At 39.9% G+C, this 72,089-nt stretch overlaps 1 protein-coding gene across 1 annotated transcript; it reads right to left on the bottom strand.

Annotated features, from left to right (window-relative positions):
- Positions 1-19,639: 19,639 nt before the first annotated feature.
- Positions 19,640-68,748, bottom strand: CER9 (RING/U-box superfamily protein). The gene is made up of 9 exons (XM_089395470.1): positions 68,255-68,748; positions 30,562-31,251; positions 29,363-30,142; positions 28,979-29,190; positions 28,500-28,883; positions 26,781-26,938; positions 26,514-26,677; positions 26,262-26,408; positions 19,640-20,590 (listed from the first exon to the last, which is right to left on the bottom strand). Exons 1-9 carry the CDS (start codon positions 68,507-68,509, stop codon positions 19,958-19,960), a joined length of 3,423 nt encoding a protein of 1,140 aa, XP_089251596.1. The 5' UTR covers positions 68,510-68,748; the 3' UTR covers positions 19,640-19,957.
- Positions 68,749-72,089: the final 3,341 nt, after the last annotated feature.

Genomic DNA, 72,089 nt, shown 5'->3' with positions numbered 1-72,089 from the left:
CACAAAACCATAGGTAGGTCCGCCCAACCTAATATAGGGTCCAAAACCAAAATTTTCTGGGGCGCTGCCCTGGTCCCCATAGAGTGGGGTTATATGTACCCCTCAAACCCTCTGTGAATCCCCTCGCTACGCAATCGGCGCAACGAAGGGGGGGCTTTGCCCCCCTTCTAACCCCCCGGTTAACTACGTGGACTAATCGTGGAAAGAATATAACACAACCCAACATTCTCCCACTTGTTGTTTTCTTTCCGCAAGGGGCCACAAGAGAGCTTAGTCATTTATTCATCCTTGCAACGCCCATTGTTTCTCTACACCAAGAGAACTTCTCAGAGCTCACAGATTTTGTTAATGCATCTGCAGTATTCTTCAAAGTGTCCACCTTTACCAGCAACACCTTTTTTTCTTCTATCATATCCCTCACAAAGTGATATTGAACATCAATGTGCTTTGTCATTGAATGATATGCAGGGTTCTTTGCCAAGAAAATTGCACTTTGGTTGTCACAGCCTATCCTGATAGCTCTCTGTACTAACCCCATACTTGAACACAATCTTTGCAACCAAATTGCTTCCTTGCTTGCATGAGTGGTTGCCATGTATTCTGCATCTGTAGTTGATAGTGCCACTACATATTGTTTCTTACTCATCCAACTAACTGCACCTCCGAATAGGTTAAACACATACCCACTTGTAGATCTTCTCTGATCCAAATCTCCAGCCCAGTCTGCATCAACAAAGCCACGAATATCCAGCACTCTGTCCAATCATGGTTTTCCTTGGTAGCACAAACCATAATCACTAGTGCCACGCAAATACCTGAAAACCCGCTTCACTATTGTCCAGTTCTCCTTCCCTGGTTTTGACATAAACCTGCTCAATACTCCCACTACATGTGTAATGTCTGGTATAGTACAGACCATCGCATACATCAGGCTACCAACTGCACTTGCATATGGAACACAGGACATGTCCTCTTCCTCCTCTTGTGCCTTGGGACACTGTTCAGCAGATAACTTTACACCTACAGGAATAGGAACCTTCACCAGTTTACTATCCTGCATATTAAACCTCTGCAATATTGTCTCGACATACTTCCTCTGGTTTAACCAGAGCTTCCTCTTTTTCCGATCTCTTTTAATTTCCATACCCAAAATATAGTTTGTAGCACCAAGATCTTTCATGTCAAATTTAGAGGACAAATGGGTCTTCAAATCCTGGATAATTTCTTTGTCATTTCCAACCGCAACATATCATCCACATACAAGACCAGATCAATAACACAGTTACTAATTAATTTAAAATACACACAGTGATCTTCTTTGCTTCTGGTGAAGCCAAGTCCCCATATAAATGTATCAAATTTCTGATACCACATCCTTGGTGAATGTTTTAACCCATACAGAGACTTCTTTAACTTGCATACCAGTTCTTTCTTACCCTTCACCGCAAAGCCTTCAAGTTGCTTCATGTAGATCTCCTCTTCCAGATCCCCGTGAAGAAATGTCATCTTGACATCCATCTGTTTTACCTCAAAATCAAAAGCAACAGCAATAGATAAAAGTAATCGAACAGAAGTTACCTTGGCAACAGGAGAAAAAATATCACCAAAATCAATTCCCGACACCTAGGAATAACCTTTTGCTACCAACCGAGCTTTGTATTTCTCCACCTTTCCTTCTACATTTATCTTCTTCTTGAACACCCATTTGCTGCCAATGGGTTTCCTTCCAGCCGACAACTCCACCAGATCCCAAGCCTCATTTTTGTGCAAAGATGCCATTTCATCAACCATGGCCTCTTTCCAGAGTTTTACATCCTCTGAATCTACTGCTTCTTTTACAGTTCTGGGATCATCATCAGTAATAGATAAAGAAAATTTGAACAGAAAGTAGATGGACTATACCTTTTTGGCTGCCTTCTTTCTCGAACTAATCTTCTCACACTTGGAGTTTGTGGCTCTTCATCTTCTGATTCCTCCTCTGCTGTAGAGTCTGATTCTTCCTCATTTAGCTCAAACTCTATCTTCTCAGGTTCCTTTGGTTGGACTTCATGTTTAATAACATCTTTTACCTATCTGAACACCACATCTCAGTTGTACACAACCTTCCTTGTTACTAGGTTCCAAAGCTTATAACCCTTTAAACCATCCTTATACCCAATAAAGATGCACTTTTCAAATTTACTATCCAACTTGTTTCGTTTCTCCTTTGGAACATGTACATATGCATCACATCCAAATACCCTTAGACATGAAAGAGAGGGTTTCTTACCATTCCATACCTCTTGTGGAGTCTTATCCTCCAATGCTGATGAAGGTGATCTGTTGACCAGGTAACATGTCTCCACTGCCTCTGCCCAGAATTCCTGTCCTAACCCAGCACCACTGAGCATGCTTCTTGCCCTTTCCATCAACGTCTTGTTCATTCTTTCTGCAACTCCATTTTGCTCAGGTGTGTATGGAGTAGTCTTTTGCGGTGCTATACCACACTTCTTATAGAATTCTTCAAATTCCTTACTGCAAAAATCTCCACCGTAATTTGTCTTCAGCACCTTTATCTTCTTCTCTATCAAGTTTTCCACCAGAGCCTTAAATTTTTTAAACTTGTCAAAGACTTCAGATTTCTTATTAAGGAAATATATCCATGTATTCCTTGAGAAGTCATCTATAAATGATACATAGTACATAGACTTACCCAGTGATGGAACCTTCACAGGTCCAAACACATCATTGTGCACAAGCTCTAATATCTGTTTCGCCCTCTTACCACCAGAGGGGAAACTCACCCGATTCTGCTTCCCATTTACACAATTTTCACAGAAATCAAAATTCAAAGAGCTATTACTCATACCTTATACCATATCTTTACCATGAAGTATTCGAAAGCCCTTCTCTCCAATATGTCCAAGCCTTTGATGCCACATCATGGTCTTCTCTCCAGAGACCACTAGATTTTCTGCTCCACTTTCAGGAGCCACAGAACTGTTCCACCCATCAATAATAGTGTTACCTTGATGCTTGTACAGAGTTCCAATTCGAACTCCCCGCATCAATACCTGTGCCCCCCGAACCATCTTGCAGGTATCTTTCTTGAACACTATTTTTACACCTGCATCATCCAGCTTGCTTACAGAAATCAGATTTCTGGCTAATGTAGGAATATGCAGAACACCTGGAAGTGTTCTAACCCTTCCACCTTGCAACTTCAACTTTACTTTTCCGCGACCAACGATTCTAGCCTTCATGTCATCCCCCAAGAAGACATCACCACCATCATATTTATCATACTCGCAAAACCACTCTCTATGGGGAGTGAAGTGAAAGGATGCACATGTGTCAATCAACCATGCCTCGTGATAAACATGTGTACTTGAAGAAGCCAAGTAAACATCCCCACCTTCATCTGAGATGGTTTTCGCCTCTGCAGAAGGAGCATTATCAGATCCCTTTCCTTTATAAGGAGCTTTAGATTTACAGTCCCTTTTGTAGTGCCCTTCCTTTCCACATTTCCAGCACACCACCTTTACAGGTTTTCCTAGAGATTTAGATCTCCCTATAGATTTAGACCTCCCACTCGATGACTTATTTTTGTTTCTGTTCTGGGACTGTCATCGTACAAACAAGGCATTACCATTCTGGCTCTCCATATTTTTGTATCTCATTTCCTCCATCAGCAAGGATGAGACTATTTCATCAAACTGCAAGGCAGTTGCATTGCTACCTATTGCAACAACCAAACTATCCCACGAATCTGGTAGAGAACACAACAAACTAATGCACTTATCTTCATCTGAAATTTTAATATCAACAAATGATAATTGACTTACCACATTATTAAATGCGTTCAGATGCTCTGTCACCAAGTCTCCATCTTTCATCCTCAGGTTATACAACTTTTTCCGTAGGAATAGTTTATTCACCAGAGACTTATATTGGTATAAAGTCCCTAACTTGTCCCACAAAGCCTTCGTCGTAGCTTCCCCTGATACATTCAGCAATACTGAATCTGAGACACACAATCATATTGTGCTCTTTGTCTTCCGATCCAACTTCTTCCATTCTTCATCAAACATTACCGTTGGTTTAGTACCTAGATCTACCACGATCCACTGATCTTTATCCACCAATAGATCATCCATCTTGAGTTTCCATAACTCAAAACTCTGACCATTAAATTTCTCGATCTCTATATTGCCACTGCTTGCCATCTTCTTTCACCACCAGAATCAATCCCACAGATCTCCCACTGAACAAGGTCTACCACAGGCCCAAGCAAAACCCCTCAGCAGCAAAGGCAACCCCTTGAAGCCAAAATAGATCTGATACCAAATGTAGGTTTTAACCCCGTACAGAAATTACCTGCATACGAATTCTAAAACACAGAAAATAAAAAATGCGAGAGCATAACATATAAAACACATATACACAGAGATTTTCCCCTGGATCCCAAAACCGGGACTACCAACTTGATTTTTCATTATGTTCCTTTCAATGTTACAATACATATTTATACATGCCGAAGCATCCAATACCATGGACCGAAAACCATCGTGTCCAAAACCATGTGTGGAAAACATGCACAAAACCATAGGTAGGTCCGCCCAACCTAATATAGGGTCCAAAACCAAAATTTTCCGGGGCACTGCCCCAGACCCCATAGAGTGGGGTTACCTGCACCCCTCAAACCCCCTGTGACTCCCCTCGCTACGCAATCGGCGCAACAAAGGGGGGGCTCTTCCCCCCTTCTAACCCCTCGGTTAACTACATGGGCTAGTCGTGGAAAGAATATAACACAACCCAACAGAAGAAACCTGAAGACTTTGCGATGAAGGGTAAGAAGAACTAATATGAAAGTTAAAGAAGTCTCTATATGGGTTAAAACAGTCACCAAGGATGTGATATCAGAAATTTGATACCTTTATACAGGGACTTGGCTTCACCAGAAGCAAAGCAGATCACTATGTGTATTTTAAATTAATTGATGACCGTGTTATTTATCTGGTATTGTATGTGGATGATATGTTGCTGGTTGGTAATGACAAAGAAATTATCCAGGATTTGAAGACCCAATTGTCCTCCAAATTCAACATGAAAGATCTTGGTGCTGCAAACTATATTTTGGGCATGGAAATTAAAAGAGACCGAGAAAAGAGGAAGCTTTGGTTAAACCAGAGGAAGTATGTCGAGACAATACTGCAGAGGTTTAATATGCAAGATAGTAAACCGGTGAAGGTTCCTATTCCTGTAGGTGTGAGGTTATCTGGTGAACAGTGTCCCAAGACACAAGAAGAGGAAGAGGACATGTCCCGTGTTCCATATGAAAGTGTAGTCAGTAGCCTGATGTATGCAATGGTCTGTACTAGACCAGACATTGCACATGCAGTGGGAGTATTGAGCAGGTTTATGTCAAAACCAGGGAAGGAGCACTGGACAGCAATGAAGCGGGTTTTCAGGTATTTGCGTGGCACTAATGATTATGGTTTGTGCTACCAAGGAAGACCAGGATTGGACAGAGTGTTGGATATTCGTGGCTTTGTTGATGCAGACTGCGCTGGACATCTGGATCAGAGAAGATCTACAAGTGGGTATGTGTTTAACCTATTTGGAGGTGCAGTCAGTTGGATGAGTAAGAAACAATCTGTAATGGCACTATCAACTACAGAGGCAAAATACATGGCAGCCAGTCATGCAAGCAAGGAAGCAGTTTGGTTGCAGAGATTGTGTTCAAGTATGGGGTTAGTACAAGGAGCTATAAGGATAGACTGTGACAGCCAAAGTGCAATTTTCTTGGCAAAGAACCCTACATATCATTCAAAGACAAAGCACATTGATGTTCAGTAACATTTTGTGAGGGATATGATAGAAGACAAAAAGATGTTGTTGGTAAAAGTGGAGACTTTGATGAATACTGCAGATGCATTGACAAAATCTGTGAGCTCTAAGAAGTTCTCTTGGTGTAGAGAAACAATAGGTGTTGTAGGGCTTGATAAATGACTAAGCTCTCTTGTGGCCCCCTGTGGAAAGAAAACAACAAGTGGGAGAATGTTGGGTTGTGTTATATTCTTTCCACGACTAGCCTACGTAGTTAACCGGGGGTTTAGAGGGGGTGCGGAGCCCCCCTTTGTTGCACCGATTGCATAGCGAGGGGAGTCACAGAGGGTTTGAGGGGTGCAGCGCCCCTGAAAATTTTGGTTTTGGACCCTATGTAAGGTTGGGCGGACCTACCTATGGTTTTGTGCATGATTTTCACACATGGTTTTGGACACAATGGTTTTCGGTCCATGGTTTTGGATGCGATGGTTTTCGGTCCATCGTATTGGATGCTTCGGCATGTATAAATATGTATTGTAACATTGAAATGAACATAATGAAAAATCAAGTTGGTAGTCTCAGTTTTGGGATCTAGGGGAAAATTTCTGTGTATGTGTTTTATGTGTTATGCTCTCACATTGTTTATTTTCTGTGTTTTAGAATTCATATGCAGGTAATTTTTGTATGGGGTTAAAACCTACAAACTTGGCTCTTGGTGGAAAAAAGATATGGCAACTGTATGCAAACAAAAAACATCTTGTCAGCAAGATCCTCTGGATGAAATACCTCAAGGGAGGCTCCTTGAGAAACCTTACAATAGCATCTACTCCAACAGGAACAGCAATTTGGAATTTAAGCAGAAGATGCATCAATCACTTATAGCAGCATTTATACAGAATCTCAAGCAATGGTCTGAGAACCTTACTGTGGGAAGATACCATTCAAGAGAATGCCCCTTTGGTCTCCCTAAATTCCTGCAACGAGTTAAAGATCTAGCTAGTGAACAAAGGTCTCCTCCGGCTTGCAGAAATTTTCTCTTGGGACAGCGAAGGGAATTGGGCACGATGGACTTTTCCAAGGGTCCCAGAACCTCTTCACACTCAAAAAAACTTGTTGTATATAGCTCTCTCTAGCCTCGCCCCTATCCACCGCTCATCCAAGGAAAAATGGGGGTGGGGAAGAACAGGAATTTACACAGCAGCTCAAGGTTTCTCCTCTTTACAATCTACTCATGCCCCTTCACTGACACTGAAGCTCTAGAAATCAATTTGGTCCCCCTTTAGCCTACCAAAGGTGAATTTCTTCACATGGTTACTCATGCATAGAAAGGCACTAACAGGTGAAAATCTGAACAAAAGAGGGTTCCACGGCCCCTTTAGATGCTGCTTATGCAACTATGTTGTTGAAACCTCTAATCATTTACTGGTTGACTGCGATTTCACACAAGCAGTCTGGAATTTGGTCCTTCACGGTCTTAGTGCTCCCTCCCCCTCCCAGACATCTGTTGTTTCTCTTTACATCTCCTGGACAGACCAAAATCCAGAGAAAAAAATCTAAAAATGCAGTTTGGAACAACATCTGGCAAGCTATTCCAAAATGCCTTTGGTGGAAAGTGTGGTTGGCTAGAAACGACTGTGTTTTCAACAACAAGCTTCCGAATTCAGTGGTAGTGGTGGCCAAAGTGAAAGCCCTCTTGCTGGAAATTGCAGGTAAATCAACTCTCGCCTCCTCTTTACCTTCAGAAGCTTCTGTGTGGCTGGGATCCTGCTCGACAGGAGAGAGGAACGATTTAGTCAGCAAACCATTGAATGCTCCTTCTTGGCGCTTGTGACTCACTGAAGGTGACTTTCACACGTGGTGGCAGGGGACCTCAAAAGCCACAATCTTCTTTGATGGAGCGTCCAAGGGGAACCCAGGAACTGCAGGTGCAGGGGGTTTGATTCTTTCCCCGGATAGATCAAGTGAAATCGGCTTCAGTTGGGGCCTAGGCACTAGCTCGAACAATCAAGCAAAGAGTTACAGTCTCTTAAAAGCTTTTCAGATTGCGAAGGAGCTAGGTTATAAAATAATTCAAATTTTTGGAGACTCAAAGCTTTTGATTAAACTTTTAAACTCTGAAGATCATTTTTGTAATCCTGCATTAAACAAAACTCTGCAGCAAATCCGAAACACTTTGAAAGATTTTGACAGAGTTGACTCTTACCACATTCTGCAGGATTTAAACAAGCAAGCAGACTCTCTGGAAAATAAAGGTTGTCTGTTGCCTCAAGGAAACCTTAGTCTCAATGGAGGACCCTGCTCGCTTCATCCTCTGCCTTAACCAAGCTATGGCAGGAAGATCTGCATTCATTGGCCTCAACGCTCAGATCAGCAAGCAGAAGGAACAGCAAGCAGCCGCCGCCAATAGAAGGAACAGCACAACAACAGAAGGAACAACAAGCAGAAGGAACAGCCCCAACCAATAGAAGGAACAGCAAGCAGAAAGAACAACACAACAGTAAAAGAAACAAAAAACAGAAGGAACAACAAGTAGAAAGAACATCCACAGCCAACAGAAGGAAAAAGCAAGCAGAAGGAACAGCGAACAGAAGGAACAGCAAGCAGAATGAACAGCACAACAACAAAAGGAACAAGAAGCAGCCCAAGGGGGAAAAGAAGGAAGCAAACCAAATGGAATTCAAGACAAGAAGAATCAGCCCTCTCAGGAGTAGTCAGTCTACAAACCATGAAAAAATACCAGAAAATCAATGTTATGTAAATTTACTTTACTAGTAGGACAATATGTTAGACGGTATTCAAGAATAGCTACAGAAATCTATGAATTTTCGAATATAAGCATAGGAGAAGGGACTACGTTCCCAGCTCATTCTCACGGCTTAGTTTCCACTTACGCTACAGTTGATTGTAATAAGAGCTTGCTCCATCACAACTTTTGGTAATACATCCACTATCCGATCTTGTTTAAACTATATATATAATAATCTTTTTTTGATTATTCAAAAACACCGTTTTAGATATTTTTAGATTCTAAAAATCATTTTAATATAAGTTTATTATTATATAATAATAAAATATTGAGAAAAATATAATATTGTTTTTAAACTTCCTTAAGTTAAGTTAATAGGATAATGTGAAATAATATTAACATATTATTTTCTCTCTTCATTTAAATTATAAAAATAATATGTTAAAAAATATTAATTGACATCTTATTTCTTTTTAATGTTCAATAGACTATGTTTATTTTTCAATGAATTATTGATTTTTTTTATAATTCAAATTATGGTTATGGATCAAAATAATGGAACTATCAAATACTAAAAAACACATCAATTTAAATTAGCATTTTGATTGTTATATGTGTGTGTGTGAGAGAGAGAGAGCGATAATGTTAAGAAAATTTAATATTACTTTTTAAATTATTTAACATAAATTTATTTCTTTATAAATAATTTATTATACTTATTACATAAAAAAATTTAAATATTTGTTTTTTCAACATTTTAAAATTTAATTAACAATTTTTAGTTGGAATTTAAAAATATAATAATTTTTTTAAATCATTCAAAAAAACACCATTTTAGATATTTTTAAATTCTAAAAATCATTTTAATATAAATTTATTATTATATAAACTATTATATAATAAATATAATATTGAGAAAATATAATATGGTTTTTAAACTTACTTAATATAGATTTATGTTAAATTAATAGGGTAATCTGAAATAATATTAAGATATTATTTTCTCTCTTCTTTTAAATTATAAAAATAATATCTCAAAAAATCTTAATATCTTATTTTCTTAAAAAATCTTATTTAACAACTTATTTTTTTCATGTTCAATAGATTATTTTTATTTTTCAATAAATTATTGATTTTTTTATAATTTAAATTATGGTTATGGACTAAAATAATGGCACTGTCGAATATTAAAATACACATCAATTTAAATAATCGTTTTAAAAATAGAATTTTGATTGTTTCATATATATATATATATATGACTAATAAGAGAACGTTAAAGAAATTTAATATTATTTTTTTAATTATTTAACATAAATTTATTTAAGTTTTGAGGGTCTCTCGCAGTGCATTATATTAGATATCAATTTTTGGGATTCAACTGCGCTAAGAAAGTTATTCATCTATGACCATTTCCATGAGAGGTAGTCGTAACTGACTATTTTTTCATGATTTTTGAATAGTCCACTTAGCATTCATTGCATCGGGTGATGCTCACAGGGGTTAAGAAGTGGGATTGAAACTAGTGAAATGAATCACATAGCGTCAATCATCACTTCTGGGGCTTGCACCCGATAACCAAGACTTCCCGGGAGGTCACCCATCCTAGATCGCCTCTGTCTCAAGCGCGCTTGACTATGGATTTTTTCCCACAATCAAGCGCACTTAGCTTGCTACCCCATTTGCAAAACCTTAGCAAGTATTGTGCCTCATGAACCATTCAAGTAGAGTGCCCTTCACTCTTATGTATTTAAGTATTGAGGGTCTTTCGCAGTGCATTATATTAGATATCAATTTTTGGGATTCAACTGCGTTAAGAAAGTCATTCATCTATGACCATTTCCATGAGAGGTAGTCGTGACTAACTATTTTCTCATGATTTTTTAATAGTCCACTTAGCACTCATTGCATCAGGTGATGCTCACAGGGGTGAAGAAGTGGGATTGAAACTAGTGAAATGAATCACATAGCGTCAATCATCACTTCTGGGGCTTGCACCTGGTAACCAGGACTTTCCAGGAGGTCACCCATCCCAAGTGGGCTTGATTGTGGGGAAAACTCAGTGTTCCACGGGGACTCGCCCCCTCCCCCCCTAGGGGTCTAGTTTCCTCGCTCCCCTGCGTTCCGAGGACTTGGGGACTAGAAGGGGACGTTTCCCCACGCTCCCAAAAATGAGGAAACTCAGGAGGGCGTTTCCCTTCCCTGATGGGGCGTTTCCTTGCTGTACAAGTTGTTTGTACTGGCACTGAGATTTTACCGAGATATCCCAGGACTGCTGTGTATAACACAGTCCCTTCGTCCGAGATTTTCATCTTCTAATCACTGTTATATTATGTTGTCCAACATGCTTAAATTGCTACAGAAGAACCACCGAGATCAGATGTCAAGATTGTTATAGACAGCCTTGGATTTACCACGCTGTCATCTACAGCTACATGCCATTAATGTGGGACCTTGTACCTGAGTTTATAACTTTGACTGCGGCTGCCACACCTGTCATTTTTCAGCATGAACAATTCTTCTTTTGGTTGTAAGTTACATGTCTCTTACACTGCGTAGAAGTTTCCCTGATCTGCGTGTAATTTCCCTTCATCACTGTGTTTTAAATTTCTTTCCTTACTGCGGCTATATGACAACGGATCTGCGTGGCCACCATCTATGCCTGCGGCTGTATCATGTCAATGGATCTATTGCGTGGCTCATCCTCATCAACAGCGTGGATATCCTCATGACTGTGTATGACTGCGTGGTGTATTATATGAATGCCCAGCGTATATATTCGATGTATATATTTCCAGCGTATATGCCATCTATGGACTCCATATTGCATTAACGTGGTTCCATATTCATATGACATGAACAGCGTTTGACATGTGAATAGCGTCTAATATATGAACATCGTTTGTATACATATCACACCATGAACAGCCTCATGAACATCATTTAATATATGAACAGCGTTTGATATATGAACAGCGTCCAATACATATCTCACCATGAACAGCCATGAACAATTTAATGCATATCTCACCATGAACAGGGCTACACTATGCTTTGCAGCTTTTCAATTCAAACCAAATTGGCAAATTATCATAGTGGACTCAATTAATAAATTATATTTTATATTTATAAATTTTTAAGACCCTGACGCTCCCCCACGTTTCCTAAAAAATGGTAGGGAGCTTTTGCATAGGCCGCTCCCGCGCCCCCTCGCTCCCTCGCCCCCTCGTCCCGGAACCTTGGCGGAACACTGGGAAAACTCCATAGTTAAGAACACTTGAGCCAGAGGCGATCTAGGATGGGTGACCTCAATTAACAAATTATGTTGATTTAAAAGCACTGGAAATCACAGCAACCACAACGCAGTTTGTGAGACAGAGTTGAGTCGACGCTTGATATGAGAGAGGTCGAGCATAGGTTGAGTATAGGAAGACCAAGTGTGAAAGTACAATTTAGTGAGCATCAAGTGCAGCCATTCAAAATCTCTCAACATCCGAAGCTACCACACATAAACAGCGGATCTGAAGGTTAGTCTACACAGAGATGCCCACTCACCCCTTTGCTTTGTCTCATCCCTATGCAAAGCTTTCTCTGTAATAATTTACTCCAACAATGTTCCTCTAGCGTTTGCAATAATTGAAGGTTCGATTCCCTTAAGTACACGCAGTACAACAAAGCCGGCAATGCTCTGCTATTATTTGAGTTTGATTCTTATGCTAAGAGTAAAGGTTGGCAGCTATCAATGGTATTGTCCTCGCCCATATTGGCACTATTAATGATCGCCTTCTTGTCCTTTTTCTCTGTTCATGCCCTTCTACATCACTCTTAACGATCGCCTTCTTGTCCTTTTGCTTTGTCCATGCCCTTCTCCATCATTCTCAGCATCCCCAAATGCACACACTTGCTCTGTTGAAACCCTTAAACCACAATGAATTGCAAGGCAGAATCAACAGAAGTCACTACCCAATAAATAAAGGAACTAGATTTACTTCTAGCTTCAGCCCTCGGATGCTCTTGTCTTTAATTCTAAATGGCTTACTGTGAACGATCTCCTCCTCTCCAATGATAGACCTCAGCTATGTTCTAAAACACGTCCCCTACATTCTCAAACTCTGCCATGGCAACATGTTCATTCTTCCACCAAAACCAAACTGCTAAACTTGAACTGATTACTAGAGCTAAGATTCCCAATAAATCGAATGAAGGATCGATGCCAGCAACATTATTCTTGATCGGAAATTCCCAGGCAAGATTGTTACTTTCGATCTAGGGAAATTGGTCGAGGAGGGTTTTCCCTGCTTAGTGGAGCGTTAGGGAAGAATTGATAGACTAGACATTGCAGATCTGACAGGGGTGGCAAAGTAATGCTTTTCACCGCTGCATAGGCAGGGATGTCAGTGAACATTTGTCAGGCCACACAGTTCGTTTGACAGAGTTCTAACATCCTGGAAAAAATTAACTACGGACAGAAGTAAGGAATGGTGTGCTAGAAGAGTGCCCAGATCAAGCAGAGACAGGGGCAGAACAGTCAAGTGCAATCGAGTGTTATGTTGAAATGCAGAATTGAAATAGTGCAACCAAGTGTGATGTTGAAGTGCAAAACTGAAATACAGAGAAAGGCCACAAAACTAGTCACTCAAATTATTAAATAGGGAAGGTATACACCTTCTCTAATGCCATGTTAAACTCTCACAAAAAATTTACAGTAATTAGATCAACGTTAAAATCAATTCTATTCACAACGATGTACATAATAATACATATGTATGACCATGGTTTATAATTCCAAGAGGTATCTTGGACTTCCGTGATAATAATACATATGTATGACCATTGGTTTAAAATTCTAAGAGGTATCTTGGACTTCCATGAGAGATCACATTTGTACACACCACCGTTTCATATTCCAGGTGTTAATTTTTGTAGCATCGGATGTGTTCTAGCCACAAAATTTGGTAGAGAAGCTAGAATACATGATATCTCTAAAACCCGGAAATCATTTCTGGAAATTCCACTTAGAAATGACTTAGATTATTAACTGGTTTTTAAATATTTCCCAAGTCTAAACTTATGGAATATGGTTAATTAATCATTATTAATTAAGTCAAGGCGAGAATCATTTAAAAACTCACACAGATCAATCCAAAGATGATCTTAGCCATCGATTATGTTTTAATCTTGGTCGTTAGTGCTCCAACAGAGGATTATAAGAGGAGGTACACGTGGTGATGGAGAAGAAAATTGAGCAGTACGATTTTTTGGCAAATTGATTTCCAGAGTAGCAACAATCAATTGTCAGAGATAGCTAGAGCTAAGCAGTGTGTGAGGGGCAGAGACATTGCAGTTGGAGAAAGTATTCCAGATCTAGTGAGTGCATTTGCAGAGAGGCAGAAGAGCCACAGAGAAGCTAACACAAGGGTTGCGCAGTAGCTTCTAGAGGCAAGTTCGACTCGCTGAGAGGGAAAGACGTCTTCAGTTCCAGAGGCAGGGAAGGAATCCTAAAGTGTCGTAAAAGCATTTGGCCAGTCAGAAGCTTGACGTCAAGCAGACTTCGCAAAGCAATGCAGAGGCTAACGAAAAGGGTTAGAGGATCGAGTTTCTAAAAACAAGTTGTGCCAGGGTTTGCCTATGGGGTGAGGATATTCCTCACTAGATTTTTGCTAGTATTTTTCTCTCTAGGATTGCCAGATTTCGACATCCAGTTGTACTCGGAATTTCTCACTGCTGCATAATAATAAAAACCCTCAGTTGCTGCATCGATTTTCCCAAGTTGGGTTTTCCAGGGACTTTTTTCCAAAAATAATTGTGTTATATTTTGTGTGTGTGCTAGCATTTCTCAGCTCTCGGCGTTTTATTTTCCGCAATTTTATTTGTGAAATTTGCAGTGTGTTTATTTCGATATTTGTCATAGCAGATAAGCTATTAAATTAATTAACAATAAGGAGAAATAATATCATTTGCTACAATAGGATTCCAATTTGGTTGATCATCTTGAGAGCTCGGAAACGAAGGAAAGGAATTTTGTTGCTCAGCAAGGGCAGCAAGCCGAAATTCCAAAGGGCAACACAGTCTTTTTTGCGAGGAGGCCGAGTTGCCTGAAGAAGTTCAATTTTTCTAAGGGGCAGAAAAATTTCTAGAGGTAGAGGGAGCAGCGTAGATTTTTCGTTGGGCAGATCTCTAGCTGAAAACAAAGGGTCTTGCAACAGTTCGCTAAAGTAGAGCCAACATCGGGGTGGAAGAGAGAAGCACACATAGAGGGAAAAATTTCTTTGCAAATCAGCAGTAGTTGTGCGCAGGTCTTCTCACTCCAAAAGGGAGTGTGAGTAGCTGAGCAACAGTCGAGCAGAAAGAAAGAGGAATTTCTCGACAATTCGTTGAGATGGCCATTGTTGGGCTTCGTGATCAAGATTGGTTGGATGGAACTTCCAACTACATCATTTGGAAGGCAAGGATGTCCTTCCTTCTAGATGAATATGCCCTGAAATCATACATTGATGTTGTAGTGGCAGTTCCCCAAGATGCAGATCAGTAGAAAGAATACAAGAAAGAGATGGCGCGAGCAAAGCGATTGATCTTGGATGGAATCCGGAGTCATATAGTCTCACATATATCTGGCAAAGATACTGCCAAACAGATGTGGGATGCTTTCTACACGTTATACCAGGGTACTTCCGAGCAGCGAAGATGTACCTAAAGGAGAAGTTGAGACTCATCCGGATGCAGAAAGGGGAAGGCATAGACCCCTACCTTACCAGAATTTAGGAGGTCCGAGACCAGTTGTCAAATGTTGGGGCAGCGCCTCAATCCACAGAGCTAGTAAGATTGGCACTCAACAGTGTCTCAGAGGACTCGCAGGTTTTTGTCCAAAGCATATTGGGTAAAGACAAGTTACCAGAGCGAGATAGGTTGTGCGCTGACTTGCAACATGAGGAATTGAGGCAATCTCTTCTAAAGAGCTCCATGAGTGGCAGCAACAGCGACAGATCGAAGATAGCGAAGGAGGAGGAGAATGTGGCCCTCGCATCTAAGGGTCCCAATGAGGGGCACGGGGAACAAAGGAAGAAGAAGAAGGACATGTCAAAGGTCAAGTGCTTCAGATATGGTGAGCTCGATCACTAGAATGCCCAGTGTCCTCTAAGGAAGAAGGACAAAGAGGAGAAGCAGGACCAGCAGACAGCGTCCGCTGAGATCGATACGCTTTCCTCTAGGCTGAAGGAAGGCTTCGCTATGTTCACCGATATACCTCTAGGGGTGTGGTGGGGTGACTTGGTGTTGTAGCCCCAAAGTGCTACAGTTGGGTAGGATCCTTAAGCAGTGCACCTCATGGATCATTACCTAGCTACGGAGGCCTGCAAGATGGATCAGTGGAAGTTGATGTAGTCAATACCAGAGTGACGGTTGCAGACTAGTAACAGTCAGATGTTGGGGAGCACAGTGTAGAGTTGACAGCGGTGCAGTTGGCACAGTGCAAAGTCAGTGGCAACGCAGATTCATTTGTGACAATGCATATGCTAATAGCAGTGTGATACTCTAGAGATAGATGCATCATAATGAACATAGTGGATTCGATATTTTGGATGATTTTCAGTCGCAATTGCAACAACAGCAGATGAGAGGGAGTTGCAATGCAAATGCAGTGTTGGCAGTAAGTAATATGGCAACGTCAACAACAACACAAATGTAGCATATATCAAAGTTGCGCAGTGGTTGGTGGGCAGTATCGTCAGACATCAGCAGCATGACAAGAGATGATGTAGAGACAGGGTGTTGTGGTAGGGAGTGTAGCACTAGAACACATTCTTCACTAAAAGGTAGTGTTAGTTTTTGTAGCATCATATGTGTTCAAGCCACGAAATTTGGTGGAGAGACTAGAATACATGAGATTTCCAAAACCCACAAATCGTTTCTGGAAATTCCACCTAGAAATGACTTAATTAGATTATTAACCAGTTTTTAAATATTTCCTAAGTCTAAACTGAGGGAATATGGTTAATTAATCAGTATTAATTAAGTCAATGCGAGAATCATCTAGAAACTCACACAGATCGATCGAGAGATGATCTTAGCGATCGATTATGTTTTAATCTTGGTCGTTGGTGCTCCAACAGAATATTATAAGAAGAGGTCAATGTGGTGATGGAGAAGACACTTGAGCAATTCGATTTCATGGAAGATCAATTTCTAGAGTAGCAACAGTGAGTTGTCGAAGAGAGCTAGAGATCAAAGCAGTGTGTGAGGGGCAGAGACAGTGAGGGTAGAGGAAGCATTCCAGATCCAGTCAGAGCATTTGGAGAGGCAAAAGAGCCATAGAGAAGCTAACGCTGGAGCTGCACAGTTGCTTCTAGAGGCAAGTTCAATTCGCTGAAAGGGAAAGACGTATTCAGTTCCAAAGGCAAGGAAGGAGCCCCAGAGTACTGGAGAAACATTTTTCCAGCTAGCAGAAGGCAAAATGACTTCATCAGAGGCTTAACGTCAAACAGACTGCACAAAGTAGTGCAAAGGTTGACGCAGAGGGTCAGAAGGTCGAGTTTCTGAAGGCAAGTTGTGTTGGGGTTTTCTTGTGGGCCGAGGAAATTCCTCACTAGATTTTGTCAATATTTTTCTCTATAGGATTGTCATATTTCGGCATCCAGATGTACTTATAATTTATCATTATTGCATAATAATAAAACCCTCAGTTGTTGCACTGGTTTTCCCAAGTTGGGTTTTTCCAAGGACTTTTGTCCAAAAATAATTGTGTTATATTTTGTGTGCTAGCATTTCTCAGCTTCCAACGCTTTATTTTCCACAGTGTTATTTGTGAATGTTCCAGTGTGTTTATTTCCATATTTGCCGTAGCAGATAAATTGTTAAATTAATTAACAATTAGGAGAAATAATACTAGTTGTTGCAAATGGATTCCAATTTGAAATTTTTCACACCAAGAGGTCTCTTGGACTTTCGTGACAATTCACATTTGTGCACACCAACCCTAACAAATTAGGTGTCCAACAACTGCTTATCTACACAAGTTACAAATCAAATGTTGCAACATATGGTGATTTGTTAGAAGTAGCCGTTATATTTATTAATAAAGCACTAATTGATTAAAAGATGCATAACTTCACTTGGGAAATAATATCTACTTGTAATTACCACTTGAATACTTGAATATTTAATTTTTTGCTTTCTTTACATATTAGGCTCACACTAGCAAGTAACACCACTTGAATATTTAATTTTTTGCTTTATTTATATGTTAAGCTCACATTAACAAGTAACACAATCAAATCAAGTTGTGTAAAATTCCAAACAAGTAACACACTCAAATCAAGTTGTATAAAATTCCAATTATTCCAAAGTTCCATATTAGGCATCAATTACATAAGTGAAGTAACACTATGTAAAGTAACACGATCAAATCAAGTTGTGTAAAATTCCAATTGATCCAAAGTTCCATATTAGGCATCAATTACATAAGTGGATAATGACCATTTAAACTAGAGTTTTCCCTCCCTCAAATAAAAAAAACTGCATTTTCAGCAACAAATTGACTCTGCAAATCACTTTTAGTGGGCCTAACTATTAAGAATGTGTTTCCTCCGTGCACATCACAAATTCAAATTTGTGAATTTACAAGAGAGTGGGGTATATAACCTCTACAGATCAATTGAGTGGGGTATATAACCTCTACAGATCAATTGACTCTACAAATCACTTTTAGTGGGCCTAACTATTAAGAATATGTTTCCTCCTTGCACATCACAAATTTGAATTTAAAAGAAAGTGGGGTATATAACCTCTACAAATCACTTTTAGTGGGCCTAACTATTAAGAATGTGTTTCTCCTTGCACATCACACATTTGAATTTAAAAGAGAGTGGATATGTAACCTCTATTTCACAATAAGGATCTTTTGTTCCACAAACACAAAGTTTCATATTTCAAATTTAGTGGTTTCATATTTCAAATTTAGTGATTAACTAGATTGTGACCTTAAATTGTTATATTATTATTATAATCATCCGTCATGATCTCTTACCTTCTCTTCCTTTCCATATTTCTTACTTACCTTCTCTTCCTTTCCATATTTCTCAAAGTAAGATACAGGTTTCATATTTCAAATTTAGTACCTAACCAGGTTGCGACCTTAAATTGTTATATCATTATTATCATCATCATCTCTTCCCTTCCATATTTCTCAAAGTAGCATACGGTTTGAATCTTTATAAGATTCTTCTAAACTCAGAAACCCCCCATATATATGTACAATATTAACGCCTAAGGTCCAGCTTCAAGCCCAGAAGTATGTGCCCCTCAAGGAGACTTTTACATAAAATGTCTTTAAAAACGTCTGTAATTTAGTCACACCCCAAGGAGATCAATGCATACGAGGCACTTCTCTCACATTTACAACGCATTATTTGCATATTGATTAATGCTAGGATCCAATCTGAGCATTATATAGGTTACCTGCGACCTGCACCTTTCTCCCTTGTCTTAAGGCAAGGATATACTTCACAAATCGAAAGCTTTAATGCTCTTCATAATCAAAATTATTTCATTTTCTGCCTCGTCTTTGAAGGCAAGAAGCTACTTCAAAAGTTAATCCTTACATCCTATTCGTAATCAAGATTACCTTGTAGGTTCGATATGATATTCGCGCCCGTATATATTAACATTCGTGTTAATAATATGGCCAATTGCTGATTCTATAATTTTCAGGCCTTTAATTTTATCAACAAATTAACAAAAGTTATTTGATGCTTCTTTAAGATCGAGAGTAATCGACTCCAACTTCCAGCCAATAATATTTCACTTTCAAATTAGTAAAAATGAAACAATTCCGAGACATATCACCCCAAAATTTATTCAAGACAAAAGTATAAGACAGCCAGAAAACAAATTGTACTAGTAAAGACAATGGCACTTCATGTCATCCATGTGTTCAATGGTAACAACATGATCCACACTCATCTTATTGTATAAGTATATGATCTTCTAAGCATCAGTTGAGAAGTCTCTTTAAAAGTCCCACAGCATGACAACGTGACTAGTAAATGTGAAATTGTCTTGAATCAATATTCCAAAATAAATTTTGCTCAATTAACTAGTCAATTCTTGATAAAATTCATATTAACAAAGCCCCAATCTGCCCATTAGAATCCAATCCAAAATAAACGAGCAGATAAAGGTGCATCCAAGTGAAAATATCACTGATACAACTGTCCTAGAACAAGCAGTTAATTTACTGCTATATTATATGCAAATCCCAACTGTAAAAAACATGGTACAAACAGCTCAGAAAATCTTCATCAATTATAGGTCAAGTACAGGTAGCCAAAAGGCATACTCTAAAAATTTTAAAGTTGATGGAGAATTTGTGATCTTGAAGCTGTAAAAGGAGAAGAAACAATATAACATTTAAATCTCTCCTGCAACAGATATCCCATTACCCGATAGTTCAGATCTGGGTTGTCGATGCCTTAGACTTCCTCTGACTTCACCTTGACTACTGGATGTCCCAATACTGGAACTTTCATTTACAAGCCTTGAATCGTCACCCACTAAATCAGAAGAGAAACTGTTTTCTTCAGAGTCACTAGAAAAATCAGAAGCCCTATCTGTTGAATCTGGCACCGCTCCCTCAACCTCTGCATTATCCTTGCTTTTTGACTGAACTGATATGTCTTCCCCATAGTTATGCAGCCTCCTTCCTATCAAATACCGATCATCACGAATAGCATTATGGAGATTCATAAACCACTGGTGAAATCTTTTTATACAATACCATAGCAATCCCAAGGTAAGGCATCCCAGCCATGCAAATCGGTACACTGCAGAGTTGATGATAAGAGAATAACCAAAAAGAGGAAACAGGCCCCGAGCAAACACGTAAGGAACACAGAGGGCTGTCAAAAGCTTCGTAAGGATAGGCGCCACAATTTCTCGAAGCACCCACAGACCACGCAAACGAGAAAATCCATCTGCTCTGACTTGGTCAAATTTGATACGCCAACTATCATCTGTCAACGGTGCCATTTGACCCAGCATTACCTGTCAAAATGATAAAGCAGTATTGGATGAGAATCAAAAAATGAATGTTGATTACATGTGAAAAACCCCACCAAAGTAAACAACTATATATTGCCTGCAGATATCACTGATTTATCATGTTTTATATGAAGTCTCAAATTGTCGTGATCTCAAGAGATAAATGAGGATCGAATGAAACCAAAAAGAAACCTTAAATCAGCATATTACTTGTCAAAATGATAAAGCAGTATGGATGCGAATCAAAAAATGAATGTTGATTACATGTAAATAACCGCACCAAAGTAAACAACTATATATTTCCTGCAGACATCACTGATTTATCATGTTTTATATGAAGTCTCAAATTGTCGTGATCTCAAGAGATAAATGAGGATCGAATGAAACCAAAAAGAAACCTTAAATCAGCATAAAGCATAAACACATAAAGAGGAGAAGATGAACCCATGAACAAGAGACACAAGATGTAAGGACCCGTAGACTAAACAATCACATTAAAGAGCTCTTAGCTCATGATCGAAGAATATGTTTGAAGAAATGAGGGTAGTTTTTATACACACTCTAAGGTAGGGCGCCCTCCCCAAGAGGGGTCATGGGCCCACTAATCTAGGTCTTCTCTAACCACCCAGATATAATATAGTAATGAGTTTGACTAGGTCAACTTTTAAGCCAAAACCTTAAACACACTCAAAGTACCCCTGTCACCCCTCCTCCCAGTCCCCATGCCCCCATCACATCCACCCTCCCTATTTGTGCCCCCGCTCCCCTCCCATCTGTCATCATCTGAATACTTCACTCCCTTCTCACTCAACTCGTGGGTGCAATCCTCAGCAGGTTAGGACACTTGGCGCGGAGGACAAGTTAAGTGTGGGAATTCTGCATGTCGTTCCTCATATCCAGGTTTGTAGCATGAACATTCAAGTTATCACTATGTGAAATTCCTCAAAGATGGAGCCACATTTACTTTCCCTCGTATGGATCAGATGGTTCGCTCGCGTGAAGGTGAAATAGCCTATGGCAAAAGTCATTTCACTCACCAGGGCAATCATCACTAAGCATTGGGATCCTGGAGGTAAGCTTGTCATCTTTTAAAATCACACAAGACTTCTATTCAAAAAGCTCTATAAATTGTTGAAGAATGGTTTAGCCTCTGCAATAGGGATGTGTCTGACTCTGTCCAGAGGGTCGCTGGAGAGAGGACTCTTTGGCAGAGCGGGGGTTGTTAGTGGATAATTTTGGTTATTGAAGGTATCCCCTTCCCTCAGTGTGGAACAATGTTTTAAAACCCAGCTGACTTGAACCGGAAACCGGTCAAACTGGCTGGTTCATTTAGCCAGCCAAGTCAAACTGACAGATAAATTAGGTTTAACCCACCTCCTCGCCCAAAAATCACATAAATCGTGCTAACCATCCAGTTTATGACAGAACCGACCGGTTTATGGTCAAACCTGTCGATTCACTGCGAAGGCCCCTAAGGACCCACACAACACACTTTCGAAAGGTTCCAAGGTGTTTTGGAGGGAAAATAAGGGTTGTTTCCCTCCACCAAACCCTCTCCAAGCCTTTAAAATGAACTTACCCCTCTCATTTGTCTCACACATCTCATTTGGAGTTTTTGTGAGTTTGATTGGGAGCTTGGAGAGTGTTGAGTTTTAGCTAGAGTAGTGGAACAGCAGAGAGTTTGAGCTAAGTAGTAGTCATCATGCCTCCAAAAGCCAAGGATACTGCATGGGCTCATTGTAATATGATTGATCGCAAAATGAACTGCAAATATTGCCAAAAATCTATTGAAGGAGGGGGTATTAACAGGTTCAAGCAACACTTCGCTGGGATAGGATGTCGTGTAAAGCCGTGTGGAGCACCAAATGAAGTAATAGGGCATATTAGGGCATAATACCTTCAGAAGTTTGAGACTCAAGTCACTGAACCAATAGAGAAGTTTGTGACTCACGCAGTTGCAAAGTTTGGGAGTTGAGACTCAACCGAGTTTGATCATGATGACTCTGAGAAGTTTCAAGTGATAATGTTGATCACTGATATCATATATGTAGACTTGTAGAAGGCCAGTGGCCCCATAGTTTGTAGGCTTTGTTTTTGCACTCTATAGGCCATTTAGAGCCTCATTGATTATATATTGTGTGGCCGATATGTATTGAACTTGGTGCCATTTTGATATATTCACCTTTCCATAGTATATACTATATCTATGAGCAAACTTTGCATATTTTGTGTCTATTGGTTAGGAATCATGGTTTTATATCTTAAAAATAGTTTCTTCATTAAAAATTAATTATTTCATGTGTTTTTCTTAACCCAGTTCATTGAGATCTAACAAGTCCTACTTTGACCGGTTCTGGTTTGAAACCTAGTTTAAGTGCACTGGTCCGGTCACCGGTTCCAATTTTTAGAACTATGGTCTGGAGAATGTCATTTTCTTGTTATTGTGGTCGAGCGAGTAGAGTCAAGTGTTGGTGAGGGTCAATTGCACACTGTTGAGTCCCATTCAAATAGCTCATGCTACTGTGTGATCAATTTGGGTTTTGTTGGGTTCTCCGTTCATCCTCGTCATTTGGAGCACTGGGAAAGCTCCCAAAACCTCACTGTGAACCATCCCTCGAAGTCAATTTCCATTGTGCACCATTTTCTTCTCAACGATATCCACTTCTTCAACGATATGGGCTTCTTCTCTTTCTGTTTTGTTATTGTCCCTTTTGATCTTAGGACAATCTCTTTTGTAGTGCTCATATTCTTAACGCCCATAACATTGAAGCTTAACCATGTCCCTTTTCTTTTATTTTTGAGAACCAAACTTTCCACCCTTTCTCCTTGTCATTGTAGCATAAGCTTGATTTTGCTCACCTACTCCTACATCAAATTTGGTTTAGTCTAGATTCTTCAATCTTGCACACTGACCATAGATCCTGGGATGGAGTAGTAAAGTTACCCCGCTCCTCTGGTAGTGCATTTAATACAATTGCGGTAATTTCTTTATCAAACATGACTCCTCCCAGATCTTGATATTGATCTTTGATTTCAGATATCCTCATAAAGTATGAGGCTATTCCAACTTCCCTTTACATCTTCAGCTTGTAGAGTTATTGCCTTAATGAGATAACTTCTCCAACAATGCTTACAGAATACAACTCTACCAATTTGTCATAGATTTATTTTGAAGTTTCAAGCTTAGATACATATGGGATGAGGGGATCCTTGATGGGATTTATGAGAATCATTTGAGCCCTTACTTCCCCTTTCATATACTTTGCAAGAGCTTGAGCATCTTCCTTTCCTGGTTTAGTGATAGATCCTTTAACATGTTCCATAACCTCATTTTCAATGAGATTTAGATTTGTCCTTTTCTTCCATGCAAGATAGTTTGAAGTCCCAACCAATTTGTTGCTTTCCTTGCCAAAAGACATTTTGACAGATTCAGATGTGGACATAAATATATACTTACTTGATAGGATGCTCCTTCTTGCTACTTCTTTGATGTTGATGATGATATAGAGAATAGAAAATTTCTCCTTGATGAAGATAGTTTTCTTCAATAATGATCCTTGATCCCACAAAGAGGGAGATCCCTTGGATCCTTTGATGGTGGAGTCTTTGTTGATGAAGATCAATGATGACTTCTTGATGATGTCTTCAATGGTAAGGATCTTGCTTCAATGAGAGAGAGATCGCCTTAGAATTTTGATGACAACGTCTTTTGATCTAGCTTCCTTTGGATGAATACTTTTCAAGATACTTCGAATTCAAAATGATTGAGAACGGATCCCAATAATGCTCCTTTGGATGAATAGTTTTCAAGATAATTCGAATTCAAAATGATTGAGAGCGGATCCCAGTAATGCTTCTTTGATTGATGATGATATGATCTTGATCTTGAAGTGCTTCTCTTGGATGAATAAACTTCAAGCTTACCTTGATTCGTAGATCTCTTCAACTTGAGTAGATGTAGGGTTTTGGCCTTCTTTTCTTGATGATGATCCCAAGACTTATTTTAGTGTAGATTTCTTCTTTGATCTAGGGTTATGAGGCTTCCTTTGTAGATCTTGACCTCAAGATGATCTTCTCTTTGATGCCTTCCTTGAGTTTTGATCCTTGAGTGTCCCTTGATAAGATGCCCTTCTTTGAGTTAGTCACCTTAGCTCCGATACCATATTGAGAAATCTAGGGCATTAAGTTTAAGTGATTTCTCTTCATTAGATAACAGTCTGTGAATAAATTTTACTTTATTAGGATCTTCTTTTACTTAAGTTATTAGTGTTCTTCTTCATCAAACAACCACCAATGCATAAACCATAAAGAGACGAGACACAAAATGTAGGCTATCAGCTAGGGCCAAAAACTCTCCCACTTGAGAGGAAAACCCGAACAAATTCTTCTTATAGAGACTTCAATTGATGAATACCAAGACCAAGACCCTTGACCTATTTGCCACTCCAAGACCAAGACACAAAGCTTCCTCTTCCTTCTTGAGTCAACGAAAGTCAAACTCCTTGTTCACGGCTACCTCGGCTTCCTCTTCTCTATTTCATACCTGCAATTTCTCGGCCCTAATTCAGAAACCCTTAGCACATGAGAATGATCAACTTTGGCTCTTGATTATCCTCGCTCTAGAAGGAGACTTCTTCTTGACACTTCGGCTTGAGACCTTCCTTGTTCTTCACCCAAAAACTGTCTTCACAATGTGACTCTGGTAACTTGCTCTTCCTGCAGTAGACAACCACAGATTCTCACACGTGTGTAGTGTACCTGGCCCAAAACAGACCTAGAAATAGCACCAAAGACTTCGCTCTTCTTTTTCCCTTTCTTCGCTGGTTATGAGGCTCCTTTTCAATGATTCTCGCACTTCTGCTAATTTCAGACCATGACCAAATTGCATGTCTGAAATGAGGCCGAACTGCCTATTTATAGTTGTTGCCCATGATAATAAGCCGACATGACATGTATGAGAACCGACGTGTCCTTTGGTGAGAATCTTTTGTTCTATCTTGAACCCGACTTGTAGGAGGTGTCTTTCCTTGGTCTTGGAGGGCCTTATTATACATTTAATGACTCGTACAAAAATGTAACATGCCCAAGAAGGGTCCTTCATACATGACATTGACTCAAATTGACTTTTATGACTAGATGACATGACCTAAAGGTTCACAATGGGAACCTTAACTAAAATAAATTCCTTGATCATGAAACCCATGATTCAAGTACTACAAAAATAATTTTATTTTCTTCTTTTCATCAATTACATAAAATCACAATTACACGTCATTATGAAGACCGAATCTAGTTACACTTTTCAACAGCATCGACCTCAACCGACCAGCTGACTTTGATGACTAGTCTGCTTATTTTGTTTCTTTTTAATGAAGAATTTTAAATGTATTTTGTTACTTCGGCAGTTCTGTAAAGTCTACTCTAGTAAATATGTAATCGCTCAGTCACATTTTGCAATTTTGAGAGGAAAATGGGCTTGGACAGTCAGTCTACAGGCAATGATGCCCATTGATGGCAATGTATATGAAATGTAAATCTCCCATTCTTTTTGCTGTGACCGGGCGCGGATTAATACAAATATATTACTCTTTCTTGTTAAAAAAAATATATCAGTTACTCAATGTCAATATAAAGAAAGTGCAGTCATATAAGCATTAATATGAACACAACATACCAGTCTTGTCCAGATCTTGAGAAATATGAGTCCCAACGCCCAATCTTGATAAAGAAGGAACACAGGACTTTCATTGATGGGTACACGCAAAGGCACTATCACCAATAGCTCAAATAATAGTCCAATAAGAACAGGGATAACAAAGATCTAGAACACAAGTAGAGAGAGCATTATCAATCAGCAATAGCAGACAGCTATTATACTTTCAGCATACTAAAATAAGAAAATGTAAACCATAGCCAGCCATCTTACCCACAAAGACAACAGAATGAAGCTTTTGACAACAATCATGGACCACATTAAAACTTGGTTAACAAGATATTTCAAGTTATGTGACTTTAGATAATCAACAGCATATCCAATTCCAGCTACAACAGCCCAAATTATATAGCATCCAATGTTGAAGGCGTAAAGATCTGAAATCAAATATCACGAAAGAGCAACAAGTTATTGAAAACGATTTATCAATATCAGCCATAGACATAAGAAATTTATTAAAATATCTTCCAATTCTTTTACCATTGCATTTGATCCCATGTGTAATAGGAAACCGGGGAATGGAAGCAAACAATGCCCGGCCGAGAGAAACAGGTACCACCACTAAGGCTGAGTTGAAGGAAAGTAAAGTGAGCCATGCCCAAAATAACAGTAACACAATGCGTAGAACAAACATGTACCTGCCATGACGAGCATGCATTACACACTGACAATGAAAAAGTAAAATTGACTATAAATGCATGCTGATGTAATTATCATAAATGCATGATCACAAATTATTAAGCTTTAGTAAACTATTTTGGCTATTATAATGACAAAGGACATGATATGGCAAGCCACTCTGGGAAACAAACAATTCATTAGCACCTTGAAAACAAGAGTCTCCATCATACTTAAAAAATTAGAAAAGGAGTTCCAACGAAAAGGGCACCAAAGATCCCAATCCCCCAACGACAGCAGCAGAGAAAGGAAGGATCTATCACATCAACCTCAGATCTTACAAGCCAAAACCAACTGCTGGATTAACAAAACATGTGGTTCAGATAATGCCTCACAAGTGTTACCCATGTTGGATTATTCACAACACACACACACACCCATGTTAAGGAAATACATTTTCATTGTGGAACAAATGCCCGCCATAGGGATATGCCATTGTAATAAGAAATCTTGTAATGGAAAGACACCAAACAGATAACCATTACAATCCAGAGAGGGTCCACAAGTCATAACACAAACTATCAATGCTGTTAATACTGAAGTGAGAGAATGCTAGCACACCAACTCAGCGACTCGCAACCCGAAGCCAATTTCGGGTCTTGCAAAGCTTTTGCTGCAGCTATTACCTCACAAATCACCTCCTTCTCACAATTAGTATCCATGTAGGATTATTCTCACACACACACACACATGGCAAGAAATAACATTATTCATATGGAATTAAATCTCATCATAGGAATATGCCACCATAGCTTGTAAATTGTGAATCAACATCACGTAAAGTGGTGAAGAGAAGCATAAAGAAGCCATTTGTAAAAAGTTAAAAACCCAAGATCATGAAGAGCTCCTCTATGGGTCAGCATTTAAAATTTGTCTAATTACAATTTATTGCAATCTTTGCTAGATTTGGCCCAGTTTCTACAACAGTATACTTGTCTTTTTCACTATCTCAATACTTGGATGGATAGATTACCATATTTTATGGATCCAGGCCTTAAACTTTTTATGTAGTATGCAGCTTTTTTTCTATATATTTGTAATATAAAGCTGTATGGTTCAGCCACAGCCTCTTTCCAATACAATATTACATTTTTGTTGAACAAAAATTCCAGTGCCTGTTTATGTGCCTATTTTTCAACTTACAGCATTCAAATCAAACAATGAGAGCATTCAAATTTCACGTGTATGCATAAATCTTTCAGACATACTGGACAAAATCACTACTTTTCTGCTGCTGGTCTGGTTTCCCTAGCAGCACTCTAGGGAAGCAGATATTTAACATGCAGAGAGTTTTCTAGAAAGGACCTTCAAGGATACAAAGTTTGTATTTGTGTAGCAAACAACAAAGAATTACATAACAACATTGCAAAAGTTAATAAATAAAGCTGAATAAAATGACATAAATGAAAACTAAAGGACTTGAAAAGTGTTTGACGGACTGACACAGCCTCATATGTTTCAAGAAAATAATAGTTAAATCATCTAATGGGATGTATCAAATATAGAGAAGAAAATGCGTACTCTTCAGACTCTGCCGAGTTGTCCCCCTCAAACTCTTCAGCACCTTCCACACTTGATGCAGAATTTTCACGCACTATCCTGTTGTCATTCCCAACTGCTGGAAGAGCTAACCTGTTCTGGTTCAGCTCTTGGGCAACACCACGATGAATATCATGCAATCTTTCTTGTCTTCCATGCTCAGCAATCTCAGTGCCTTGTCCATTGTTATCCTCAGGGTTTGGTAATAAAAAGTCAGTCAAACCAAGGGCCCATCCAACTACTGTAAACCAGTGGAATAGTATTTTCTTGATTGTTGCACGTGGCCTAAAATGCTCAATAGCAAATGGAATACAAATTTGAAACAGAAGCATGTCTGCAGGGATCTCAGTAAATGGATCTGAAACTCTGCAATGTAGATGAGATTCTAAGGTCAAAAAAAATCCTAGCATAAGAACTATTATAACAAACAAGCACAAAAGCACACTGGAAATATAACTTACGATATATCTAGAGGGAAAATTGAAGGTGCAAAATACATTGCAACCTTGACTGGCAAAAATACGAGCATTACAATCAAGCTTCCATAAACAACAACAGATAGCAGGACACGCCGCGCATGCTTATGTATTGGGTCATCAATGAGATCACGGAAGGGATTATAATTTGGATCAGCAGGATCCCTGAGAAAGTACAAAACTCCGGGACGAAGAACCTGATACCCAAAACATTTCAGTGCTTAAGTTTCACACATTATAACAACACATAAGGCAAATTTTTGAGAACGTATTAAACAGTATCAACAGAACTTAGTAAAGTTAGCCAAACATCACCAATGTAAAGCATGTTACAAAAAAGTAAACCTTGATGGGGTGGAAAGAGCATACCCCTCGCAAAAGGCTAACAAAGATGCTTATCTGTAACATGTATACAATCCCCACAAGCCAATGTAACAAAGAGCTTGTTAGTGGTGAAGACCAGAAGAAAGCCACCCGCTGAGCAATTGTTGTTCCAAGCATACTGATAGTACAAACATCCAGCCACCATCCACACAATAAAGGGAAAACCCCCAGCTCAATCACTAAAAGGAAAGCAACCTTCACCATTGTCATGAAATAGTTTACACCAGACAAAAACTGTCTGGCAAGAGAAGGAATAGCCTCTGCTATAGAGGCAACTCCATAGATCCGACCCTCAGCCAAAGGTTCTCCCCTGTTATAGCGGATCAAAGCTATAAGTCCAAAATAACAAAAAACCAGACCAAATATAACCATGTAACCTACAGCAAGAGTAGCCATATCAGAAAGCTGCAAGGCAGCAACGCCTGCTACTGTTAACAGATCTATAGGACTTTCATTTGTAAGAATATTTGAAGCCGCATCTGAATGGGTCACATTTGGTATTAGATGCTCTGCACGTGCCTCTCCGGCCTGACTGAATACGAAGTCTGTTCGAGTTTCTGTTGATAAATTTGCAACAGAGTTCAATGTATTCTGCACCGTCATATTAGTTAAAGCCAATGCTGAGTCCAAGGGAGAAATGCCTGCTGTAAGTAATGTACTAGTACTTGTTACCACAAGTCGAGAGAGTATGAAAAGGACTATCCGCCCTAAGGTGAAGGGAAGGAAAATCACGACACCGAGAAAAATTGCATTGCTGGCCAAAACCTGCAAGAAAGCTAACTCATTACATGCATGTCTTGTAAAACAGCAACATAAAATCAAAATGATTAATTCTTGCACAGGTGCAATATGAACGAAAACCTATATTGTATGACAATGCACAGTCTACAAACACAAGAATGGAAGAGTTGAAGAGAGAAATAACAGAGAGAATGACCTATTTCAAAGCTATTTCATCCGGAAAAAACATGAAAAGATACTGGTTTTCTCAGCTGTGGCAAATATTCTTATATTACTTAATAAAAATGTTAACATTTTATCTTTACTAGCTTCTAGTAGACTATTTATCATTCTTCAAATGAAATAGCGAAGGCCAGAAAAAGGAGTAAATATATATAAAAGTGTTCAACACAACTGAGGCTCAACCATCAGAATTCATCTTTAGAAAAATGGCAATAACTCACCGTAATGGCATTTTCAACCAAATGAAATACAGGCCCTTGCATCCCAACAAGTTCATCAAACGGCACATCTTCTGCACCATCTGCATCATCAACACCATCAAAAATTTGTTCGACATGTGCTTCAAGACGTGCAGCCTGGATTTCCAAACGAGCAGCTACATTCTCAGCATTTCTCCTTATCAATTGCCCTGCACCAACAATACCTTGACCAGCATCACCATTTCCACCACCAATATTAGCTCTATTCCCTTGCCCAGGTAACCGCCTCCCTGCCCGTCCCCCATGTTGTCTGTCAATGCCATCATCTTCTCTCTCTGCATCCTGTCCTCTAAGTTCTCGAAGATGCCTGAAATAATCTCTCAAAGAGGTGGCACCGAGAAAGATAAAAACAATACCAGCAGAAAGAAGCAAACCATGTAAACAGTCTGTGAGCAAAAGGGTAGGCGAAAGACGACTTAAGAAAAGTTTTTGGGCCTCCACAAAACTTCGCACAAATGTCAACCGCCATATCCAAAATGTTGTGAATGGTATAATTAGGAACCATACAGAGATTACAAATGCAAGCCGCAAAAAGAAGTGCAAACTGCGACATGTTTTCATTGCTATCCCAACCAAAAACTCCCGAAAAGGCAATCTGGTTGGAGCATTTTCAGCATAAACAGGAGAGAAAGAAAAGGAATGTTTGCACACCTGCATCCAAAGAGTTTAGTCATGTAAATCAGAATATCTCTTCAAAAACTTGAGCCTAGTTCACTAAAACATTGGTACATCATTATGCACTGAATAATGCTAGTAATTTATTCATGAACATGTCACTCAAGCACTACCCTTTGCTAGAAACCTATGTGTCTATGTAAAATGATCCCAATGAGTCCACGACTGAAAATATGTGTTGCCCTTTTGTCATGAAAAGAAAAACAGTTGAATTATATTTACAAAGATGTTATAAATTCAGAAGACTGACCATCCCAAAAAGGTAGCTAACAGCAGGCCCAAATATTCATATAATTATAACCTCATTGACAAAAAAACTTCTGCTACATAATCACAAACTTTTGGACCCAAGCCAATAGAAAAAGTTATTTGTACCAAACTGACTCCAACAAATACCCAGAACCAATAAGTGATGTAAAAAGCAAACAAACAAGTGTCTCATAGCCAAATCCATCAATGAACACACGTCATGCCTGTTGCACATTAGCCTTTCATTGATTAACCTGCCTTACTGCAATTGGTGTCTTCAGCTTTGGCCTGAAGATGGACACCCTTTGCGCCTGATATATTCTTAGTTTTTACCTCTCCCAGCCCCTTTCCCGTGACTAGCCCACTCACACTCAAGCTATATAATATTAAGAGACTAGGTGTACTGTTCCCTACCAATTAATTGCCCAAGGGAGGACAAAGTATCCTATCCAACCCCATAGGCTATAGTCAATGATAAAGGGGAAACCCCATTATCCAATGATTTTGGGCAACATTGGGTAAATTGGGGTAATTGGGGCAAAACTTGCAAAGGAAGCCAGATTTGGGCTATGTGGAGGGTATCTTGTATCCTCTCAAATTAAATTAAAGTGAAGAGAACCCAAAGGGAGTCTATAAATATTAAATAAGAGAGAGAAGAATCATTATTCGCATCATGGTTGATTGGATATTTCTGTTTTGTGAGCTGAGGCTCTGAGGGTTTTAAGACCCCCTTTTTCTTTTATTGGTTTCGGTGGTACTGATCTCACACTAGCCATCCCCTTTCTTTCTTTCTATTCTGTTTGGCATATTTTTTCTGAGGCATCTTTCCTCTGGTTTGGCAAGAGATGGAACCAGAAACAGAGTTGACGCCAGTAGATATCACTGAACCAGGCAGCAAGAAGCGGAAGGGAGCTCCTCCAAACAAGAATAAACGTAGCGGCAGGAAAACAATGGTATTCTGTTCCAATGATGGAGACAATGTTGGTTCAGCAGTCCCTGATAGGAAGAAAGTAAAAGATGTACTTATGACATTTGATGCTCTGTGCCAAAACTTCATGGTAGAGGATGAAGCTAGCAAGGCAAGCACAGGTAGTGGTGGTGGCGTGAAAAAAGCTAATTTGAAGTCAGGGGCAGCAATGTTTTTTTTACAGGAAAGACCAAATGACTAAGCAAGGGCCGAGATGTCCCATATTGATTACGAACAGAGTGAAAAACTCCCTGGGCCCACCTACTCCTAGAGCCTAATCAATACAGGCTAGAGCATGAATCCAAAGACTCGAACCTGGGTGGATGGGCTGGCAAGCCACAATCCCAACCGCTTGAGCTAAGAACCATTGGCAAAGTCAGGGACAACAATGTTAGATAAAGGGCTGTGGCTTAATTGGGACAGAAAGATAGTAGGGATTGTTCCAGGAGTCCAATCTGCTGATCACTTTTCTTTTGACTGGAGATGTGTATACTTGGCTTGCATGGTCAGGTGCAAGCTGGAATAAATTATACTGGTGCAAACAACAGTGAGTGGAATGATCCAGTTGCTTTCGGTATTATTGCATCTAGTGGTTATGAAGATGATAGGGATCATAGTGACATGAAAAATAATTCTGAAGTTGGCATTTTGTGAAGATGGACAAAATAATGCCCAAAAGGATTTTCATGGGGAATCAGATAGCAGCCTACAAGCTTATGAGCTTGGTACAAAATGCAAGAACATTGGGACTGACATAGGCACGTTCACAAAAATCCCCAAAGATTGGAGAGCCCACCTCCTAGTAGAATTCTCCAAAAATAAGTTTGTCTGTGAATTGATGGACAGCCTCATCCAAGATGACAGGTATAGGGTAGAAGATGAGGTCATTTTCTATAAAGACCAGATATATTTGGTCCCTGAATCTACACTCAAGGAGAGGTTCGTTAGGGACGTAAATGACATACCGAGGTCATGGATGGGCATTGTTTGGAGCACTTGCCTCAATATAAGAAACATTCGACTTTGAATGTGGAGCTTGATTTTTGTGGAAGCAGGTTGGAGACTGATGTGAATGGCCAGATAAAATTGCAGAAGAAGATTTTCCTGTAGATATTATGGAACAGAGATTAGGGGCGTGGTCCATTCATGGTAGTCCTATTAAGGGAGAAAGTCTAGGTCATATTGACTGTAAGAGACATCTTGAAAAGCATGCAAAGGCATGGTAAACAGCAATACAGCAATGGAAAGATCAACGATATTCTAACAAATGTGATTGTGGTTAATAAACAGTTTTCTGGACCCTTGGTCAACTTGACAACCAATTGGAATTCTGCCATAAATGTTATAAACAGATTTGATGAACCACTTCTGATCACCTGGAATGGGTTTCAGAATCGAAGAAATTCCTGGCAGGATGGTTTGTCTAGGACCACTTGTCCTATTCTTGTAAAATGTAACTGGAGCTATATTTTCAGGCCAAGGATCAGGTTGGCAGCTTCTTTTACTTCCCTTCCCTTCACTTTCAGAGGGCAGTAGGAGGGTCTGAAAAAGTTATTATGAACCATCACCCAGTGATTCCTGTACCCTTTGGAACTCCTGGGAGATTTCACAACCCTTATTGATGACTGGTATACAAGGAATCACAAAGATTTGTGAGCAGCCCTTGATGCTGGCAAGGACTGTGAAATGCCTAATGGAGTTCTTTTAAGAGTAAAGGTCCCTACCATTACAATAAGTCAGTCCCTGCTGGTATTGCATAAAAAACATTCAATGTTCAGCCTGGGAATACCTATCATATGAAGGTACATAATGATGGGAATTCAACTTCTCTAAACTTCAAAATTCAGAATCATGAATTCTTGTCTGCGGAAAGTTGAAACAGAAGGATCGTATACATCACAGCAAAATTCTATGAACTTGGATGTCATGGAAGCAAGGCAGGCAGAATGCAAGGATTGGGCACAGGTGCATAAGCTAAAGTCTGCCCTTGATGAGCACAGTTTGGAATTGCGGGTCAAAGCAGCCAATGAAGCTGAGGCAGTCTGCCAACAGAGACTTGCTGTTGCTGAAGCTGAGATAGCTGACACAAGGCAAAAGCTTGATGCTGCAGAGAGGGACATATTGGAGTTCACTGAAGCTCTGAAAGCTAAAAATGAAGAAGGAGAAGCCTATATAGCTGAAATTGAGACTATTGGGCAAGCATATGAAGATATGCAAACTCAAAATCAACGATTACTTCAGCAGATAACAGAGAGAGATGATTACAATATCAGGCTTGTATCAGAGAGTGTGAAGGCAAAGCAGGTTCAAAGTTCTCTTCTTATGGAGAAAAAGGAGACAGCAAAGCAATTGCAGCAGGCTGGTGCTTCAGCTGAGATGTATAAACAGAAGATTATGCGTCTTGAAGAACAGGTGAGGGTTCACTTGGATCAAATTGGAAAGGTTACTGAAGATGGTCAACAGTATGCACTTACTCTGGATAGTACAAAACGAAAATTGGTAGTTGTAGAGAGAGTCACAATTTCTCAAGGCTTGTCTTGAGGCTGTGCAAAAAGTGGCTGAACAGTGCAAACACACAATTGCTGATCTGCAAATAGAGTTGAAGAATGAGAAGTCGTCATTCTTGAAAGCATGGGACAAATTTTGCAGGACCCAAACTTGCAACTGCTTGAGGACAAGCAATGTCAGAAAGGGGGACTATAATGTTCCCTACTAATTAATTGCCCAAGGAAGGACGAAGTAGCCTATCCAACCCCATAGGCTATAGTCAATGATAAAGGGGAAAACCCATTATCCAATGCATTTGGGCAACATTGGGTAAATTGGGTAATTGGGGCAAAACTTGTGAAGGAATCCAGATTTGGGGCTAAGTGGAGGGTAACTTGTAACCCCTCAAATTAAAAGAAGAAGAAGAGACCCCAAAGGAGGTCTACAAATAAGAGAAGAGAATCATTATTCTCATCATAGTTGATTGGATACTTCTGCTTTGTGAACTGAGGCTCTGAGGGTTTTAAGACCCCTTTTACCTTGATTGGTTTCAATGGTGCTAATCCCACCCTGGCCAATCCCCCTTCTTGCTTTCTATTCTGTTTGGCATGTTTTTCTGAGGCATCTTTCCTCTAGTTTGGGAAGCAAAGGAAGGTTTTTGTGGATTATTTGATCTAGAAAGCAAACTTTGTGGACAATTCTAGGGCAGCAAAGCCCTCAACCAAGCAACAGATAGCCTATCCTATGGCACCAAAGCCCTCAACCAAGCAACAGACAGCCTATCCTGTGGCACTGAAGCCTATCTGAGCCTATTCTAGGAAAGCGAAGCCCATCTGAGCAAACAGGCAGCTCACTTTATGACACCAGGGTCCACTTGTGCCAGTTCTAGAGCAGTGAGGCCCCTGAGGCCACCCGAGTGTGAGAAAACTCTCTTCCGGTAGCATAACACCTCTAGAACCTCAAATAGGGCAACGGTCTCACCTTCAGAGCATTTTTGTGGCTGCCTGGACATTAAGCCATACTTCTGGGGATTTTAACTAGTTCTGGTCAAGACCTATCTCTGTCGCAGCAAGTTTCCTGTAGCATATCAGGGTAGCAAACGACTGTCTCAAATTAGTTGAAGGAGTGGCTCATATCTTCCAAGGAAACCTGCAGATTAAGGGACTGATCTGGGCAACATCAAGCATGTGGCAGTTGTTGGAAATACTGAAAGGGGGTGAATCAATATTTCTTAGCAATTAGCACTTTTTAATCTTTTCCAAAGCATTAGTTAATCTTCAGTTATTATTATAGTTCTTCTTCAGATAATCATAAGCAATAATCAACAGTAAACAACACCATACAACAATGCAGAAAGATAAAACAGTGGACATAGAGTTTTTTAGGTGGAACCCCCCCCCCGGGTTAAAAACCACCACCTAACGCTTCTTGGTAATTGTCTTCTCCTCTTTAAAAGAAAACTGATTACATCAAATTTTCAGCTACAACAAAAGGAGGCTCCAACCTCCTAATTCAAGGCTACAACCTGTAGGACACTACTAGACCCTAGTAGCTTGTTGCAACTGGAAGGACGACCCAACGCCCTATAAGTCAAGCCACAATTTTACAAGTGCCCCAACACTCTGTTTAGCAGCTGCTGTTGGAAAGGATGCTTTGTTGCCCTGTAGTTTATCAGCCCCAATGCCCTATGCAAGCTATGACCTGCCCTAGCACCACCCTCCCGCCCTGAAGTGTTTTCAGGCCACAACCTGAAGGGGATTCCAATCACCTGCCTTTCACCACCCTACCGCCCTAAAGAGCTGAAAGATCACGTTTCACAATTTCCAGACTGGATCGCCCTGTGCTCTGAATCAATATAGGAAAACTATAAAGAAGATGTTGTATATTTGTCAAATCTTGGTAGCCACTTACCACCACACAATCAAACTGATCACTGCACAATGTTGCACATCAAACCCGCTGCTCAAATGCACATCACTGTCACTACTCAATCGCACAATATTGAGTGTCATTGCTCGCATAGGCCACTATATATCATAATTGAACCACTACACTACTCATCATCAAGAACTCACAATGTTGGCTGCCATTGCAAGTCGAATGAATAAACATCAAGGCACGTATGTTGCTACCACGGTGTACCAGGTTGCACACAATGTTGCAACCATCTGGTACTGCTATCAAATAATGGCACAAACAAAGGTGCCTCAGGTCATCCCTATGACCTGCAATCATTGCTCTCAAACACTGTCCTTGGAGAGCTACCAGCATATGTGTAATCATTGTTGCTCAGTTGGTCAAGCCTTGCTATCCATTCTTACTTCAATATGTTGTACAACTGGATGAAATTGCGTTCAACACTTGCTGCCCTGCAAGATTATAATTCCGTAACTATACACAAACCTTAGGTCATACTATAAGACAAACCCTAGGTCATCACTGCCATATGCCTATGTCCCTTAATCTATGAGTCAAGGTCAATGTCTTATCTAGGTGTCAAGAACACCTAGAACCAATATTGTCATCTTGTGTCTTAGTCAAAGTCATGACACTTGTCAACTTAATGCAAACTTACTGTCCCAAATCATGTGTCATAGTTGAGTCTTATTCAAGGAATTAAGTCAAGTTTAAGGTGTTACCTGGAATATGGATATTACTTTCATATCACTATAAGGTCAAAGTCAGACATCATAAAAATCTCACTAAGTTAATCACTACTTTAAGGTATCAAGCAACTGTCAAGGTCATGTGAATGTATTAAGTCAAAGTCAAATTCAAACATTTCATCGTAGAATGTTTACTATGTCAAGGATTAATGTACAATCATCATTCTCTCAAGGATCACTACCACTAAAAATTCAAACATTGCTATAAGATCAAAGCATAAAGTCAAGGTCAATACATCATGTCCATAGATGAGTTACACTATATAGAATCATTGTTTTTACTTCATAATCACGGTATTGTCAATAGTCATAGTCAAGGTTAAGACACTTGTCAAATAGATGTAACGTCACTGTTACAAATTTAGGGTCAAGTCAATAGGTCATGTAAGTGTCAAGGTCAAGATGTAATGTCAATGTCAATGTGTCACTGTCAAATTGTTGTCAAGGTCTTGTTGTAGCACAGTTGAGGTCACAGTCAACAAATCAAGGTCTTGTTAAGGTCAAATTCCAAAACATTGTCAAAGTAATAGTCAATTGTTGTCATTGTTGAAGATGAGTCAAAGCCAGCAATAGACTTGCTATAGATTATCTTCTCAAGAACTCTATAGTCACATTAAAAAGGAATACACAGTCACATAAACTTGTTTAATTATCATGTTGTCCATATCAAGAGTTGCCAAAGTAAGTCAAGGTCAAGCTTTAATTGAGGTCCATCAACGTTGACCTTATCAAACACAAAAATAGTCCTGCGATTGCCTTGAAAAGGAGAGGCCGAAGTTTCTTTGAGGCAGGGCAGAGGTTAGTTAGCACAAAGGCATGACCTGTAATCAAGCCCTAGTTGTAGAGATACAAGAGACTTTCCAGGAATAGGAGTGCCAACAGATTTGTTCTTAATCAAACAAGAGTACTTCAAGAGAAGGCTGAGAGGTTTATTACCACAAGGATATAACACAAACGCCACAGAACTTCAAGCCCTAGCCGCAGAATTATTCCACAGAAGAATATCCAACAAATATAAAACAAACCAATCAGAAAGACTTAACTCAAGGCCGACAAAAAAGGAAGGTAACTCACTTTTCTACAATTGTTGCCTTAAAAAGGGTCAGGTCATAACCAAGCAGGTCTTATCAGGAGACTTTGCTCATCTTCTTGCAACACAAAAATGCCCAATTGAAACCCAAACTAAATAAAACCCTTGTCACCAAACCCTTCCTTCTGAACCTTTTTGTTGCTTGTGCATAGGTCGAATCATTTCAGAGCAAAGGTAGATGAGATAATGTGTTGAGTTGTTATGATTTGGAGAGGTGATGGATCTTCTTTTATAGGCCTATGTAGGGGCTTCTAAAGATGGACGTTGAATGACATAGAAGGGATTTTAGGAGTAAATTTTGATGACTTAGGATATTTTTTTAAAAGGTATTCAAAGTAATGTATGTCTTAAGGTCAAAGTAAGGAGAGTCACTAACAATTCAATGAATGAATGAGGATTTCATAATAATGGTGAAGGGTGCATTTTATAAGGGTGGGTTTAATACTTTGTTTTAAGGTAATTTTTCACTAAATTACCCTTTTATTAATATTGTTTTAAGGATCATGCTTTTTTGTTAAAAATATTTTCAATTTTAAATCAATGATTGATTTAGTGCATTTGGTCCTACCAAGGTTGTGAAGTCAGTGATTGGTTTATTGCCTTTGGTTCTTGAAGTTATTCAACTTATACACAATGAGATTGTGGTGATAATTATTGTCATATATTGACAACCGTAGGTGAATAAGGTGTCATGTTACTACCCCTAGGGGTTTTAGCCCACAAAATTGTGTCTTTAACTACAAACTCAATTTTCTCTCAAACTAGGAGGAACCGTGTGGCATACCACATATCAATAGAGACATCTCTTCGAGGAAAATCTAGTGACTTAGATCTCCAACCCAAAATCAATGGTTTGACTCTTCAAAATCCCTCGACAAAGTCGGGGTACATCATCAGTACAAGGAGACCAAACCCTAGGACTTGGGTTTTCAACCATCCAATAGTGGAGCTACGAACTTGATGTAATCCGACAATTATTAAGAAGCTTTCATTAACCATTTGACATCAATGATTGGTGTTTTTAGTCAAAGTCAAACCCAGTCAACTCCATGGGTTGACATCAATGACAGTACCATCCAACAGCAGCAATGGACCAGTGAGGAAGCAGCAAAGTTGGCTGATTTCTGAGGCTAATTAAAAGGTTAGGATCAGATTAGTAGTTTAGAAAGATTACTGGTAATTTAGCAACTGTTGTGTACCTCAATTGTAATGTGAAGCTTGGAAAGATTGTGGGTTAAACCCAATATGTATGGGGTGTTGATTTTTGTAGCATTGGACAAGTGTTCTAGTCTCAAACTTTGCAAAGAGGCTAAAACACATGAGAGCTCTAGAACCCATAAATCGTTTCTGGAAATTCCACCTAGAGACGGCTCAATTAAATTAATTGATCGATAATTAAAAATGCCTAAGCCTAACTTAGGGAAATCGATTAATTAATGGGAACTAATTGAGCAAGGTGAGATTTCTCTAGAAACTCACATGGATCGACCTGAAGATGATCTTAGCCATTGATGAGGACCTAATCATGGTCGTTGGTGAGCCAACGAGAGATTATAAGAGGAGGTCGACGGGGTTGGAGCTAAACACACATGAGAGAGAAGCCAGTAGTGTAAGTTCCTTGGTAGATCAAGCTATCTAGCTTCAGAGGTCGAGCAAAGGAAAAGAGTTCGAGCCAGAAGGGAAGCAAAGGGACAGAGACAGTGATTCTGAAGGAAGTTTCTAGTTTTGAAAAGTCAAGGGAGGAGGCCGATTTATTTCTCCAAGAGGTTGCACAGGGACTGCGCAGTAGCCTCAACAAGGGAGTTCGATTTAGCTGAGCAGGAGGAGGATTCAGTTACCAAAGGTCATAATAATTTTCTAGAGGGTCGGGAATTCATCCTAGAGCATAAGCAATCAGTCAGAGGTAGATTTGAGGCAAATCTAGGTTGAGCATGTGACTGATTGCGCAAAAGTTGTGCAGAGGGGTCTTTGTTAGCCAGTTCGAGTGGGCAGACTAAGCCGGGATTGCTTGTTGAGGAAGGTAAATTTCCCTCAGTTGATTTTGCCAGTATTTCTCTCAGATCAGATTTCCAATTTTGGGCATCCTGATTGTATTCAAAATTTCATTGTTGCATATAATAATAAAACCCTCATCTACTACACCAGTTTTCTCGCATTACGTTTTTTCGAGGACATTTGTCCAAAAATAACCGTCTCATAATTTTTTGTGTGTGCTCTATATTTCTCAATTTCCAATTTATTTTCACAACGTTCTTATTGTGAAGAAATTGCAGTGTGATTAATTCTCTATTTTGTCGTAACAAAATAAACTGCATAATTTTATAAGTTAGAAGAATTAATTCCAGTTGTTGCATTTCAAGCGAATTTTCACACGGTATCAAAGTATATTTGATCAGACATGAAGCTCTTAGGCGAAAGGAGGAAATCATCCAGATTCAGAGGGAGTTTGGCAACTCGATTTCCAAGTCTATGTAGGGCCTTGCCAGGCAGTGCGAATTACTAGACAAGGGTTCGATTTCCAGAGGCAATGGCCGAAAAAGTTTGAATTTGTCCAAAAGTGATTAAAGCAGTGTTCCACGGGGACGCGTCCCCCAAGGTCGGGTGCGTGCACCCCTCGCACCCCACGCACCCGGGACGGGGGGACATCTAGGAAAACGTTTCCCCACGTCCCCCTTTTGGGGAGACGCAGGAGGGGACGTTTCCCCAATGTGGGGGATGCGACTCCCCAAAAGGCGTCCCCCCTCAAAATGGGCTATGCATCCCCCCTTAAATTTGCTTGTAGACAATGATTTATGACAAGGAAAACGTAGTATTTGACCATATTTCCCTACTAATGCTATGTTATTCATGGTAATGTTAAATTCTTAAAGTAAAAGTGACATTCTCATTATCTTTCATTTTCATCCTTTTACTTAAATTTTTAACATTACCATGAAATGACTCAAGATGTTTGAGAGTGGTTCTGACCTCATTGGATTTCATATGGAGAAAGTAGAATTTTAGATCTCACTCAAAATCCAACAGACTTAACAGTTTTTCAGGAATTCAGGATTCGATGGAGTGCAATGTTTCCATTGCATTTTGTCATGTACAAGGGTATGGAATTGGTATTTAATCAAGAGCACCAAGCCCTCTATGTACTTTAGAGTGACTTTTAGACTCATCACTCCATTGTTTTTGAGTTTTAATTATATCAATTTACTATTCCAGTCTTCAGATCAATTTTTCAGGAATTCAAGATTCGATGGAGTGCAATGTTTCCATTGCATTTTGTCATGTACAAAGGTATGGAATTAGTATTTAATCAAGAGCACCAAGCCCTCTGTGTACTTTAGAGTGACTTTTAGACTCATCACTCCATTGTTTTTGAGTTTTAGTTATATCAATTTACTATTCCAGTCTTTAGATTTCAGTATCTATTATAGTCTATTTTACTTAGTACTAATTAGATTCTAGAATGATAAATGATGAATTTTAATTTTAAATCAATTTAGAATCTAGAATGATGAATGATGAATTTAATTTTTAAATCAATGTAGATTCGAGAATGGTGAATAATGAATACTGAATATGGATCAGAGTATTTCATTATTGAATCTCATGGTTTATGGATGAATCATGTATGTATTAGTAAGGATGATGAGTATGGATCAATGTATTTCATTATTTAATTCAATTATGTATATATCATTCTATTTATGCTTTCATTATTGAATATGAATTTGAAATATATATATATATATATATATCTATTAAAAAGGAAAAAAAATTATATACCTCGACGTCCCCTCGTCCCCCCTAAATTTCCCTAAAATTTGAGGGTACTCCCACACGTCCCCCTTGTGCGTCTCCCCGCACCTGCGTCTCCCCGTCCCGGAGACTTGGTGGAACATTGGATTAAAGCAGAGGCAGTAGGTGAGCAAATTAGTACTTTTCGTATTGCAAATTCTTGATCTAGGCGTAGTTATTTTTGCAGTGGTTTTGCAGTAGGAGAATCAGCGTCAAGGAGAAAGAGAAATAGCACAAAGAGCGATTTTTCTCAAAGTGTTTCCAGATTCAATTTTCTGGAGGAAATCTATGATTTCCAATTGCAGGTGGCAGTAACAGCTAGCAAGATTGTGCATTCCAAGAGGGAGTGCGAGTAGCAAAGCCACGGCCAAGCAAGAAAGGAGGAGATTCCTGTTTATTTTTCCAACTGTGAGTTTTGCAGAAATGGCATCAACAAAACTTCACGATCAAGACAAGTTAGATGGTGCACCCAACTACATTATTTGGAAGGCCAGAATGTCATTCCTACTAGATGAGTTTGGTCTAAAGATGTACATAGAACGTGCCATAGTCGTACCTACAGATCTGCGACAGTTAGAGAACTACAAGGAGATGGCCAAGGCAAAGTGGTTGATCCTTTATGGAGTTCGGAATCATATAGTCTCAACTTAGCAGCGAAGAATATAGCCAAAGAAATGTGGGATGCTCTTGGAGAACTATACCATAATCCTTCCGAGAATCGGAAGATGATCCTAAAGGAGAAGCTTGAAGCACAAGGATGCACAAGAGAGGAGTTACCCTCTACCTTACTAGATTCAAGATATCCGTAATGAACTTTTTGTCATAGGAGAGACGACACAAGAAGTTGAACTAGTGTGTGTAGCCATCAATGGTTTCACCGAGGAGTGGACTACTTTTGTCTAAGGCATAACTAGATGAGATCAGCGACCTAAATGGGATCGATTGTGGGTAGACTATGCGCAGGAGGAGATGTGACTTGCTCTAGTCAAGAGTAGTCTCAATTGCAACAGCAAAGGATCGAAAGGTGTGAAGGAGAGAAGAAGAAGGACCTGTTGAAGATAAAATCAAAGGGAAGGCAAAGAAAGGTCCCAGTCAGGGACAACGCTCATAGGGAGGAGAGAAGAAGGACCTGTTGAAGGTCAAATGCTTCAGGAATGGTGACTTTGGTCACTATAGTACCCAATGTCCTCTGAAGAAGGACAAGAAGAAGTAGGAATAGGCAGTAGCTTCGGCAGAGATTGATTAGTTGTCCTCCAAACTGCAGGAAGATTTCATTAAATGCAGCTATGCCTCCAAGAGAGATGTGGGGAGACGTTGAGCTCTAGACTCCAGAGTTACGCAGAGTTGGGCAAGATCCCTTGAGGGTAGCATCAAACAAGTGTTTCCTCTTGGATCATTACCCTTGCTACAGGGGCCCACAGTATTCAGTAGCAGATAGATCAGTGTCAGTTGGCACAGCTAGTTCTTGAGGGACAGTTGCAGTACTAGTTGCAGTCAAATGTTGAAGAGCACAATGCAGTCGCAGTGCAGACAGACTCAGTGGATAGTGCAGAGCCTAGTAGCAATCAGTGACTCAAGAGACAGTTGTAGTCCATAAATATAGTTGATTTGGACTTTTAGTTCTCAGTAGCAACAACAACGGCAGAGTTGGCAGCAGTACAAGGTGTATAGTGCAGTGTTAGCCAATGTTTTAAAAAACAGTCAATCCAGACCAAGCCAAGGCCTGGCCGAGTCAGCTCAGTGGAGGAAACGGCCCAGCTAGCTAGTTTGTTACCAAGTCGGCCGAGCCAGTCACCGACTCGGTTGGCTTGGTAACAAACCGGTCGGTTCGGCCAGCCACGCACACACATGACCAGCGAGTTTTTTTGGGGGGAATATTGGACCCCGCAGTCATTTCTAATTTGCTTTAGGGTGTTTTTGAGGTCCATTTACCTCTCCCAACCCTATAAAAGCTACCCAACCTCTCATTTCCTCACAGCAATCTCATTGCATTTGTGTGGGAATTTGTGAGGAGTTTGTGAAGAGTTGCAGAGCTTGTTTTTGGAGCAGCAATGAGGAGTCTTGGACAAGCATTGGAGCACCAATGAGGAGCTTCTTGGGCAGCCATTGGAGCAGCATTGAGGAGTTGGTTTGTTGGAGAAGCCTTGAGGAGGCGGTTTGTGCCTAGAGGTGTTTTTTTCATTCTAAAATCTGTTTTTGCTTGTTTTTTTCTTTTTGCAAATCTTGAAATTGAAAAGAGTCTTTTTTGTAAAAGAAATGAACATTGAAGCAATGTTATTTTTTTTGTTTTCATTTTCAGATTTTTTTCCTTTCATTTCCAAGTCAAAAAATGGTTCCTAGAGTGAAAGATGTGCTTGGGCATATGCTGAAATGATTGATAATCAAATGCATTGCAAATTTTGCCATAGAAAAATTAAGGAGGGTGGGGGGGCATTCATAGGCTAAAACAACACTTGGCTGGTATTAGAGGCCAAATTACTCCATGTGAAGCACCATCAGAACAAATTGGGGAGATTAGGAAGGAGTTGCTAAATAACTTTGAGAAGTTTGAGCAAGAAAAAACTAGGCAAAAAGAAATAGAGGCTGAAATTGGGAGGAAGGGGAGTATACAACAAATAATGGTTGCCAACCCCCATTTTGATTTTGAGGGCTCTTCATCTAGCATCCAACCCCTTCCGCTATGTTCCTCCCTCTTTGGAGTCTATGCAAGAAAAGGGTAAGGGTAAAATGAAAAAGAGGGGTGATATCAAAATTTATTTCACACCCTCCTCTCCCTCAGATGCACATGGTCCGCAAGCTAGTAGAAGTCATATGCAGTCCACTTTAGATGACCATTGGAAGAAAGAATTGAGAGAGGTTGCCTGTGATTAAATAGCTAGATGGTGGTATGATTGTGATATCCCCTTCAATGCTTCTCGTTCACCATATTATGAGCCTATGTTTGATGCCATATTTGCTGCTAGAAAGGGCTTCAAAGGCCCTACTATGCATGAGTTAAGGGGGTCTCTTTTGCGAAAAGAAATTTCCTCCATTGATGAGTATTTGAAATATTTCAAAAGCTCATGGGCCAAAAAAGGGTGTACCATCATGTCATATGGATGGACTGATCAAAGGAACCATACCATCATAAACTTTATTATCTTTTGCCCACAGGGAACCATGTTTCTAAAATCAGTTGATGCATCTGATAGGGTGAAAGATGCACAATTGTTGTTTCAGTTGTTGGATGAGGTTGTTGAGGAGGTGGGGGTGGCTAATGTTGTTCAAATCATCACAGATAATGCCTCTAACTATGTTCTTGTTGGTAAATTGTTAGAGGAAAAACAAAAAACCATCTTTTGGACCCCATGTGTTGCACATTGCATAGACCTCATGCTTGAGGATATTGGCAAATTAGATTGGGTCAAGAACACTGTAGAGCATGCCAAAAGCATAACAAAATGTATCTATAATCATTCATGGATTTTGAGCCTGATGAGGAAACACACAGGGGGCAGGGATATTATTAGGCCTGCCATCACTAGATTTGCAACTCATTTTTTGACATTGCAATCTATGCTTTCCCAACATAGAAACTTGCAAAAGTTGTTTTCCAGTGATGAATGGAATGAAAGCCATTGGTCTCACAAACAGGATGGCAAAGATTTGAAAAAGAAAGTTAATGAAGAAATATTTTGGAAAAGGGCAGTAGAGATTGTGAAGGTTGCTGAGCCACTGGTTAAGGTGTTGCGGTTGGTGGATGGGGAAAAATTGGCTATGGGCTTCATTTATGAGGCTATGGTTCAAGCAAAAGAGCAAATAAAGGCAGCATACAAGGATAGAGTGGCTAAGTATGGGCCCATTTGGGCAATCGTTGAGTAAAAATGGAACAATCAACTCCATCGCCCTATACATGCAGCTGGGTTTTTTCTGAACCCAAGGTATCATTATAAAGCTCTGGAGGCAGGAGCTTTGACTGGGGAGGTTAGAGATGGATTGATTGACTACATTGATCGCATGGTCCCTATGGAGAGTGATCAGTTGGAGATACAACGACATATCACTTCTTTCAATAGAGACATAGTTACGTTTGGCAAGAACCTAACAAGGATTGCAAGGGAAGTAGATGAGCCAGGTAAACAAACAATTTCAATTTTCAAATTCTTATTTTGTTAAATTGTTTATAATTTCAAAGTTGGATATAATTTGTTGAGCTAACTCATTACACAACTATGTTTTTTGCAGCACAATGGTGGGAGGCATTTGGTAGCGATTGTCCTCAATTGTAGAAGTTTGCAATTCGTATTTTGAGTCAAACTTGCAGTGCTACTAGGTGTGAGCACAATTGGTTTGTCTTTGAGAGGATTCACACGAAGAAGAGAAACTGTTTGGATCAAAAACGATTAAATGATCTAGTTTATGTCCAATACAACCTCCGACTCAGATGCAACAAATTGTTGAACGAAAGACCTTATTCAAATCCCATTGTGTTGGAAGATATTGATCCAACATCATATTGGGTAGTGGAGAGTCATCCAGTAGAGTTTGATTCTGATGAGGATATCGGTCTTGATTTGGATTTACAAACGGAGGCATCAATTGAATAGAATGTTCAATTGAATGCAGATCCACTTGTACCAGCCTCATGCCTAGCCCCAAGTCCTTCAATTGCAGGAGCTTCCTCTACTCAGCCACGACGGAAGCGCATATCTAGTCTATCTCAGCGTGCAGCTGTTGCGCGGCCTGCTAGTGCTACCACTTCTACAGTTGCAGTTGGAGATGATGATGAGGAGGAGCCATGGGTTTCCATGTTTGACTCTGATTCAGAGTTTGAGCCAGATGATGGTGGCTCCTCTAGCAGTAGCCAGTAGTATTAGTGACTAGTGATGTTTCACAATTTACTTTTGTTGTAAAGGCCATTTATAGCCTCCTTGTTTATATTTTTTGTTTTGATCTCTATATCATCATTCATGTATGTATTGGACAGTGCGCTGGGTGCCATTTTGATATAATGGATATATTCATAAGCCTACTTTGATCATATGTTGTCTCTCTCTATATTCTAAATCTTTGTGTTTGGAAACATGAATGAAAATCTTTAAAATTATGTTTTTTATAAATAAATAAAATATTTATTGTATTTTTTACAACGACCGAGTCATTGAAGTCAAACTGGCCAAGTCGATACCGAGTCGGAGTCGGAGTCGGAGCCGACCCTCGGTCGTTTCCTAACGGAAGTCGAAGTTTTAAAACATTGGTGTCAATAGTAGCACAGATGCAGGTATGGTTCAGCAACAGTGTGGCAAATGAATCAGAGTTATGCAGTGGTTGGTGGGCAGTGGTCGTTAGTCCCAGTTGTCAACCATCAACAACCTGTATGGTAGGTGATGTTCCGAGATGGAGAGAACACCTTCCATGCTAAGAGGGAGTGTTGATTTGTGTAGCATTGGACAGGTGTTCTAGTCTCAAACTTTGTGGAGAGGCTAAAACAAATGAGAGCTCCAGAAACCATAAATCATTTCTAGAAATTCCACCTAGAGACAGCTCAATTAAATTAATTGATCAATAATTAAAAATGCCTAAGTATAACTTCGGGAAATCGATTAATTAATGGGAATTTATTGAGAAAGGTGATATTTCTCTAGAAACTCACATGGATCAACCCAGGGATGATCTTAGTTGTTGATGAGGACTTAATCATGGTCATTGGTGAGCCAATAAGAAATTATAAGAGGAGGTCGATGGTGTTGGAGTTAGACACACATGAGAGAGAAGCCAGTCGTGTGAGTTCCTTGGCAGTTCAAGCTATCTAGCTTTAGAGGTCGAGCAGAGGAAGAGAGTTCGAGCCACAAGGCACACAGTGGGGCAGAGACAGTGATTTTGAAGAAAGTTTCCAATTCCGAAGAGTCAAAAGAGGAGGTCGAGTTATTTCTCCAGGAGGTTGTGTAGGGACTGCGCAGTAGCCTCAACAAGGCAGTTCGGTTTGGCCGAGCACGAGGAGGATTCAGTGGCCAAAGGCTAGAATAATTTTCAAGAGGGTCGGAGAATTCATCCCAGAGCAGTAGCAATTAGTCAGAGGCAGATTCGAGGCATATCTGGGTTGAGCGTGTGAGTGGTTGCACGAGTCTCGCGCAGAAATTGCATAGAGGGGTTTGAGTTAGCCAATTCGAGTGGGCACACTGAGCCGAGATTGCTTGTGGAGGAGGGTAAATTTTCCTTAGTTGATTTTGCTAGTATTTCTCTCAAATTGGATTGTCAATTTTGGGCATCCTGATTGTACTCAGAATTTCATTGTTGCATAATAATAAAACCCTCATCTGCTGAAACGATTTTCCCACACTAGGTATTTCTGGGGACATTTGTCCAAAAATAGTTGTGTTATAATTTTTTGTGTGCTCTATATTTCTCAGATTCCAGTTTATTTCCACAGCGTTTTTATTATGAAGAAATTGCAGTGTGATTTTAATTCGTTATTTTGTCCTAACAAAATAAACTTTGTAATTTTATCAATTAGAAAATTAATTCCAGTTACTACATTTCAAGTGAATTTTCACATGCAGGATTGGTTTCATGTACATGAATTGTTGATGGTATTAAATGCAATCCCTGACGTGCTATTGTTCTTAATTGTTCAGTTCTGTAACCGCATTAGGAAGTAAACCTATGGGGATTGCAAACTGATGTGTCTTGCTGGTATTGCTAAAGATTCATTTTTTTTCCCTTGGAAAAATCTGGGCAGATCAACCCCGAAGGGAATCTTTTAAAGCCCATCGGCCAGACTAGAGGGGCCTAACCCCAAGGGCATCGAGGAGAATTGACCCTGTGACCTCCCAATCAGCGAGATACTTAACAACAGGGACTCTACCAGTTGAGCTAACCCTTGAGGCTTCTAAAGATTCTTTTATCTGTTCATTGTTGTGCATTAATTGTCATTTACGATAAGCTGTAAAGGATATTGTGTTATTGGTGCAATATATTCTCGTGTTGTTAATAACCCTAAGGGCAAAAACTCCCTAGGAACATTGCACTAGGCCTGCAACTCCTTTTCCAGCTTTGACTAAGAATGGAGAATAACAATCTCTTCTTTATTGTGGTCGCCAATCTCTAAACTTTTACAATGACCAAATAAAAATGCCATGACTTTGACAATGGTCTGCATACTCCATAGCACCTGCTTGACCAACTCATTTACTTTCTTCCTCCCCATCTTTGATTTTGAAGCATTCCTCTTTAACTTACAAGCCACAGTGTGGCTTCTTCCTTATTACCTTAGAAGTCACAGTATTGCTTTTCTTCAAGTACCTAGAGCTCTATCCCTCTACTTGTTTTCCTTTATCCATAAACACTTTTATTTTTCCAAACCAAAGCCAAAATCTGGTTGTTATCCCTTAGCTTCACGCAATCACTTGCATACCTCTGGAGCATCTATTGCCTCTCCTCTGTTTGCCAATCAAACTTCTCACTTACCACCCAAAAACCATGGAACATATTCATTTCTTCTACTCTATTATTAGAGTACTAGTCTTTCCTCGTATTTTTTTAGTCGTTTGAAGACTGAAGGGCATTGATCTAAGATGTTATCTAATAGCTTCACAATTCAGCACCAATCTCTCTCAATGGAAAGCCCAATCATTGAAACTTTCTCCAAAGAATGACTAAATATCACCCACCCCTTCCATCCCCACTTGTAAATCCATTTTCATTAGTTGGGCACCACCAAATTCCTGAAAATCAACTTCTTAGGTTTCTAATCAACTCCTCCATTGTAAACATGTCTTCCATCATAGTGTTGGCCTCATATGCCTCAACCAGTACATCTCTAACGTTGGTGTTAACATTTTCTTGTGCTTTGCTAACCAATACAATAGCTAACATAGAGACCCAATACCAGCTACCATACCAAGGAGTTCTCCTCCATAGTTGCTACTCATGGGGTCTTAATAAGAGGTTATAACAACATTATTTACAGAATCCATGATAATCACCCATCCTCCATTCCCCCTTTTAGAGGCTCCACCAAAACATGTCTTGTAAGCATGACTAATTACTTTTTAAGTAGTATCAATTCTACCAACTCGCCTCGAGGGTTGTCTATTAATAGTGCCCTTACACAACAGTGTTGATGGCTCCTATTTTATTTTAATTGCTAACAAAATGAATAGAATCTCTTAACCATTTTAGCAGACTAACCATGTAGGAGACACGGATCCTAGGACTAGTCATGTCACCTAGTAAATAAGGTATGTCTACAAAGATTCCTTATTTCTTTTATGGCTCCTGCGCATTTTGCATATGAAATGTTATTCTTTAGAACATCAAGAATAGTTCTTGAACATAATAATGTTTTAAAATAGTAGAAACCGGCATTAACAACTCAAAAAGAAATCCTACTAATAACACAAAATCCACTAAACACAAACCTCAAAATATTTGTAATGACCCATCTCGAATTACGTGCAAAATAGAATATTAGCATGCATGTGATAGTGACATATGCATGCACTGCATGTATTGCATTAGTATGCATACTAATTAAATACCTAACTCAAAAGAAAATTTAAGTTACAGTTCTGAGTAAATTAATGAAATAACATAAATAAATTATATTTATAAACAAATGTTATAAAATCATAATTATAACTAAATTAATAAAGAAATATAATTAAATTATATTTTCAAACAAATATTAGAAATTTATAAACATAATAAAGAAATACAAATTAATAAAGTTATAAACAAATATTATATATTAGTTTTTCAAAACCGTAAAATAAAATCAACTTAGACTCAAACGAATTATGTATGACTCTGTTGTCAACCATGAGCACAGGTGGTCGATGCATGCTTGAAACCGACTACCTTATCCCTTATTCGCTTATTAACTTAACAGAGAGGCAAGGCAGTCATCGTTTGGGGGGAAAGACATAAGAGAAATTCTATATAAGAAAGGCACAAGGGAAGAGGAAGGGGGTATGCCGAGAAGGGTGAAGTACAGTGCAGAGGAAAACTTCAATCAGAATTGGAGAATTGAGCAATTGTTCTTGAAGCTTTTGGGCACGTCACAAGTAAAGAGAGCAAGCAGCCTAACAGTTGTGTCATTACCCAAAAAGCTTTCCCAGTGTCGTTACCCTTTCCTGCAACATCAATTGGTTTTTTAGTGGTTACCGAAGTTAGCTTGCTAAGTAACCTACTCTACCTAATTGAATGTGTTGATTTATATAGAAACCTTGCCCTCGTACCTCTAAGAGTCCTATTCAGTAAGTTAGCTCTTTTACAGTGATAAACAAGTTCAAACTACTAGGAGTTATATATATATATATATATATATATATATATATATATATATATATATATATATATATATATATATTATATATATTATAGAGTTGATTATCTTATACACTGTAATTAGAATCTCCACTTTATTGTACCTCATTTTTACAATAAGTTCGCCAGCTTCTCCCTTTGGTCGAATCTGCCTGCTTGCGCACCTCGAGGAAATGCGTAGGCCCTGTTTGAATTTATTGATGAGGGTGTCCCAAGGTAGAGGGAGCTCAGGTCCAAACTAACTAATCTCGATATTAACACGTACTCTCAAGGTAGAGATACATGTATTCACACAGAAGGCATAACACGGACAGGGGCCAGAGTGCTTCAATTTTGAAGTATTCTGGAGCTGGGTACCAGGATTGTACCTAGTTTGGCAGGGAGGATTTGGCCATTTTGGTAACAGGAACAAAATTTGGAACTACTACAATCGAGATCGACTTCAAACGCAAAAATCAGGTACACATCTGTGTAATTTAGTTGATATATTCCTGCTAAAAATTTAGAAATATAAATTGTGGTGAGGTCTTTACAATATTGTAAATATGTACTCTCTTTTTCTAAAAAGGCATCGCATATTTCATCATAAATAAATAATACATATATATTACCACTGTTACATCCAAGAGCCAAGGAGTGGTGACACGAGATCCCCTTTCTTATATAGGAAAGGAAAGTTATCATGTTGGCTTTGGTTCTAGTTTGAAAGCATCCATATGTTTCCTAAAAATGGCATTCCTTGCTGAAATCTAAATAGCCAAATCATATCCAAATGCAGAAATTTCTCTCAGGCCAACTGGAGAGTTCGCTTCATGAAAATTTGCCTGACAACAATGTTTCCATAAGAAAGAGATGCATGTTAGTCTGATCACATCCTATGCTTGCCTTCTGAATCATCCATTTGTCTCCAAACAAAAACCCTTCCCAACAAAGAGGAGAAACAAAGTGAACAGTGTATTGCGCAGCAATCCAAGCCCAAAGCATTCAGACTTTTGGCAAACCACACAGCATCCATTTGTAAGATCAATATAATGAAGTTGATCCTTTGTCTCTAATATGTGCTATGAAGGACCAACCAAACAAGCACTAGACTTAAATATATACTTTCTTGGCCGCTTGGAAAATTAAAAATAGTCCAGGGGGTAAAGACTCCACCATATGTAAAATCCACAATTTCACACGAATCCTGCAATTTCTATAACAAATTACAAAGCCATGTTGCTCCATACAAGTATTGCATTTCATGCTCCTTGTACAATTTTTCTTCCTCAATTCAAGAGATCAGAGATTTCCTGATCTGAAGCCCAAATCTTCCTTGAAAGATTTGAAATCCCAGACACAAATGGGAATTACAATCAAATTATGGCACAAAAAGGCTAAAATAAGGTGTATAAAGGTCACCACAGAAGATTCTTAGCATTTCAACTTCTCAGTAAGAAAATTTCCTCACCTCTCAACCATATTTAATTGCATCCATTCTTCCTTCCAATCCATGATAGTGCAAAGAAACCTCTACTCCTGCAATTACATTCACTTTTCTCTTTTCAAATTCCTAATATTGTTGGAATTTCTAAGTCTAATTGTTAGAAACCCTTCATGTACTTTTCTAATTTATTTCTGCCTACTTGTTCTGATTAATTAACAAGTTATTTACCATGTAAATACTAAAAATAAATACAAGTACATGCTCAACACATTACAAATCATCAACTGAAGGAAACAAAACAAGCACACAAGTGACACTGTTGTTTTTGGACCAATGTCCCCGAAAAAACCCAATGCGAGAAAATCGGTGTAGCTATCTAAGGGTTTTATTATTATGCAGTTTTTTAATACAATCTGGGTGCCAAAACCGGCTCACCCAACAGAGAATAATCTCGGCAGTAGTACCTCTCTACTCGGAAGCAGATATTGTGATTGAAACCCCGGATAAACACTCCAACAGCTCCCAGCTCCAATCTGCCCCACGAAAACCCCAGTGTCCGCCTCTAAGGACTGTGTCAGCCCTTTTTGGCCCAGCGTCAGCCCAATAACCCCTGTGTCAACCTTTAGAAGCACTGTGTTAGCCTCTAGAGCCTCTACGTCACCCACGCTGGCTCTCTGAGGCACTGCGCAGCGCCTGGTTGCCTCTATGTGGGCCCTAGCTAGTTCTACGTTGCCTCTGGTTCGGTCTACATCCCTCTCTACAAGCTTCTGCACTAATTCTCCCGATACCCTCTCTGCTTCTGTATTCAGTGCCCCTCACTACTGATCATTGATTCTATCTCTCTTAGCAAACCCCGCTCTAGAGAATCGAATGATTGATCACTCTGGTGTATTCACCAAGTGACCCTCAAGCCTCCTCTTATACTTTTCTCGTCGACAAATCAACGACAGAGATTAAGTCCCTAATCAACGGCTAAGATTAACTCTGGCTTGATCCATGACTTTTGGACCCTTCTAACATAGTTTTATATTAAATCACATTAATATTTTATTTTCCCTAAGTTTAAACTTAGGGACTCCATTAAAAATATTAATTATTTTAATATCTCCCAAATTGTTTAGAATCTGTCCAAACCATTTCTGGGTATTGGAGATCTCATGTGCTTTAGCCTCTACGCCAATTTTCGTGGCTAGAGCACATCCGATGCTACCCCAAATCAACACTCCCTCTTAGCGAGGACTGTGCTCTAGTAATACTCCTCACTGAGCATCACCCTAATCATCCGGCATCGGTCCCTATGCTGATGCTAGGCCTGTTGCCCAACATCCTTTGCACTGTTGCATCATATACTGCTACCCATGGCCCTGCCATTGCCACTACTGCGTCTGTACGACAGCTCCCTCTGCATCTGTGCTACTGCTCATGGTCCTGCCACTACCACTGTTGCATCTGCACTGCACCTCAATCACTGAGAAGTAAGTAACTGATCTCCCAACTCTGACATCTCTGTCAGGATAGAAACACTCCCTATGCTGAAGCTCCCTCTGTCACTGACAAGTGCTCCCTCTCTGACCTCTGCGCTGCTGCAACAACTCTGTGCATCTCGCACTGCTGCCTCACGTTGTCCTGGGACTCCTACAATGTAGCTCCCTCTGACGCTCCATCTGCATCTATCTCTACTGACATTCGCCAACACTGCTACTCCTCTTCGGGGCTCCCGTAGCCAGGTATAATCCAAGAGGTTGTGTACCTCAAGGATCCTGCCCCTCATCGTCTGTAATCCATCTGACTACAGCTCGATGTCTCCTCACTTCCGCTCAAGTGGCGTGTGAGCACTCATGGCACAATCATCATCTATCTCCACTTCCTTCTCCACCCTTGTGGGCGCAACCTTGGTCTCGAGAAGCCTCTCCTTTGCTCTTCTTCCTCGGACACTGGCTCGCATAGTGATCCAGTTCCCCACAGTTGAAGCATTTGACCTTGGAGAGGTCCTTCTTCCATTTTTCCTGCTTTCCCTCAGATGCTAGGGCAGCATCCTCCTCTTCCTCCTTGATTCTGATCCCCTTGTCGCTGCTTATAACCTTGCTTAGCCTTTTGATCTCTTCTTGGTGAAGATCCGCCCACATTTCCTCCCAATCTAGAAGGGTCACCCTGCCCAGTATGCTCTGGACAAACACCTTCCAATCTTCTGAGACTGTGCTCAGGTTTGTTCTCACCATCAATTCTTGATTTGGCATAGCTCCTATGGAATTTAGCTGATCCCGGATCTCCTTCAAATCGACTGAGGAAGGGGTCGATCTGTTCTCCCTTCTGCATCTGGTATGACCGCCGCTGATTTTCTAGTAGCATCTTCCTCTGCACGGAATTATACTGATACAACTTCTTTAGGGCCTCCCACATCTCATTTGTCGTATTCTTCTCAGCAATGTGTGGTACTACATGGTCCTTGACCCCATCAAGGATGATGCTCTTGGCCCTCGCCATTGCATCCTCGTACTTATCGTTATTAGTCGGGTCAACTAGGACCGCTATTGTCCTCAAGGCGAATTGCTTGAAATGGTTCCTGTTTAGAACGGATAAGATTCTAGCCTTCCAGACTACGAAATTTGAGGCTCCGTCCAGTCTGTCCTGGTCTCTTACCCCGTTCACTGCCATCTCGTTGCTCCTGTAGTTCCCTTCTGGAAGTTCTCGGTGTGACTCCCTCTGAGCCTTGATTTCCCTCCTGAAAACCCCTCTGCCAATGTTGAGATGCCCCCACTCTGATCCTTAGTGCAGCTGCACCACTGATCTGGATTTCTTGGCTAGAAATCCTTGGTAGCAATTCCCTCCTTGGTCTTGCCCTGTTAAGTATTGTTCTGACTACAGTACCCCACCAACTTCACTCTACAACTTACCCACAGCCTCCTAAGCCCCAGCGCACTGAAGGTTAGAGCTTCTAGGGTCTGCGCAATCCCGACACCAGCAAAATTCTCACCTCCCGGCCACGAGCGTTAATCCTTCCTAACTAAGAAGGATGACTGGGCACTACGTAGGTCGAGTCTACTCCCTCTGCCACTACGTTGATCTTCTTCTCGACTCAAACTTGATGACGCAAGCACTACTACATCACCCCTTCCTTGCTAGGAACAGCTTCTGTCACTTGAGACAGTTGTTTTCTGTTGTTGCTACTCTGCTCAGCTGATGTCCTCAGTTCTCCTGTGATTTGCAACCACGCCCTAATACCATGTTGGAATTTCTAAGTCTAACTGCTAGAAACTCTTCATGTACTTTTCTGATTCATTTTTGCTACTTGTTCTAATTAATTAGCAAGTTATTTACCATGTAAATACTGAAAATAAATACAAGTACATGCTCAACACATTACAGATCATCAACTAAAGGAAACAAAACAAGCACACAAGTGACATCGTTGTCTTTTGACTAATGTACCCGGAAAAACCCAATGTAGGAAAACCAGTGCAACTATCTGAGGTTTTTATTATTATGCAGTTTCTAAATACAAGCTGGGTGCCAAAACCGGCTCACCCAACAGACAATAATCTTGGTCGTAGTACCTCTCTACTCAGAAGCAGATATTCCGGCTAAAACCTCGGATAAACACTCCGACAGCGCCCAGCTTCAATCTATCCCACGAAAACCCCAGCGTATGCCTTTAGGGACTGTTTAGAATCTGCCCAAACCATTTTTGGGTATTGGAGATCTCATGTGCTTTAGCCTCTCCACTAATTTTCGTGGCTAGAGCACATCCGATGCTACCCCAAATCAACAGATATTGATAAACATAAAGAGTGTCAAACTGCGTACAATAATAGCAAATAAAGAATAGATCTCCACAGAAAGTCTCTTTGGACTGCAGTTTGCACCATTGGTCTTTAGTAAATTGTCAAAAGAGCAGTTGAGCAAATTTGGCTGCAAATCTTGCTTTCAAGACCAAAAGAACTATGGGGGTTGATCACAGAGAAACGAGGAAATCAAATAGGACAAAACAAAACCTGGAGATCAACCCATCCTGAAAACTTATTTGTTTCAACCCTTGTAAAAATATCTAAAATTTTGAACTCGGATGAACTAAAAGTGAAAATTGGTCAATAAGCCATCAAATAAACTAAGAAAAACACAAACATTTCTCGATAATTAATCAATATTCAAAAGCTATCCAACATCACAAATCACGACAGTGCAACTGCCTAAACAATTGGCTATTGGAGTATAAGGCACTTTTTGCATTAATTTTTCATATTTATAATCCTTTCAATACAAATCCATCGTGCAATTTCAAACAACATTGGTTAATGGGAGCATAAAAGGACATCATATGATATTTTCTCCATGGATTTTTACTTTCAAAAACATTTCAACAGAAGTTTGTCCTCAAAATTCAACTCTCCTTATAATTACAACTGTTTCATTTGTATTTGAGATTTTAAAAATAACATCTAGAGATTATTATCAAAACTATCCAGTATTAGGCAAAAGAATTCAGTAGTCTTACAAATCAATAAGCATTCATCCCGAGTGCATGCAACTTCAGAAGGAAAATGGAAGGCAAACTGGATATATATATATATATATATATATATATATATATATATATATATATATATATCAAGCCCCCACAGGGCTCCAGTGGTCTCTCTGCAAGGGACCTACATTTGATTATTAAAATATTTACTCTCAGCAGAAGATCTGCAAGAAGGTTTGGGAATATATTTCACGCATCCAACATCTCAACTTTCGAGTTTATCAGACTGTAAAAGAAAACTTGAATTTTTGGTAAAAAATTATTGGGTCTTGGGTTTGACGGGATAGACCATGGCCCCATTCCCTTGGCCCCCTTATTAGAGTTTTGACAACACATGGAGGGGTTTGAGAAGGGCTTCTCTGGAGTCTGAAGCCCAACATAATGTAGCAGCAAAAGCATTGAAGTGGAATAATTGGTGTTATATATAGGAGAATAATTTACAGATTTAAGCTCAGGAGAGAGGCAGGCTCAGGGTTGAGATGGAAATGCAAACTCAGGCATTGCATGACAGAGAAAAAGCCATGATTGGCATTATGGTGGCCAAGGTGGAGAGCATTGAAAGGGTTTTGTGATTTATCTGCTCCTGGCGAACACACTCAATACTCACTCATCCAGCCGGCTGACCTGTAGAATTTCTGGAAGCCAAGGAGAGCAATCAAGATACAGCAGCACAAGCAGAGAATCCAGCTATTCTTACCAAATCTAAAGTTTTAGAGGGGAACGTCCATGGACCAGCCTTCTAAATATCCAATCATTATAGAATGTTTTGCAATTTTTTGCTTCTGTTGAACTAGTTTGTAAGGGAACTCACTTGCCAATTTTGTGTTGTCACTACTAGGCCAAGTAGTATTGAAGTTTGTTTGGAACTGTTACCACAAAATCTAGCAGGCCTAGTGCAAAGCTTCACTAAACAGATCCAGACCTCGTGTCAACGAGGGATTGGCCACCACTGTCACCTCAGCAGCCTTTCTCCAGCTATATAGTGGTAAGTAAACCACAAGGGAGGCCTCTCTATATACAGATCACCTAAAACTTAAAAGATATTTAATAAGAAGGGCAGTAGGGAAGGGGCAAAAGAAGGGGAAGAATGCCCCCATTGGTGATGCCCCCCCCCCATTCCAGTTTCATCAAGGTCTGTCAGTGCTCCCTCTGTTGGAAGTAGGGCTGCAACAGCACCTTCAAATGTTGAGGGAAAAATAAATTTAGAAAGACAACAAGCTCAAGAAAGTAAATATCCCTTGTGGAAGTATGTCACAAAAGATCAAGGGCCAAGCCACAAGTTAAAGGGAGGAGGCAATGTTCTTTGGACATGCAGCTATTGCAACAGTCAATTCAAGAGCACTTAAGTGCATTTGTTGGGCTTACCAGGTTGTGGAATTGGAGCATGTGCAAATGTGTCTGTAGCTAAGAGGAAAGGAATGGAAAAAGAGGCCAATGTTGGTGTGGCAAGGGTGGTTGCATCATCTAAAAAAAATAAGAATGAAGATCCCCTTCCATTCTTGAGAAAAAACAGCAACAAGTTTCCATTTGAGAGTTTTGGTGGGGATGTAGGTCAAGCAGCAAAAAGAAAGGCAGCAGCACTTGGTCCAATGGACAAGATATTTCAGCAAGAGAGATAGGAAGAGCTTGATATCACCATTGCCTTCTTTTTCTATTTGAACTGCATATCATTTAATGTTGCACGATCACCTTTATTTATTGAGAAGTGTCAAGCTCTAACGCAAGGGGCTCCACCGGGGTATGAGCCTCCTATGTTTAAGAGGCTTAGAACCACATTGTTGGCTAAGAAAAAGAAAGAGGTGGATAAAATGCTTGAGCCTATTAAATCAGCATCGCAACATCTAGGGTTGGTATTGTTTTTTATGGATGGACAGATCCAACATGCCACCCACTCATCAACTTCATGGCGTCTTCCTTGAATGGACCAGTTTTCTTGAAATCAATGGATGCACTTGGAAAATACAAGGAAGCACAATATATGGGTGAGCTGTTCATTAAAGTTATTAAAGATGTAGGTGTTGATTCTTGTGTGCAAATCATTACAGACAATGAACCTATTTGCAAGGTTGTTGGCATGATTGTGGAAGCTAAATATCCACAAGTATTTTGGACATTTTGCATTGTCCATTCCTTGAATTTAGCACTTAAAACTATTGCTTTTGATGTGCCTTGGACTGGAAGTCTTATTGAGGATGCACGGCATATCTACAACTTTGTACAAAATCATATCAATGCCCTCACCATCTACAAAGAATACATACATCTATCATTGTTGAAGATTGCAGAAACACGGTTTGCCTCTACATTCGTCATGCTGAAGAGGTTGAGGGAAGTCAAGACCGCTCTTGGGGCCATAGTTATTTCAAAGTTTTGGCCTTTTCGAGAAAGACAGATCATGTAGCCTCAAAAAGAGTTAAGGACACAGTGTTAGATGATGCTTGGTGGGAGAGTAGATCTCACTATTAAGATCATGGACCCTATCATTGCTTTGCTACGATTTGTGTATACAAACCAACCCATCCTAGGAGAGGTTTATGAGGGATGGGATTCCATTATTGAGTCCGTGAGGACCATTATTTTACAGAGAGAGTGCCCTGAGTATGAGACATCATCGGAGGCCTTCTTCACCACCATACAGGATATTCTTGTCAACAGGTGGGGCAAGAATTGCACACCTTTGTGTTTGACACAGTCATTGAATCCAAAATACTACAGCAATGAGTAGTTGAATGGTGGACCTTTCCGCAAACTCCCTCCTCACATGGATGGTGAAATTTGACAGGGGAGGAACGATGCATTGGAACAGATATTTCAAGATAGAGCATCCCTTGATGAGGTGGAGGACGCCTTTGGATAGTTTTCCACTGGCACAGGGCGATTTGCACGCTATGATGTGATTAGAGTCAAGGGGGCTAAGAAGCCCTATTCTTGGTGGGCAACTCAAGAGGCAACATGCCCTCCTCTATAGGCAATTAGCCATGAAGCTCATTTCTCAGGTTACTTCATCCTCTTGTTGCGAGGGGAATTGGAGCACATGTGGGAATTTGTATAGTTTGAAGAAGAGTAGGCTTGAGCAGTCCAAGGCAGAGACAATGGTGTATATGCACACCAACCTCCATCTTATTTACAGGCAGAGGGAGGAGTTGTTGACGAGACAAACATGTGGGATGTGTTTCCTAATGATATGGGTTTGGACATCAACGTTGAGTTGGCATTGGCCAACTTGGAACTTAATGAACCAGTGCTAGAGCCCATCACTTTTGAAGATGGTGATACTCTTGAGGAGTCATCCTCCACACCAGCAGATGCAGAGATTACATTGGTACAGAGGAGGAGGATGCAGATGAGAGCAGTGGTGACCATGACAGTGATGTTGATTTTGATGATGATGATTGATGAGCTGCCTACTACCTTGTAGTTGTTTTGTATTTGCTATTTCTGTTTGCCATTGGCATTGCTAGTCAAGAGTCCTCAGGACTCAGTACTTATGTAACACATTTTGATTTTGATGACTTAATGAGAAAATTGCAATTTATTGTTAATTTCTTGTCTTTCTCATATTGGATCGTTGATGAATCTATCACGATTGTATTTGTTACAAATTTACAATGTAGAATCCAACTGTATGTCTGAATTTGTATCATCATGAGAATTTGTGTAATATGAAATATCTAATTAGTATTTATATATATATAACATGTCCTACGTGAACTGTTCCAGGGGGGTCTACATGCCCTGTGTCGGACACTCGAATTTGCGTGCCTCTTGTCCCCATGTCTAGTGACTTAGGAGATGTTATGTCACTGCAACCCATTGTGGTTGAGGACCCGTTTCAGAACTTGGCAATGGATTTTACTGAAACTAATAATCCACCAACACACTATTTAAGTGCTACATACATAATTACAGCTACAGATTTTTTGACACAATCGGCAAAGGCTGTGTTGACTTGAGATTGCTTGAAGGAGACTGCTACCAGATTCATCTTTGAGCACATCATCACAAGATTTGAATGCCCGCATAGCCTCTCCAGTGACCAGGGTCGACATTTGACTGGTGGAACGATGGCTACTCTAGTGAAAGTGTTCATGATTCATCACCACAGCAGAACATTGCAGTATCCACAAACTAAAAGAATGACAGAGGCATCCAACAAGATCTTAGAACATAAATTACCTAGATGTGTTTGATCAATAGAGAATTTATTTTATTATATGGGCTTATATGACTACCTGCAAGACCTTAACAAAGCACACACCATCTAATTTGGTGCATTGAAAGAAAGCGGAAATCCACTAAAATATTTGATACCAAATTTGAGCATAGTTGTAGCCACATAGATGTGAAAAAAGTAGTGATTACAGGATAGATTAGATATGGTAATATAATTAGAAGATCACTGTTTTTTGTTGGAATATCATCAAATATTACAAAAGTGGCACCAAAGGCATGGCACAATAAGCATATTCAGAAAAACTAGTTTCACCAAAGGGATTTGATGTTAATGCACGGTGGTAAATTTTGGAAACACACATGAAAGTTCAGGATGCATTGGCAGGACCCCAGAAAATTGTGCAAATCACCAGCAAGGGGGTAGTGCAATCACGCGGTTAGACAAACAACAAAAATAGCAATGGGTGAACATTGCAAAGCTGAAGTCCTACACGGCCCCAACCCCTATAGAGCCACCCTTAGCACTTTGAGGAGGGGGGGTGTTAGTGTACCATACTAGAACTCAATTTCCACAGTTATTTCCAGAGATTTCATTTTTGCAAGTCAATTTTTGCGAAATCCAATTTCAACAATTTCTATTCATTGCTAGCTTTTTGTTAGTTGTTGCTTTGTAGCTCTACGAATAAAACAACAAAACAAACCAATGGTTACACAAACCTAAAAATACTCCACTAAAGAGAAGCTTTATGATCATTGTGTGAACAGGAACTTGGGATGTATGGATGGGATGCAATGACTATCATGGGAACTCGAGAAACTATAGAGTTAATGGACCACAGAACAAGGAGAGTGCCTTTGATCAGGTCCCTACAGAAGGGAAGCCTCTGTGTCAAAAGACTGTAATTGCAGGAATTTCAGTTGATAGAAAAGTTGGATCTGGTCACCATTAAATGTGATTATGAGTAGGTGGCATGAGAAGAAGGTTTTAATCTCAAGCAGGTCACATCCAAGCCAATCATCTTGCATTTATGGTCTAGAAAGCCACTACAAAAAATAAATAAATAAAATAGAAAATAATTGACCTACATTGATGATCGAATCTAGATAGGACTTGTGAGGGATTTAAGTGCAGGATTGAGTAAAAGATCAACAGTCAGGTGGAGTATTCTTCAAACTACACCAATCCCAAGAAAAGCATTTAAAGCAAGGATTTAAAACAATATTGAAGCATAAATAGAATGCCACCACACAGAGTACCAGTAGCAGGCAAGGTCACAACAAGCAGCATGACCTTTAGGAACAAGATGAGGGGGGAGAAGGCCCCCATTCTGGAGGTGCAAAACCAAGTCTGCTCAGATGAAAGACTTGATGCGTGAGTGCATGTGCACGAGAGTGAACATCTGAAAGGCTAGGTAGAGCTTGTATAGTTGGTGGATTACGACACCCATAACTATTTCGTATTGCCTGAGTTTTCACCAGACCGATATTCAAAATTGAAGGAGACCAAGACCAAGATCTTCATGTCATTCAAGCCCTTCTTCAAATCCATTGTTACCAGCCTATTGCATATCCCATGTTTTGGAAACTCTCTGATGATGATAAAGAGTGTAAGGCCGTTACTATTGAAAACCCATTCTGGAGGAATTTGGTTACACAAGAAAATTCCCATCAATGCAAAGGATATCCAAGGAGAAATGGGATGTCATTAAAACATTCTCTGTTCACGCTCCAATATTGAAAGGAGGAGTTCCCACAAAGGAACAAGTGGACCCATGCCTATAATATGGCACAAAAGTCAAAAACCATTCCTACGATATAGGCTGTATCTGTAATCTGTCAGTTAGCATTATAGCACAGTTGTCTACAAGGGTGCTATGGATCTACCAAAAGGGCGAGTATTCAAAATTGGTGGTTCATGTGGCTAAGATCTATGCATCCAAGGTAAAGTTGAACTGGGTGAGGTATCTCACTAATAAGATCCTGCAAAATGTACTAGACACGCAAGACCAAAACCAGAACTTTCATTACAAGAGTTTCTTGCCATTGATTACATTTTCTAAATGAGCAAAGCAAGCAAGCATTAAACTACCACACTGGCATCCTTAGGCCAAGTTTGTCACAGCTAATTATGAAGCCCTCTCTTGTTCATCGAACAAGGTGGCACAAGTCGGTATTGATCCAAGTTCAAAAGCTACTACCAAGTCATGTACGATATCATTATGCAAACCACCAAGATACTTGCGGGGATTATTGAAAATTTGAGGTCGCAAGACACTACTGTGCAATGAGATTGTGACTTCAAGGGAGTAGCATGAATTTGTAGGCAGAGGTTGAGACTTTGAGTTCATGTTGACACCCAAGCTTGTTGAGCATGCCAGAAAGAGATGGACCTAGGTGGTTGAAGAGCATCAAAAGAAGCAAGGGAAGCAAACATTACTAAAAGTGGAAGCAAAGAAGGATGGCAGCATAAGTAAAAGTCCTCAGCTCAATGTGGAGGAGGCAGATGCACCAAAATCCACTAAGTCCCCTAACTCGGAGATGTGGAGGAAGAGGAGTCCACTCATTGTCCATGGTGGAGCTTACAACCTAGTGACATGGCTAGCATTGCAACCCCATCTTCCCACCATAGGAACATCAAACGGTCGAACAACGTGCAGCCTTTCAACATCCTTGCAAGCTAGGGTACCCCCACTACCACCAAGTAGTACACAATACTACTACATAACAGTGGAAAGGTCAGGTCCTCAATGCTGCAAGTGCATCAATCACTCCAGCTTTAGATAGCCAAAGAAGGTGCACTCTCACCACCACAGGACTTGACTACCCCTCAAGCAACTCTGCAAACACAGATGTTCATCACACCACCTCGATTTGTCCTGAATACATCAACACTAATTCCCATGCCTACAACCTCAGAGGAGTCAGACTCAAATGGGTTCAATCAAGGCAGACAAGAGACTGAAGGAGAAGAAGTGTCGCTCCCTAGAGATATGCAATTCATTAAGCTGCAATAAGAGAAGCCCCAACTCGAATCAGCCTATGGGGAAGTGTAAGAATCGAAGAAATTCCACCAAATACACCGCCACTGCCACAGCTAAAAATAAAAGCTTGCACTGTGAGCTTGGAAAGGCAAACAACCATCAGTGAAGAAAGGATGACAACAGAATGGGCAAGGGCACTAGTGAAGTCCCTTGGGCAGCAATTCAAATGGGTAACCATCCTAAGGGAGAAGAAGCAAAAAGAAATAATAAACAAGTTTCTATGCATTCTTGAGGAAATCAATATAGTAGAAGAGTTTGTGCATCTTCACCCGTAGCCCCCCCTTCCATGATGATCGCACTATGTCTCAACCCACATCTGATGCAGTGTACAATCCACTAGCCATAGTACATGCAACTGATTCAGGATTTGAGTTCGGATTCTAGACCAAATAGAAAGATTTCACAACTGAATCTACCGAGCAAGGAGGTGGTAGATCCAACCCATTTGGTATAGCCAGGTAACCCTCATAGCAAAAGAAGTCAGATAAAGAGATACGATCCAGATGTAGTACGTCGTTGATCTCTGGAAGATGGACCTACCCTCACTCATCAAGCTCATTACGAAATCCACTACAAATTTAGAACCTGCAACTTAAAGAACAGGCAATATAATGGGAAAGGGAAAGGGACACACTACAGATGAAAGTTGAACAAGCTACAAAAAATGAAAGCCATTGAGGGAAGCAAGCAGAGCGAGCTGCCATAGCATTGGCTAAGCAAGCAGAGGAGGGCATTGTTGCACAGGAAATATTAAAGAAACAAGCTGCCCATGCCAGAAAGAATGAAGTGAAGACCCATGAAGCAGCTTTGAAGGCAAAGCAAAAGCTATCTGCATGTTTTGAGGAGGTGCTCCCACACCTGCCTAAGGCTCTTGAAATTGCTCAACGAGAAAGCAGTCCAGTGACCAAGGTACAGTAACCATGTGCCTAATCATAGAAAACAAAAAATGGTCGTTGAAGCCCGCAACAGATATAGAGGCAAGAATAAAACAAGCAAAAAAGAAAGAAATCACATAACTGGAAGTTGCTGAAGTGGAAGCACCCAGGAAAAGACAAGCTTTAATCATTGCTTCTGTGATTGTTGAAGCCCGCACACAAATAGACAAGTTAGTGCAGCTACATCTGAACTGCCAAAGTCTATGGGTGAAACTTTAAAAGCATGGAGACATCCTTGCAGAACCTAAGTGGGGCATTCAACGGGAGACAGAGAAACTACAGGAGCACTACAAGATGGTGTGTGTTGAAGTCATCTCATCAAATATTACAAATGACGAGATGGGAGATGTACAATGCATAGCATTACAATAGGACGCTCTAGAAGTTAACAAGAAAAGAGTGAGGATTCTGGCAAGACAACTTGCAAGGAAAGCACAATCCTAGTTTACGGTGATTAAGAAGATGAAGCTAAAAGCAAGGGCCAAGATGGAAGTATTGACCTAGGGAATACCAACTGTGGAGGACCTAACAAACATTCCAGTGGCAAAGTATGCCCCAAAAATCCAGGAACCAAGAACAAGTTGGAATCCTGTTTTTTAATATTTCAATAGATTGAAGACAATGCAGTGAAAGAAATTCCAAACCTGGGACCCATTTTCGAAGAATAAGATGCAAAACCCAACTTGAGGACAAGTTGGAAGGCAGGGTCAACGAGTTGTCATGGCCCAATTTTGACTGAAGTACTGGCATGGAGCAAAGTTCAGCAAAAGGTGAATCTACAAGAGCCATATGGCCTCAAAACCTTGAGAACACAGTTCTGTAGAAGCATGAGTACACAATTCTACAAAAGCCTGAGTGCATAGAGACGAAGGGGTCATCCTATATATCCTCTATGCATAGTATCTCCAACCCTTTGCACATGTCTCTAAAGGCACCAACTCTTTTGTATGATTGGCTAACCACTAGCAGATAACCAGATACAATCAAAATATTCTGTAACCACTCCAATCACCTATATCTATGAGTACTGATAGAGTAGTTGTGGTTAGAGGATAGATGAGAGTTCTAAGTTAGTTGATCTGTCCTGAGTTATGCGCATCACTTGTGCTATAATGATCATTATGTTTATACAATGGAGACCTATTCTGCTCATGGTCATCAAATCAGGCAGGGCGGTATATGCCCAAGATGTAGTATATGAAAGCACCAATCTCTTGAAAGATGGTCAATGCCCAAACTTCATCATAGGAAGGTTTCTCAAGTTCTCAAACGCAGGTTGATGTTATTCATAGTCGTCTAATTCAACCTCTACTCAATGCTCATACAATAAACTAAAAACGTTGTAAATTAGGGTCTAGCCTCAGTGGTTATCTGATGGGGAGTTATCCTCCCGGCCCAGGTTCTATTTCTGTAAGTGACATGACAAAGCTTCAAGATTCTGGTTTACCCTGGGTACAAACCTCAGAATGAGGGGAAGTGAACGGTGGGTTCCGCGGGAAATACATTACATGGGATAAACCAAATAAAAAACTGATCAAAACAACTCAAGACAGCTTTACAATTACGTCAAACCTGCTTAATTGTACAAACCTTCATTTTCCAAAGTTATTAAGTCTTTTGTTGTGATAGGTCCCGTTTCACAATCCCTGCTACAACACAAAAATATCAATATTAAAACACAAGAAGGCGCTTTCACTCAAACTACCATCGTCTCTGGCAGAACGCAGGATCTCAATCAGTTTTGTGACGTGTACTGGTAACCGATATTGGAATCCAAACTTCTCCCCAGCTAATCAGAGCTACACAATCCAATGGCCTCCGTGAAACCCATAATTCTGAATGTCCATACCACTAGTCAGTTGATAATCTTCCCCCAAATCAACAGCATCTCTACTGAACCAACAAACCCGAATTCCCTGTCCGACCAGACCCCAAAAATCTGAGAAAGTAGTTTCAGGACGTAATCCAGGAGTCTTTATCATTATCTAAATTCACAGCGGAGTCTACACAATGCCGAGAATGGATATATCAAAATGCAAAATTCCCAAAAGGCAACTGTGGCCTCGACCCATATGCATTCAAATACCACCGCCCACTAAATCTCTAATCTACAGGTACCCAAATGTCTATATCTCTAAAGACTCAAAATTAGGCCATTGATAAAGACTAAATAAGGATGAGAATTACACGACAGAAGGGCTCACTGATACAATTTTTCTCTAATTTCCATTTTCCGTTTCATGGGTGCCCTACATTTGATAAATGTAAACAGGGAAGAGTAATTATTTACAAAAAGAACAAAACGTCAAGAAAAGATTTGCAGAGCACCTCACACTGGCGTGCATTGCTGTGATTAAGCCACTGAAGAAGGCAATCCTGGTGCACATACTTGATGCTCCCACTGCAAGCACATGGGTAATGCAAGGGATTGTCCCGGTCCCCACTGTTCCTGCATATCCTGCAAACATCCCCTTCCTCCTCCTCATTTGATATTGCAGAAGGCAGAGCTCTGAAGCTTTCAGGCATTTGCCTCTCCTCCTGCCGCTGTCGCCCCCCTCCTTCTGGTGCATCATTAATCTCCATCGCCCTTGCCTTAGGACAACAATCTCCTCGATTACCTCCACACCAATTGCCCGGAGAAAAAAAATTGCAAAGAGCAAAACAATTGCAGAGAATTAAGCAGTGTGTGTACGTGTATCGTGACTCGGGCTTGTGGAGGGCCGCAACGGTGAATCTTGAAATGGTTGTTGGTTTTGCGACAACTCACAAGGTATGACAGGTATGTCTATTAATCCTCAAATTTCTTATGAGCGAAGATAGAAAACGATATCGATATATATAGTGTGTGGTCTATTGGGAAAAAGATTGCCCTCCGGTCTCTAATTTGGATATGGGCTTTCATCGAGAAATGTGTTTTTAAATTCTGTGAAAATCACAATGTAAGCCGATCGAGGTCGCTTGGTAAATCAAGAGTAATGTGGTTAACCAATCGAGGTCGCTTGGTAAATCAGTGCCTATGGTAAGTGGATATTTGAATTAAAAGGTAGAGTATCCTTATTTTTATCTTTTGCACAGATGAGTAGTCGAATGTGTGGGGTTGTATATAAGGAAAGTATGACTATGTACATATAAGTGGATTAAAGTTCATTTCCATGTTTGGTTTTTTTAAGTTTAAAGGGGTTGGATTAAATAGTGAAAAGTGAAGAGTTTTTCATTCTTGAGCAAGGTTCAATTCTCATGAGGGCCTAATGTGAAGCTATGGGGTGCTTTGATGGTAGTGGTCAAATGTATGGTTATAGCCAAAGAGATTGTATTAAATGGCCACATCACTCGTGCACACATAAGAGGATTAAAGTCTACCCTCATGTCCTTCAATTTTATTAAGTCTTAGGTTAGTAGTTTAAGTGGTTGGGAGCGCAGTTTGTTCTCCCCTCGCACGAGTTCAATTCGAAGGGACATGTTTAGCCCTTTGTGATAAGGTTGGAAGTTTTAACCCTGTGCAAGAATTAACTGCAAACGAATTCTTGAAAAAAAAAAAAAAAAATATATATATATATATATATACAATCGCGAGAACATAAAATAAACACTGAGATTTTCTCCTTGAACCCAAACTGGGAAAAGCAGATTGATTTTTCATTATATCCCTTTCAATGTTACAATACATTATATACATGTCTAAGCATTCATAAACTCCAATCCATTAACCATGGATTAGAACATAATCGTAGTTCCCTTGACCGGATCTACAAAATACCATGCCCAAAAAACCATGCGCGAAACCATGGGTAGGTTTGCCCACCATCCTTGGATCCATCCAACTATTATTGGATCTGCATAAAAAATAAATAAGTAAATAAAATAAAATAAAAAATCCTAGGGTCTTGCCTCAGACCCCGTGCAAGGGGGTTATCACTCCCCCTGCGACCCCTTCCCCCCCCCCCCCCCCCCCACTGCACCCAACACAATGTAACAGCACCTAATGCTAGTCCTCGAAAGAATATAACACATACCCAACATTCTCCCACTTGTTGTTTTCTTTCCACATAGGGGGTCGTGGGAGTGCATAGTCATTGGTCCCGAGCTACAATGCCCATTATTTCTCTACACCAAGAAAACTTCTCAGTGCTCACAGACTTTGCCAATGCATCTGCAACATTCTTCAAAGTGTCCACCTTTACTAACAACACCTTTTTATCTTCAACCATATCCCTCACATAGTGAACATCAATGTGCTTTATCTTTGAATGATAAGCAGGATTCTCTGCTAAGAAAATTGCACTTTGGTTGTCACAGTCTATCCTTATAGCTCGATGTACCAACCCCATACTAGAATACAATATCTGCAACCAAATTATTTCCTTGCTTGCATGAGTGATTGCCATGATTCAGCCTCTGTAGTTGAAAGTGCCACTACACACTGTCTCTTGCTCATCCAACTGACTGCTCCTCCAAATAGGTTAAACACATACCCACTTGTAAATCTTCTCTAATCTAGATCTACAGCCCAGTTTGCATCAACAAAGCCACATATGTCCAACACTTTTGTCCAATCCTAGTCTTCCTTGGTAGCACAAACCACAATCATAATTCCACGCAAATACCTAAAAACCTGCTTCACTATTGCCCAATGTTCCTTCCTGGTTTTGACATAAACCTACTCAATACTCCCACCACATGTGCAATGTCTGGCCTAGTACAAACCATTGCATACATCATGCTACCAACTGCATTCACATATGGAACATGGGACATGTCCTCTTCCTCTTCATGTAGCTTGGGACATTGTTCAACAAATAACTTTACACCAATAGGAATAGGAACCTTCATTAATTTACTATCCTGCATATTAAACCTTTGCAATATTGTCTTGACATACTTCCTCTGGTTTAACCAGAGCTTTCTCTTTGTTTGCTCTCATTTAATTTCCATGCCCAAAATATAGTTTGCAACACCAAGATCCTTCATGTTGAATTTAAAGGACAACTGGATCTTCGAATCCTGGATAATTTCTATGTCATTTCCAATCAGCAACATATCATCCACATACAAGACCAAATAAATAACATTGTCACCAATTAATTTAAAATACACATAGTGATCCATGTTTCTCCTTGTGAAGCCAAGTCGCTATATATATGTATCAAAATTTTGATACCACATCCTTGGTGACAACTTTAACCCATACAAAGACTTTTTTATCTTGCATACCAATTCTTTCTTACCCTTCACTGCAAAGCCTTCTGTTTGCTTCATGTAATCTCTTCTTCTAGATCCCTGTGAAGAATTGTCTTCACATCCATCTATTCTACCTCAAAATCAAAAGCAACAATAATAGACAAAAGTAATCTAGTGGAAGCTAACTTGGCAACAGGAGAAAAAATATCACCAAAATCAATTATCAGCACCTGGGAATAACCTTTTTCTACCAACCACTTTGTATTTCTCCACCTTTCCTTCTACATTCATCTTCTTCTTAAACATCCATTTCTTACCAATGGGTTTCTTTCGAGCCGGCAACTCCACCAAATCCCAAACCTCATATTTGTCCAAGGCTTCCATTTTTTCAACCATGGTCTTTTTCCAGCGTTTGCCATCCTCTGAATCCACTGCCTCCCTAGCAATTTTAGGATCATCACAACTAATATATAGAGCAAAAATTGAATAGGAAGTATATGGACTATATCTCTCTGGTTGCCTTCTCTCTCGAACTGATCTCCTCAAAATTGTAGTGTGTGGCTCTTCTTCTTATGATTCTTGTTCTATTGTAGAGTCAGATTTTTCCTCCTTCAATTTAAACCCTATCTTCTCTGGTTACTTTTCCTTTGGTGGGACTTTATGTTTAATAACATATTTTACCTCTCTAAACACCACATCTCGGTTGTACACAACCTTCCTTGTTTTTGGGTTCCAAAGCTTATAACTTTTTAAACCATCCTTATACCCAATAAATATGCACCTTTCATATTTATTAGCCAACTTGGTTATTTTCTTATTTGGAACATGTACATATGCATCACGGCTAAATACCCTGGGATATGAGAGAGAGGGTTTCTTACCAGTTCATACCTCATGTGGAGTCTTATCCTCCAACGTTGATGAAGGTGATTTGTTAAACAAGTAACATGTAGTATCCATTGCCTCTGCCCAAAATTCTTGTCCT

The sequence above is a fragment of the Pinus tabuliformis genome, chromosome 1_2, assembly GCF_031772625.1.
Source record: "Pinus tabuliformis cultivar Carrire ecotype Pingquan chromosome 1_2, CPIR1, whole genome shotgun sequence".
Classification (NCBI taxonomy): Eukaryota; Viridiplantae; Streptophyta; class Pinopsida; order Pinales; family Pinaceae; genus Pinus; species Pinus tabuliformis.
Note: the sequence above shows the minus strand (reverse complement) of the source record. Positions and strands in the feature narration are given on the sequence as shown.

Bases quoted from the DNA above. Each gene is read 5' to 3' on its own strand.
- CER9 (XM_089395470.1), bottom strand. From the start codon at position 68,509: ATGGAGATTAATGATGCACCAGAAGGAGGGGGGCGACAGCGGCAGGAG. The intron at 28,884-28,978 runs GTAAGTTATATT...TCTACATTGCAG, and splicing joins ATTTTCCCTCTAGATATATC to AGTTTCAGATCCATTTACTG. The intron at 20,591-26,261 runs GTATGTTGTGTT...TCATTTTGACAG, and splicing joins TCAAGATCTGGACAAGACTG to GTAATGCTGGGTCAAATGGC.